The following is a 72089-nucleotide window of genomic DNA, read 5'->3' as shown; positions in this document are numbered from 1 at the left end:
AGAGGGCAGAGTGAGGAGCCGGGGCCTAGGGGAGCGACGCCCGGAAGTCACGGTCCGACGGAGTCAGCATCCTAGGAGCCTGGGAGGCGACGCCTGCTATGTTGGGTCAGGCAGAGTGAGGAGCAGTGATTTGGAATCAAGGGAAATAACAAGCACGAGACCTCGCACGGGAGAAGAAAGAGTGAGCGCGGAGGTGGCGGGAGAGAAAAAGATGGTGGTAGGTGAAAATTTTGGGGATAGTTTTCATCCGGAGAAAGAGGGAGCGCGTGGCGTCGATGGGAGAAGAAGCAAGCATGGTGGCTTTCATCGGAGAGAGAGGGAGCACACGGCGTCGGCGGGACCGTGGGAGAAGAAGCGAGCATGGTGGTGGCGGATGAAATTTTGGGGATTCAGCAAGCTAGGGTTCGGTGAGACTGTCGTTGGGCCTAATGGGCTAGTTTTTTAGAATAGAAAAAATTAAGGATGGAAAAGAAAAAATGTTTTTGAAATTAGAAAAAATTGAGAATAATAAAAAAATATTGAAATGGAACCTCTAATTTGTGGCCTCGAATGTAGTTCTCCCAACCACACCATGCCATAGTCATTTAAGATTGAGTAAATGATACTTTCCTTTAGTATTGATTTTTCTAGACATTGTTGATCTCATCGAGATATAGAACATTTGGTTTTGGTCATCTATCCATCTAAGGTAGTTTGGACAATTAAAAAAAATTGTAATTCAAAATATTATACATGGAGTTGAGCTTATCATGTTAAAATTCAAATCATAAATTGTAATTCAATATATTATATGTGGAGTTGAGATTATCATGTTAAAACTCAAATCATAAATTGTGACGATTCTCCGGTAGCATGCCATGACAAATTGCAACTCGTCGTAATATGAAAATTCTTCTGTTTACGATGACTTCTTCTATATCTTAGTGACAGACGTAGAATTTTTGTCGCAAAGTCATACACCCACCAAATAACATCGTAAAATACAATGACTTAGCGACAAATTTGGTCGTCGTCATGAGGAAATCGTCGTAGAATGTCACATCTCTTGTAGTGAACTAACCAGGAAGAAATGCCACAAAACCCCTTTATTTTAATCCAAGCAACTAGATGGGTAGTCGTACTCTCTTAGAGATGAAACCTAGTAATAAGATATGAAGTTCCCGTGCTAACTGCCACTGCGCATGTCGACGGAGGGAATTGCCGCCGACGTAGGAGACGGAGGGGACGACACATCTGAAAGATCCTTGATTGGTTTTGGTAATTGAGTGACAACCTAGGTGGACTAATATATATATATATATATATGTTTATATTGAGATACACATGTAATTAGTCCACAAGTACACTAGTGTGAGCAACTTGAGCCATGGAGGTGGAGATGGCTTGGATGTGTTGTAATGCTCACCTATGTGTCAATGAAGGAGCTCATTGCATATGAGACATGACAAAGAGTCATGTGGCTAGGTGAAGAAGATAAAGAGACAAGGCTTGGTCATGATGGACCGATTGCAAGTGTGAAGGACAAGTCGGAGGCTTTGAAGCGACAAACCACACGTGGCGGGGAAGTTTGAGCAAAAGACTTGGCCCCAATGGACCAAGGCAACGGTAAAGAGCAAGCGAAGTTATGATCGATGAACCAATAAGGTCACATGATGACATAAAGTGGATCATATCATTCAAGGAAGATCAAGCCAAGTGTTGATTCATGATGATGATCAAGAGGCTTGTGGAGGTTGGTGCTTGTGTGGCATCAACATTGGAGGAGATGGAGAATGGAATGCACAAGGCAAAGGTATTACTTGTAGGGTATTTTATTTTACTGGTCAAAGGTGTGTAGAGAAGTACATGACCGGGTTTAGGATGGATGGTCATACTATCAACAGGGGCAAACTTGTTTGCATATCGGTCATCTAATGCTACCACTTATATGCTATAAGAAATGTGTTGATCCATGACCGTTTTTTGTGACTATATTGGATTTTGTCATAGAATAGCAGAATGAGACATGGGTTCCCTTGAAGTGGTACAATTTACTTTCTTGGGGTTTCTTGTGTGATTTTTTTAGAAAACAGGAGGGCCTTAGCCCCTACTAAGATTTACTAAGAAGGTAAAAAATATCAGTACAACAAATGGGAGGGGTATAAGGAAAATGGACCCTCGGCCCATTTAAATTGGATTTTGGTGTTTGATGAACAACAAGACCAAATTGGACTAATGTATTTGCGAGTGATTGTTTTGTAGTCCAATACGTGCAAATGTGACTTGAACAAAGGTGATGAGATGATTCGATGATCAACATCTCAAGCAAGTCATTAGAAGCACAATGGAAGGCCCAAAAGATCAAGCAAAGTCCAAGCACGAAGGATGGAACCAAGCCAGACGCAAAGCTCATGAAGAAATGAAGCGAAGGGAGACAATTTAGGAGCTCTGGACCCTATGAATAGTGCCAGTCCAAACCCTAGGGTATGCTCTAGAGAGCTCTGGATCCTATGAATAGTGCTAGTCTAGACCCTGTGAATAGTACCAGTCCGGTTGCTAGGGTATATGCTCCAGAGAGCTCTAGACCCTATGAATAGTGATAGTCTAGACCATCAGTCAGCTCTGTCTAGAAGTGTCTAGAGAGGTTTTAGATAGCACCAAAGGCTCCAGACTCAGTCCGGTTGGGAGCTCAGGACCTTTGACAGTCTGATCCGGAGTTGGCTAGTTCAAACGGTCGTGTGTCAGTGACCATTGGAGGGAACCGGACCGAGGAAGAATGGTATGAACCCCCTAGAGTGTAATCCGGAGGTGCACAAAAAAGCCCTCCAAGGGGACCAATGGCTCTATTTGGTTGGGGGCTTATAATTACCCCCATGACCGGCCAAATTGAAGGTGTGAGAGCCCAAGGAATTGCTATATGAGTTGAGATCAAGCCAAGTGTTGATTCATGATGATGATCAAGAGGCTTGATGGAGGTTGGTGCTTGCGTGGCATCAAGTTGGTGGAGATGGAATGGAATACCCAAGATAAAGGTATAACTTGTAAGTCAATTCATTTCATTTCACCAGTCAAAGGTGTGTAGAGAAGTACATGACTGGGTTTAGGATAGATGGCCGTACTATCAAGAGGGGTAAACTTATTTGCATATCGGTCATCTAGTGCCACCACTTATACGCTACAAGAAATGTGTTGATCCATGACATTTTTTTGTGACAGTATTGGATTTCATCACAAAATAGCAGAATGAGACATGGGTTCTCTTGAAGTTGTACAATTTACTTTCTTGAGGTTTGTTGTGTGATTGTTTTAGAAAACAAGAGGGCCTTCGCCCCTACTAAGATTTACTAAGAAGGTAAAAAATAGTACAACAAAAAGAAGGGGAGGGATTCAAGAAACAATAAAAGAAACAAAAAAGATTATTTGTTTGGCTGGTTGGTACCATGTTGTTGTTGTTGTAATTTTTTTGTCATATACTACTATATGCATGCATATGATTTGCCCAACCAAAGCAAAGAAATTAGTACTAGTTGTAAAGTTACTCCTTGTTGACGTCGGAGAGTGTCCGAATCACACACTAGTAAGGGCTAGCATGCCCGGTGGGTTGCAATCAACCCTCATCGCACCAAGAACAAAGCGGGATCGACTAAACTGATCTAGAGACCAGTTAGGCCGATGTTGAACCCGTTCTTCGCTTGATAGACTCCTAAACTTATCCTGAGAAGACCTATCAGGGAGGAACATGTGGAGGGTGTCCTAGGACCTGCAAGGCCACCTAGAATACCGCCAAATCTCGTCTGGAGATGCGACAAACAGCAATAGGGGTTGGAAAAAGGGTAGGTAAAGGGTGTAGTAGATTGATTTTTTACTCCAATAGTTAGGGACTCGATTGGCGGTGATCCTCTTATATTGTTGACACAAAAATATGGCGATGTGATCAACACATAGCATGTCGGAGTATCTGAGTGGAACAAGACTAGAGATCTGCTTGGCTTCAACACAGAACCAGCCGATTCTATAAACACAACGGCGTGCCAGTCAAATTGACCTGCAATTGACAAGGAGAGAAAATCTTATCAGTAATTTAAGGTGGAACATGTCGATGTTGCACCAGACAGTTCCAAATGTATGGCTAGATAGCCGATTCAATAAGGCTATCGACTAAATAGTCGTTATCCAGAGTATCCATGAAATGAAGATATTTAAATCAAGGATTGTCGGCTAATATTAAATGATAATGATATGAATCAAAATAACTGATGCTCATGGATCATAGTAGATTTATGATGACTGATTAATCTGGACAAAAACAAGTACAATACACCCAAATACAAAATCAAAAGATCTTTCCTTAAAATTCCAACATATATGACCAAATGGTCAATTGATATCATCGATCGATTAGAGAATTCATAATCAGCAAAGAAGCGATATAAGAAAGCATCATCGGCTAAATAGAACATGATTGATATAAAGCGTCAAGCCGATAAGTTTGATGAAAAGAGTACAACATGCGAATAAATCGACTATCTAATATAAATAAATCTACAAACAGTTTGAATCTAATCTATTATCATCAACAGTAATGTTCGATCGGATCGATGCAGCTATGATAATGATAACAAAATAAAGCCAAAGAATCTATAAAACCATCTATATTTTGATAGATTCATGAAAACATGCTATATGTGTGAGAGTATGGGCAAATCGGCTAAAATAGCCGATGTAGTCATAGCAAACAAACAGAGTACATATCTTGATCATGAACAAGACCACTAGTCGATAATTTCTAATCTAAAGTCTTATCAGTGAGGTTCGACTGGATCAATGCAGCTATGGTAGTGTCATTAGATTAGATCTCATTAACTAGTGAGTTTATTCAAGATTGAAATATGTCTTTGGATTCATACTATGTTTGATTGAAATAGAGATAAAACAGCCGGTCTAGCTAAATTAAGCCATTAATTATAAGATTTAAAGCGTGACCAGATCAAAGAACGACCAATTAAGATGATATGATGCCGATCTATCTCTATCTCAATCAGGTGATTTGTTATAATTAATAAAATATTAATTATAACAAGATCGATAACTGGTGAATCAACCAAAAATAATAAGGAAAATCTTACTAATCTTAGCAAATTCGATAACTGGTGATAGTATATTAAACAACAAGTTATTTAATACAAGATCGATAACTTTGATCTATATTATGATTCGTAAGAGATCAATCAGCTGATGCAGCCTTACAAACTATGATACAGATCGGTAACTAACTTATATTATGGCTCATAAAAGATCAATCAGCTGATGCAGCTTGACAAGCATAATACAAGTCGTGATGGTACTCACAAGCAAGCTGCAGGTCGATTAGTCGATGCAGCCCTGTTTGCTGAAGAACTCGCCGAGATCTATAGTACTCCTACTCCTAATGTGATGGCGAAAGCCGAAAAGATTATATTGATTGAGTGTTCATCTTTTTATACAATAACTAGGGTCTAATATTTATACCCGGAACCTAAATATGAATTCTACTCAAATATGACTCATTACAATTCTTGGAATAAAATAAAACTTCCTAACTTAATAATAACTTGGACCCTAATTTTCCTTATTTATAAAGTCCGACACATCTTCCTGGCGCCATTCAAGCATAGCCCATTGACACCGTCTGCTGACGTCATCTATAAAATAGTCGATTTTGACATCGCATCTAAATCTGCTGAATTCACATTTAATCGATGTCCCATCAATACAATGAACCTATAGTTTGCAGCAGCAGCAGCATAGTTTGTGCAAAGTTTGCTGCAATTTTGTAGCAGCAACCTGCAGCAGCAGCAGCATATATTACAGTTTGGCTTTCTAGATGATGTCCAACAAAGATGCTAGAGAGCCTGTCCAGCAGCAGCAGCATACAGTTAGCTTATCTCTGTAATCCAGCAGCAGCAACAAAGATTCTAGGGCCTGTCCAGCAGCAACATATATTACAGTTGGCAATTTTGTAGCAGCAGCAACAAAGATTCTAGGGCCTGTCCAGCAGCAACATTAAGAGCCTGTCCAGTAGAGTAAATAAAATATAAAATTAAGAAAATACAGTTAGCTTATCTCTGCAATCTAATCTGAGTTCCACGCTGGTTAGCAGACTCAGCTCAATCTTTATCTATCTTTTAAGTTCCAGTCTAATAACTTACGGTGCTTGCTACAGGTTCTTTATCAAAAGTTTAATTATGCATACAGAACAGTAGTTTCTTGCTACAGTTGCAGCAGCAGCATATATTAAAGTACCTTTTAGTACCTACATTTTTATACTAATGCAAACTATTTTTCTTATCATGTTAGGACCAAATGGATACCATGATGGCTCAGCCTACACCAGAAGGGGAACAACCAAAGACTTCTGCTGAAGTTGTTGCTCATGTTTTGCCATCAAGTAAATTTCTTCGAAATGTTGGCCTTGAGACAACAGTCCCCAAGAGAAGCGCTACCGTTGTTGCACGTGTACAAGAGTTGGAGCTTGAAGTTGCGGTAGAGAAGCAAGGTGCTGCAGCACTTAGAGATCACAGCGGGATGAGTTGGAAGTGTTGAAGAAGAAGGTTGAGGAATCAGAGGAAGCAAGGGAGAAGCAGGCAGGAGAAATTGAAAATTTGAAAAAAATAAGGAGAGGAAACCAATGCTCTTCTTCGTCGGTTGTTCACCTTGAACAAGGACTAGGTCACTACGTATCCTTTTCCTTTTATCCTACTGATCATGATGCATGACCACAACATGGCTTGGATATGTGGCTGTTTATTTATTTTGCTACATGTCTTGGACCTGGTAATTGTTTGTATCTGGATGTCTATTTAGTAATGCCTTGGATATGTGGCTACTGATTTTGCCACTTGGTTGGATCTGGTAGTGACTTAGACTGAGTTTAATTTAATGTATTTTGGGTTGAGTTTGACATGTGAAATTATTTGAACATGTAACTCTGAATGGATCTATGATGTAATGAATGTGAGCACTTGCTTGATGGTTGTCAATTGATTTCTATCTGCAATGCTGTGATGGGTTGTATATTGTTCAATGGACTTCAATGTTTATTGTGAGCTGCAATGTGCCATGTCAGATCCTACCGCATCATATGACAACAATATTTTACGACGATTTCTTTGTCCTACGTGGCACATCTCTAGTCATCTATGGTCAATTTTTTTGCGATGTTTTCTCTACTCGATAACGAGGAAAATCGAACGTCGTAAATCAACGACGCAAGTATGAACGTCGCAAAATTACGACGATACTATTAGTTTTCTTGCAGAACACCTTTAGCTACGGGGAATAGGCGACGAATGCATTTTCGTCGTGCATTCGTCGCAAATTGTGAAATACTCCCTCCATCCATTGGTCTCCATTGTATTAGCCTTCGGCGCAATGACCAAAGAGCAGTAAACAACGCCGATTTGCACTTAAGGCAAGGAGCAGCCAAGGAGTCGCAACCAATGAACAGCCAAGGAGCAATAAATGCAGACAAGGAGCAACCAATGTGTATCAAATGCGTAGCACGTACGAGAAGTCAAACCCGTGGCCCCAGACTAATACGAAGGAGACTTTTGGATTTTTTTTTTGCTTAGACGAAGGAGATAAATGGACGGAGGGAGTACGACATAATTTTCGCTTTCTGCGGCATAAATGGAACGAAGGCAAAATTCTAAGATTCGCTATTAGTTAGCAGGTCTACCAAGAATAATGTAAATGGCTAGGGGCTTATTGTATACAGTACTACTAATTGCATGCATGCATATGATTGATTCGACAAGAGTGGATAGGCTTTTTGACTTTGCTAACTTGCTTTGTCGGACGACAAGCAAACTAACTAATGCGTCCATCCGATCCCATGCATCGTCGGTAGCCAGTAGTTCACATGAATGAATATAATCGGAATATGGGAATATGCATGGGTGCATGCTGCGATGCATGGCGGATGCGAGAGAGAGAGAGAGAGAGAGAGAGAGAGAGAGAGAGAGAGAGAGAGAGAGAGAGAGAGAGAGAGAGAGAGAGCTTATGAATTAGAGAGAGAGAGAGAGAGAGAGCTTATGAATTAGCTCATCCATCTAGCTAGCTAGCTACTCCGTAGCAGTCATGCATGCATACTTACGGTACATATTCTCTATCTACATAAACTTGAGGCATGCATGTCGCCATCTCGCGGCTGTTGCGGGCATTCAGAAGCAATAATATACTAAGTGGCGGATGCACCATGCGGGATAAGGGGGCTAAAACAATGGAGATGTTGATTTGCATAAAGATTTAATGGTGAAATCAAGCTTTTGCTATAGTAATTAGGCTTGAAATCAAGGCGTAAGAGGCCTGCTAACTGAGACGTCGACCCATTATTGGGTTACTTGTCTTTTTTTGGCCTGCTAGCTGGATGAGTCTGGCTGGCTGGACTCTCTCTAGTACATCTAGTACATCGACGGACTAGAGGCAAGACGACGACCCTCCTATATAAGTATCATCATGCAGTCGTCTCCTCCAGCACAGCAGAGATCAGGTGATGGCGTCCTCCGCCGCCGCCACCACCACCACCCTCCTCCTCCGGCTGCTCTGCCTCTGCACCGTCTTGCCAGTCGCCCTGCAGGCGGCGCGCCCGACCAACATCACCATCGGCGCCCTCTTCACCTTCGACACCGTCATCGGGAGGTCCGCCAGGACCGCCATCCAGCTCGTCGTCGACGACGTCAACCGCGACCCCGACGTGCTCAGCGGTACCAACCTCACCATTGTCTTCCAAGACACCAACTGCAGTGGATTCGCAGGCACAATCCAAGGTAGACAACTCTCTCTCTCTCTCTCTCTCTCTCTCTCTCTCTCTCTCTCTCTGCTGCACTGCACATTCCATTCGACCATTCCTTGCCTGCATTGTCTATTTGTCTCAACTTTGGTTTCTGCACAAGAACATGAACATTGAATGCATCAAGATGTGAACCTCCCCCTACCTCACTCCTTTATTTCTTTTGTAATAAGTACCCCTCTTTCCAAACAAGGTATACTATATTATAATATAAACGAACAAGAAATTACCAAAATAGGGTTAAAACTTAACTTTTCAAAATATGGCCAAAACATTTCAAGACATTTTTTTTCTTCCAAACAACAGACATTTGTAGGTTTTCTAAAAGATTGGCTTCATGTTCCTTCTGTGTAGACCAAACCAACTTGGCTCAAAATAGTTTTAGGTTAATATTAGTTCAAAATAGGCATTTGTTTCCAAACAAGTATTGGTCCAAACTCCAAAACCCCAAAAGCATGTCAATGGTTTTGGATTTTGTCAAACACACTTTTGAATATATTTTTAGAATCAAAAGTTTGGTGGTAGCAGTGTGGTATATGGTAACGAGAGATGCTTGACTTAAGTTTGACTAAATCTACATGCAAGGACACTTCGTATTTTCTGTATTACACAAAAACTTGGATTGTTATAATATGTATAAGTAGGTCCAGAATCAAATATTTTAAGTTTGATCAAATTTATAGTAAAGAACGTCAAGATTTATGACACCAAATTAATATCATTTGGATATACCAAAATATATTTTCATAATATGTTCATTTGATGTGATAAATATTTGTACTCTTTTCTATAAATCTAAACAGATATAAAAATATTTGACTTAAAAGACAGCTCTAGAAATAGATTTATTGGACGGAGAGAGTACGTAACAGGGGCAATCTTCTAGTCCAGTCTGGTTTGACAACAAATTAAAAGCTAGGAGTAGACTCCATTATTATTCTTCAAACAAACCATGCTAGTACGACTGCACTAGCTGAATCAGTGCGTGTGTCCTCAGTCAAACTAGCCCAAAATAGTTTTAAAAATGTAATATTAGTTTCAAAACCAGATGAGACGAGTCAGGCAGGCAGGCAGCCTATCCAAATCCAATCCATTAGTCAACGACCGCTTCATAGACTGTTACTGCTCTGCTGCACACGCACGCCAAAGTCAACTGCAGCCATGAATGGGATGCCACTGTCCACTGTCCACGGATGATTGACCTGAATGAACCTTAACCTGGCAGCCCTGGAGCAGATAGATGGAGAAGGAGGTGATGGCCGTGGTGGGCCCCCAGTCGTCGGTCGTCGCACACGTCGTCTCCTACGTCGCCAACGAGCTGCGCGTGCCGCTGGTGTCCTTCGCCGCCACCGACCCGGCGCTCGCCTCCACGCAGTACCCCTACTTTGTTCGCGCCGTGCACGACGACCGCTTCCAGATGGCCGCCATCGCCGACGTCGTGTCACACTACGGATGGAGGGAGGTCACCGCCGTCTACGTTGACGACGACTATGGCCGCGGCGGCATCGTCGCGCTCGCCGACGCGCTGTAGGCCACGCGCGCCAGGGTGTCGTACAAGGCCGCGTTCCCGCCGGGCGCCGACCACGCCACGCTCGCCGACCTCCTGGAGCTCGCCAACTCCATGGAATCGCACGTCTTCGTCGTCCACGCCAGCCCGGACTCAGGCCTCGACGTCTTCGCCGCCGCGTGGGATCTCGGCATGATGGTCGCAGGGTACGCCTGGATCGCGACCGACTGGCTCGCTGCAGCAGCCATCGATGGTGCTGGTGCCGCCGCCTCCGGCTCCGAGTCCAACAATATACAGGGGCAGTTCGGCTGGTCAGTTTTTCACTCGGAATGCACTGTTCCCGGCTGAAAAACACTGTTCACTCTCTCACAAATTCTTCCAGATTCCTCCCAACGAGCAGGGCCACAGGGCGTTCTCACGCTGCGCCAGTACACGCCGGACTCGGACGCCAAGGCGTCGCTCGTCTCTAGGCTCGCCGGCACCGAACCACCTAGTGATAATAATGCCACCGCTGCCGTCAACGCGTACAGCCTCTTCGCCTACGACTCCGTCTGGATCGCAGCACACGCCATCGACCAGTTCCTCGACGAAGCCAGTGGCAACGTCACCTTCTCCGCCAACCCCAACGTCTGCGACGCCAACGGTAGCGCGCTGGGACTCAGCGTGCTCAGGGTGTTCGACCAGGGCGAGCAGCTGCTCCGGAAGGTCATGCTCGCCAACTTCACCGGTGTCACGGGCCGCGTGGGGTTCCAGTTCGACACCGATGGGAATGTGACTGGGAATGGGACCCTCACCCAAGGTTTTCATTTTCGGAAATTAAAATTTATCGGGGGTTACAGATAAAGAGGATAAATAGGATATATCGGAAATATCGGACCAAATTCAAATAAAATGTCATTTGAATTTAAATAAATTTAAACAAAATTTGTACGAAAAAGATAGATATTTTCTTATCGGCACCTACGAATAAAGAGGATATATCGAAAATATCAGGAGATTTCGGCCGACATTGGAATCACCAACCCGGCCTACGCGATCCTCAACGTCGGCGGTAATACGGGTGTCCGCCGGGTCGCCTACTGGTCCAACTACACGCGCCTGTCGGTGGACGCGCCCACGCTGCTCGACGACGGCGGGCCGCCGCCCAACAGCACCAGCACGACACCCCAGCAGCAACAGAAGGATCAGCAGCAGCAGATGTCCAACGTCACCTGGCCCGGTGGCACGGCGACCACGCCGCGCGGGTGGGTGTTCGCCGCCAACAGCAATCCGCTGAGGATCGGCGTGCCGTACCGGACGTCGTACAAGGAGTTCGTGTCCAAGGACGACACGAGCAAAGACGGCGTGAGCGGCTACTGCATCGACGTGTTCAAGGCGGCGTTGCAGCAGCTCCCGTACCCGGTGTCGGTGTCGTTCGTCCTGTTCGACGACGGCGTGACGAGCCCCAGCTACGACGAGCTGGTGCAGAATGTGGCGGACGGCTTCTTCGACGCGGCGGTGGGCGACCTCTCGATCGTGACGAACCGCACGCGGGTGGTGGACTTCACGCTGCCGTACATCGACTCCGGCCAGGTGATCGTGTCCACGGTGAAGGCCAGGAGCTCCGACGAGTGGGCCTTCCTCAAGCCCTTCACGCCGGAGTTGTGGAGCACCTTTGTCGGTTTCTGCGTCTTCATCGGCGCCGTGGTGTGGATCCTGGAGCACCGGCACAACGAGGAGTTCCGGGGGTCGCCGTGGAACCAGATGCGCACCATGTTCTGGTTCAGCTTCGCCGCAGTGTTCTTCTCGCAAAGTGAGTCGTGAGTAGAGCCGGCCGGTGAATCAATCCAATGTGTCGATCGATTCAGCAATCAGCAGCTTAATTTCAGCTGAATCTGAAATCCTAATGAAAAGTGAAACGCATGCAGGAGAGGACACTGTTAGCAGTCTTGGTCGCTTCGTCGTCATCATGTGGCTCTTGGTGGTGCTCATCAACACCCAGAGCTACACAGCCAGCCTGACGTCCATCCTGACGGTGCAGCAGCTGTCGACGGACATCCAGGGCGTCAACTACCTCCTCGCCAGCAAGGCAGCAACGACCCCATCGGCTACCAGCAAGGCTCCTTCGCCGGGAGCTACATGATCAAGGACCTAGGCGTCGCGGCGTCGCGCCTCCGGGAGCTGGACATCGACGAGTACGCCGACAGCCTGCAGCGCGGGCCCAGGGGCGGCGGCGTGGTGGCCATAGTCGACGAGCTGCCCTACGTGGAGCTCTTCCTCTCCAGCAACTGCCAGTTCAGGACGGTGGGGCAGGAGTTCACCAAGAGCGGATGGGGATTCGTAAGTCCAAACATGTTCGTTCTTTCTTTCTTTGTTTGTTTGTTTCTTTCACCACATTAACCAACGACGACGATCTGTGGAAACACAACAGGCGTTCCCGCACGACGCCACCCTTGCGGTGGGCCTGTCGACGGCCATCCTGAGCTGTCGGAGAGCGGTGACCTGCAGCGGATCCACGATAATTGGCTCAACACGGGGACGTGCGACTCGCAGGGCACCGACGGCGTGGGCGGCGCCGTAAGGCTCAGCGTGGCCAACTTCGGGGGCGTCTTCCTTATCTGCGGCGTCGCCTTGCTCATCTACTTCGCCAGGATACTTTTCCAGTTCTGACAGTACCACCGCCACGGGACCACCGACGGCGCCAAAGAGGAGGAGGAGGACGGCGGCGGCGGCGGCCCGTTCCCTGACAAGGAGAAGAGCCTGCGCTGGCCCGCCAGGCAGACCAGCATCCGGGAACTCATGTCCTTCGTGGACATGAAGGAGTCCGTTGTCAAGAGGGCCATCCGGAGCAGCTCCAACAAGTCCATGGGCCGGTCCCGCAGCGACACATCTGATGGGTCGTCCTCCCCGTAGCCGGTGTAACGTACATACAAGAGCTTATATACGGATTATATACGGTTTTCTAACACCTGTCGAAGATGTTGTCAAACAGTGAAATATCTTTTATAGAAAGGACGGTAAGAGCTACGCCCGCCATCGGAAGGGTTTCACCTGCAACATCAAGTATGGTAGAAAGTGAGGTAGGAAATGATGCCTCCAAGAAGGGATCGATGTCCGCAGACGTCGCCGTCCAAGCTTTCGCTCCGACCTCAAACAACCTCCATCACCGTCGTCGCCGAAGACCAAACTCTCCCAGAGAGGTAGGGTGCGGTGATGGATCAGCAGCAACCCCGCCCGGCCACCTCCCTAGAGATTTCGGCCATGAGAAGCGCCCGGAGAAGCCTGCCGAAGAGTCCATTCCCCGCCGAAACCGGCAAAGCCGGCCCGCGGCAACAAGCAAATCCGGCCAGCTCCACCGCGAAAGCCATAACCCGAGGAAGGGGGAAGGCAAAATGGCGGGGAGAAGAGGGCCGGGATCCAGTCGCCCAGCCTACCAACATCCCAACCCTTGCTAAGCCAGCCCCAAGCCGCCCACTCTGCCATGCCGCACAGCCGCTGTCGTTGTCGTCGGACTGGAGAGCCTGGTGTGGCCCGCTCGACCGACGCCCGTCTCGCCGCTATGGCATGGCATGGCAGACTCGAAAACGAGCAGGTCGCCGCCGTCCACGCCACCACGGTGCCGACGCCGCACAGCCAGCACAGCCGCCTACATCGCCACAACGTCTGATGGCGCCTGGCCGCACCACCACGCCACCAATCCGCACCGATGCAGACAAGCCAACTGCCTGCCATCACCGATGCTGATGCTAGCTGATCGCCGGCGTCGCAGACCGATGCCACCGCAGTAGTGCTAAGGCCGGATCCGGCCGTCGGGACGCTGGATCTGCTGCTCGAAGACGCCGTCGCTGTCACCGCGCCCGCTGTAGTCACCGGCAAGGACCACGACGGCGAGCACCCCGCGTAGGTACCCGCCAAGCCGCCATGGCCGCCGAGGGCCGCCCCGCACAGAGGAACTCGCACGCCTGGGCGAAAGGCCTCGCCGCCACCATCCTAGCTGGCCGCGCGGGCCTCCCAGCAGCCCCCTCCGGTAGCGGCGAGGAGGGATGGGAGGAGAAAGAGGGCTAGCGGCGGGGCTAGGGTGGTCGCCGCGCGAGTCGCTTGTGCGGGGGCGACGCGTGGGAGAGAGCGAATGTGTCTTGTGCCAACGTAAAACAGTGAAATGTCGATGCAGGTGAATCTCGGTATGCGTAAAACTGTTGCAATGCGTGGTCACTAATAATTAAAAGACAAAACGTATGGAGATGTGTAATGACCATGTGGGGGTGATTAACGGGAGAATACGATGGGCAGTGTTGCCTACCCACCGGCTCGGCTCTATAAATAGGAGGCAACTGTGTCCTTTGTAACATACGAATATCTGTGTGTTCTATATTGTGCTTCTATGTGAGCATTACAAGAACCGATTTCTCTACAGAAGATAGTATTTGTTGGTGCTGCAGTAGTATGCAATGTAGTTGTGGGATTACATTTGGTGGGCCGTGGGTCACTCAAACATGAGGAATTTTAGTTTGGCCTGGTTCAACATTTGGGCGTCCACACAACAATTTCTACAACACAATATACATTTATTTATGTATGTTTTTTAAGTAGTTCTCATACAAATCGAAAAACTTGTGTTCTAGCATTGTAGAGAATATATGATTTAACTTGTTGTATTTGATAGTCGGTTTTATTTTTCAAAATTGCACGATTGCCATTAGAATAAATTAAGTATCTACTGCAACGTTATATGAGATATTAGAACCAATGTTAGCATAGGATTAACATTGTTAAAACTGTCCCCAGTTGCAATTGCATACCCATCAATATAGATGCCCATTCGGGCTGCCCGGTTCGGCCCAGCCTGAGCCCATGCCAGGCACGACCCTCTCGCACCAGACCAGGACGCCGTGCCGCCGGGCAGTGCCAAACTGTGCTTCATGCCTGGCCAATGGGCCAGGCCCACCCGACGCCCAGAGAGAGAGGGAAATGGAGAGCAGGAGGCAAGCAGCCACGGGAGCGGGAGGTGGCAGCGGCCACCGGTGTCCTCGCCCCCGAGGCGGATCTAGCCACAGGTGGCGGTCGTGCACCCGCGTGCAGCAGGAGGAGGCAGGGGCAGCCGTGGAAGGTGGCGTCGTCCGCTTACGCGTGTGCTCACCCTCGAGGCGGATCTGGCCGCAATCGGCGGCCACGCACCCGCAGGCGGCAGGAGGAGGCAGGGGCAGCCGTGGGAAGTGGCGGCGGCGCCTGGTGCGCTCACCCCCGAGGCAGGTTCTCGGCAGCACACCCGGTGAGGGAATGAGGGCGGCACAGGCATCTTCATCATGGGAACCAGAGTGAGCGCGGGGATGAGCGCGGGCATCTAATATATGCGAGCAAAATGGAGATGTATATACAGGGACTGTTTGATTGCTTGCCCAGTGGCCAGGATCTATTGCCTAGCCGGCATTTGCGTCGTACATATATGTGGTCGATTCTCGTGTAATATTATACCAGTATGTTGGGCAAAGAATCAAACAAAAAGATACGAGTATATAACCAAACCAATCAATCAGTGAATGCATTAATGGCTACTCATCATTATCCAAAAAAAAAGTATCAGCGAATGGCTAGCTAGCCAGTTTAGCGCCGCACGAATGCATGTACTCTTGTCTCGATATATGTACTATAATATACCACTAGACTAGACTAGGCAGGCGCCGCACTTACGCGTACTTGCAACTGTTTACACCAAAATTTAGAAAAAGAGTCGTAGGGACTCGAAAGCTTCCAAGATCATGTCATCAATGAATCAATTGCGTGCGGATCGGAATCAGCTGATTCGAATATAACACTGGAATCGGCTTTCTTCAAGTAGTGCCGACGGATAACGACAAAGGCTACGATCGACGCCGGGACAAAGCATGTTGTACTCTATAAAAAGAAAAAGGTTATAGTCCAAGTTATCTTAAATTAGGAATATTTTCTCTAAGGCCCAAGATTACGATGAGTCGTGCTTAGATAGGGGTCATGCGTAGATCCCGGATATAAATATTAAACCCCGGCTATTGTAAGACACATAATCAATCAAATACAAGTTACTTACTTTTTGGCTCCGACCACCCCTTAGGAGTAGGAGTAGAGTAGATCTCGGCGAGTTCTTCAGCAAGTACAGCTGCATCGATTCGGTTGGCCTCCACTGCTTGTCTGTAAGTACCGTCATGGCTTATATCTCTATTCGTATGACTGCATCGATCCGGTCGACCTCCACTGCGAATCTGGTATAAGTTAGTTATCGACTCTTGTCTAGTTCAAGTAAGGCTGCATCGATCCGGTCGACCTTTATTGCTCGAACTAGATTAAGGTCAAGTTATCGGTTCTATCTAAAGGTGACGTTCCTTACGATAGATTCATTAAGTTACCGATATTGCTTATTGCTTTTATTATTTATTTAATTACAACAATATCACTTCGCCCGATTGTGATTGATCTAGATCGACCTTATATCTTTTTTAACCCATCGTTTGTTAATCTAAATTTGATCTAATCTGCACTTTAAACGATGAGTTATGTTTTATCGGCTGTTTTATATCAATCTTAATCGTGCATAGTATGCGGTTAAGACGTGTCTGATCTTGAGTAGATCTATTGGTTAGCGAACACCGTTCCATGGCTCGTTATCACGGTCTGTGTGATTCTGCCTCACACCCCACTGTTAGCACCGTGGAGTGGGGATCGTTATTTGGTAGATCTGTTTTTGAGAGGACATGATCTTAACTGTGCGCTATGCCTGAATCGACTGTTTTAGCCGATATCGAGTGCTTTCACGAACAGCTCATGTCACGAGACCGTTGAAGTAGCGGTAGGTTGAAAGATGTGTTAGCCCCATGATCTTATTATTGTATTACGGCCTGCATGATTCTGCCTCATGCCCCACTGATATTAGTAATAAGTTAGGGTCATCGAGTCTATTGTTGTTTCTACGGCCTGCATGATTCTGCCTCATGCCCCACTAGTCATAGCGATAGATGAGATCTAACATGTTCATTAGATTTATCGCTATTAAATGGTTGAATGATGATGAACTGTTTCTTTTATAAAGGGGTTCAGTTACTTGCAGTCATTGGCTCAGTATACACTAATTATTGTTAATATCTTATTGCCATTGATCAATATTTGTCTAAAGAATGATATTCATCCTGAATGATAACCCATTCTTCTTATACAACCCCATGAGCTTTAACCGATATATTCTTATGAATATGCTGGAATCGACTATTTAGTCGATCTCCTTTCATATCAGCTCTCAGAGCCACACATTCAGGATTGTCTGGCAACACCGGCATGTTCCACCCTAAATTACTGATAAACTTTCTCTCCTTATCAATTACAGGGTCAAATTGACTGACACGTCTTGGGAGGAGTGTGCAGGATCGACCACCCCTACGTTGAAGCTAGGCGGATCTACAGCTCCATCGAGCGGATCCTTCCGGCTTGCTTGTGTGCCCTCGGCATGGGACAAAAATTCCATGTCGACACATATTTTTGGCACGCCCGGTGGGACACCACAATCGTCATGGTGGTTCACGACAACAACGACATCCTTATGATACATTATGAAGATCTATCTGATGGAGATAAAGGTCATCGGCAAAGCTACAGAAGAATTTTAGAGCAAATGTTTGTTGTCCTACATCAAAACACGTGAGAACACAATTGTTTAGAAATTTCAACTACTAAGAGTTCTATTATACGGGCAGACAGCTACAACCAAAGCTGAAGACAGGTGTTTCTTTATGGAAGTTGTAGACAAATCTGTTCGTGATGCCATATCAAGTCATAATGAAGCTTTCTTAGACACATTCCACAACGCCATGAAAGAAGTGATTCATGGTTTTCCAGTTGGTCAAGTTGGGTCGGCTTATTACAACATTCCAGTTTCGTCGACCCAAGGGACTAATCAAGTCGATACCAGCCATCAAGAAGCAGCACCAGCGGGTAATGGTGATGTCCAGGCAGTTCAGGGTTCATCTGAACAAGCTCAAGGTACTACTACGAATCAAATACAGTATAATCCTGGACCGTCAGTACAACATGTGCAACAACCGGCGGGGCAAGGTTAGAACCAAGTGATCAATTTTGGCACATCAGGCCACATACCATTGTTGGCTCAAAAAATAGCACCCTCAATTCAAAAGATCCATAGAGATATAGATTCTTATGTCTATAATCAGAGACTTTAAGCAGCAAGCCAGCAAATAACCCAATAGATAGAGATTCCACAAGGGTATCACTATGGCACAGATTATAACACCCTTCATATGATTCCGAATCCAGGGTATCAAGACACACGGGATTTCAATCCATAGATGGGTCAGCAGGTGTAGAGAAATCCAAATCTGTAAGTTGATGAGTTGTTGCTGAAGGTGACCGAGATGATGAAGAATCGGCTCGGTCTAAAGCCAAAAGGGCTGACCTTCTCATACAAAAGCCCATATCTAGAATGGTATGATTTTATCGTGCTTCCCACAAATTACAGGCTCTCAGAGTTCGCTAAGTTCACTGGCCAAGACAGTACAAGCACGATAGAACATGTCAGTCGGTATCTTACGCAATTAGGCGAGGCGTTAGTTGAGGATGCCCATCGAGTCGTTTCTTCTCCTTGTCCCTATCAGGGCCAGCCTTCACTTAGTTTTCATCATTACCGGTTAACTCCATTACCAACTGGGCTGACCTCGAGAAGAAATTTTATACATATTTTTATACTAGAACTGGAGAAAAGAAGATTACCGATCTGACAACTATAAGGCAGAAGACTAATGAATCGGGGACTAAGTTTCTTCAGAGGTTCTGAGAAACTAGGAACTTGTGCTTCTCCTTAAATTTGGCTGATGATCAACTAGTTGCTTTAGCCGTTCAAGGAATGCTTTCAATGTGGAAAGAAAAGCTGCTAGGACAAGAATTTGACAACTTGGGTCAATTGGCTCAACGAGTGACAACGCTCAATAGCCAATTCTAGAGTATGTGTAGAGATACCCGATTTCAGAAGAGTACCACAGTAGCCAAAGCTTATGATCCATACTCAGTCAATGACGACTATGAAGATGAAGAAGAAGGGGTTGCTACGGCTGAATGGAACTGGGACAAGAAAACAGTAATGGTGCCAAATCCTTGGGAAAGAGGAGTAGAGGAGAGCTATGACTTTGATGTCACCAAACCAGACAAGCTCTTCAATTTCTTGCTTGAGAAGGGACAGATCAAGTTGCTCGATGATCATTTTATGTTGCCCCCTGATCAGTTAAAGAATAAGAAGTTCTGCAAGTTTCATAATACTACTTCTTATTCCACTAATGAATGCAGAATTTTCTAGCAGCATATACAGAGGGCTATTCAACAAGAAAGGCTCAAATTTGACACGCCTTGGAAAATAAAAGTTGATGATAATCCTTTCCCAAGAGATCAAAACATGGTTGATGCTAGGCTGATCAAAGGAAAAACTAAGGTTCTAACATCTACCAAATCAAGAGAAGCTGGAACAGTCGATCCCAAGATGCAAATATCGGCCGACGAATACAGGAAAATTAAGAGACGTCGTGATAAGCAAAAGAACCAATATGAACAGGGAGAAACGTCAAAAGATGGGGTGACAAAGCTGCGAGTTACATTTTGAATTCTATTGAATAAGTGACAACAGCAGAAGAAAAATGATTATCAGCGTTGGTTAAAGGATCAAGAATGCCAGCGTCAACTCGAAAAAGAGAGGTATGAAAGGAAACAAGCCGAATCACATTGAAATTGTCCTTTCTTCAGACATTGCTGGAATGAAGGTTTGAAGTTGCCTACCAGACATGACTGTTCAGAATGCAGCAATCAATATTGGGAGTTTAGGCAATCTCAAACCAACCGCCGGTCTATCCATGCTCAAGATGCATATCATCATAATAACATGGATTGGCGCTTAAAAAATGGAAGTGTTCATGATCGGCTTAGAAAATGAGTTGTTGACCAAAACTGGGCTGATTATGAAGAAGAAGGTAATGAGAGAAAATAAATTTGGCAGGAAGGCCAATGGTGTCTAGGAGGTTTAACAAGAAGCCAGAAGAGAAGGGTGAAACACTTAAGGAATAAAGAGTTAGAACAAGCTCAGGCATCCGGTAAAACCTCAAGTATGGCGTACTAAGCAAACAGCCGATAGAAAGCTACCATCGACTAATATCCAAATAACTTTTCTATTGCCATCAGAATTCAGAGCTCTGGTAGATCAAGAAGTGTATTCGGATTTTGATGAATCGGAGTATGAAGAAATAGTTGTCAAGTTGACGGTTGTACAACAAGCAATATTTGATAAACCAGTCAAGCATCGGCACTTAAAGGCTTTATATATGAAAGGTTTTATTGATGGAAAGCCGATGAACAAGATGTTGGTGGACGAAGGTGCTTCTATTAATCTCTTGCCTTACACCACTTTTTGTAAACTTGGCAAGGGACCATGAGATTTGATGGAGACTGACATGATGCTTAAGGATTTTGGAGGTAATACGTCTAAGACTCGGGGGCAATAAACGTCAGGCTAACAATCAGAAGTAAGACCCTGCTCACCACATTCTTCGTCATCGATGGAAAAAAGTCATATAGTCTGCTCTTTGGTCGTGATTGGATACATGCGAACTATTGCATATCATTGACCATGCATCAGTGTTTGATTCAATGGCATGTAGATGATGTCGAGCTAGTTCGTGCTGATGAGTCTGTGAGCATCACAATAGCCAATCCAGCCTTCTAGGAATTAGGAGACTTCGAGTGCTTTTCTGGCAAGTTATGGGAAGGAGGCTTCATTAGAGTCAATGGTGAAAGCCAACAGCCGATCCAAGCAGTTGGCTTTAAAACTTTATCTTAATGGATAATCCAATAGATGGTACAGATGGCAAACTGGGACATGGTTTCACATCGGCCGATGAATCAGAAGAAGTAGATATTGGTTCTGGAGATAGACCTAGGTCAACGTATGTAAGTGCCAAATTGGACCCTGAGTATAAACGGGAATAAGTTGATTTGTTAAGGGAATTTAAAGACTGTTTTGCTTAGGAGTACTATAAGATGCCTGGTCTAGACCGGTCGATTGTCGAAATCGGTTGCCAATCAAACCTAGATATCGGCCATTTAAACAGGCTCCAAGGAGGTTCAACCCAAACGTGCTTGATGATATAAAAAAGGAGACTGAAAGGTTACTAGAGGCGAAGTTTATCCGACTATGCCGATATGCAGAGTGGATATCGAATGTTATCCCTGTATATAAGAAGAATGGAAAATTAAGAGTTTGCATCGATTTTAGGGATCTGAACAAAGCCACACTCATGGATGGTTATCTGATGCCGATAGCTGATATGTTAGTAGATGCAGCAGCCGGGCATAAGGTTATTAGCTTCATGGACGATAATGCAGGGTATAACCAAGTTTTCATGGCTGAGGAAGACATAGCAAAGACCACTTTCAGGTGCCCCGATGCAATCGGTTTATTCGAGTGGGTTATGATGACCTTTGGTCTAAAGAATGTTGGTGCAACTTATCAAAGGGTGATGAATTACATTTTTCATAAGTTGATCAGCAGGATTGTTGAAATCTACATCGATGATGTGATGATAAAATTCAAAGGGTACAAAGAGCACCTAGCTAATTTGCGAGAGACTCTAGAATGCACAAGAAAACATGGTCTAAAGATAAATCCTAATAAGTGTGCTTTCAGAGTGTCAGCTGGACAATTCTTGGGGTTTATGGTCCACGAGAGAGGAATCAAACTTGGTCAAAAAAGCGTAAAAGAAATTGATGAAGCAGTTCCCCCGACTACTAAGACAGAGTTGCAATCTCTGCTTGGTAAGATTAATTTCATCAGAAGATTCATTTCCAATATGTCAGAAAGGATCCTGTCGTTTTCTCCTTTGTTGAAGTTGAAAAGTGATCAAGAATTCAAGTGGGGTGACATACAACAAAGGGCGTTCGAAGAGATAAAAGAATACATGAAGTGTCCACCTGTGCTGGTCCCTCCTCAGCAAGGTAAGCCTTTTAAGTTGTACATATCGGCTGATGATAAGACAATTGGATTGGCCTTGATGCAAGAATTTGAAGGAAAAGAGAGAGTTATTTTCTATCTGAGTAGAAGACTACTAGATCTAGAGACAAGATATTCTCGCACCAAAAAGTTATGCTTGTGCTTATATTTCTCTTGCACTAAGTTGCGACACTACTTATTATCGGTCGAGTGTACAGTTGTTTCCAAGGCTTATGTGATTAAGCACATGTTATCAATGCCAATACTGAATGAAAGAGTAGAAAAGTGGATTCTTGCGTTATCGGAATTTGACTTGAAGTACGAATCGGCTAAAGCAGTCAAAGGACAAGTAATGGCCAATTTTGTCACCTAGCATCATAAGCCAAGCATTGGTTATGTAGAGTCGATGCCTTGGACGTTATTCTTTGATGGATCATCATGCAAGCAAGGTGGTGGCATTGGTATTGTTATTATTTCACCTCAAGGAGCAAGTTTTGAGTTTGCTTTTCCAACTGAACCAGTGATTACTAACAATCAAGCGGAGTATGAAGCTATTCTTAAGGGACTTCAACTTCTTTGCGAAGTAAAGGCCGAAGCAATTGAAGTATTTGGAGATTCACAGTTAATTATTAATCAGTGGATCGGCCTATATGAGTGTAAAGAAGAGACTTTGAAAGGATACTATGATGAGTGCCAAAAGTTGCTTAAGGAGTTTCTTCATATCTCTTTCCAACATATTCCGAGAGCACAAAACCAAGAGGCTAATCGTCTAGCTCAAAGTGCATCAGGATATCGAGTGTTTCAAGAAGTCTTGAGTAGTGAAACCTCAGGTGATGATTGGGGAGTCAAAATAGCCGATTACCTTAGAGATCCATCTCAGAAAGTTACCAGAAAGCTAAGGTATAAATCGGCTAAATATGTTTTGTTAGATGATCAGTTATATTATAAAATAGTCGATGGGGTGTTGCTCAAATTCTTAAACCAAGAAGCTAAGATGTTGATGGGTGAGGTGCATGAAGGGATATGTGGAGCTCATCAATCGGCTTATAAGATGAAATGGATTATTCATAGAACTGGATATTTCTGGACAACGATATTGGAAGATTGTTTTGAATATTACATGGGGTGCCAGAACTATCAACGTTTGGGTAATGTCCAGAGATCGCCTGTGTTGGCCATGAATCCAATAATCAAGCCATGGCCGTTTTGAGGTTGGGGAATTGATTTAATTGGCCAGATTTTTCTGCCTTCAAGCAAAGGACATAAGTTCATATTGGTAGCAACATATTACTTCACTAAATGGGTTGAGACAATTCCTTTGAAGACAGTAACCTCAAAGAACATGATTGATTTTGTCAGGGAACACATTATGCATAATTTTGGGATTCCTCAAACTATAACTACCGATCAAGGGACAATGTTCACATCAGAAGAGTTTGGGGATTTTGCTACTAGTATGGGAATCAAGCTACTAAATTCCTCTCCTTACTATGCTCAGGCTAATGGCTAGGCAGAGGCATCCAACCAGATTATGATTAAGCCGATCAAGAAAAGATCAAGGAATAGCCAAGGAAGTGGCATTCGACGCTAAATGAGGCACTGTGGGCATATAGGATGGCCTGTCATGGATCAATTAAAACATCACCTTACAAACTTGTGTATGGTCATAATTCGGACTGGATCGAGGCGTGTTACACTGTAGAATGCTTTGTTAGCCAAAGTCTACAAGAATCTTATGATAGACAATTTTGAGGACTTGAGTTGCCTTCAGCTGTGTGCTCTTGAAAATATCAAAGCCAATAAACTGAGGGTTGCAAAATATTACAATAAAAAGGTCAAGATTAAGCAATTCTTTGAAGGTGACTTGGTCTAAAAAGTGAAATTGCCGATCGGGTCAAAGGACAGTAAATTTGGCAAATGGTCACCTAACTGGGAAGGACCTTATCGGATCAAACGTTGTGCGCCTGGTAATGCTTATATTTTGGAAACACTAAGAGGAGAGGAAGAATTTGGCCGAGCAATCAATGGGAAATATCTAAAGAAATATTACCCTAGCATTTGGATTAATACTTAATAACCAATTTGTTCGGTCATCAACTCTAATAGCCGATATCAGAAAGGTATCGCGTCTAGTGCAAAAATAAGCCCAAAGGGGTAAAAGCTGGTACCATGTGTATTGCCTATAGAAGGAAAGCAAACACGGACGAAGTGATGTGTATGAAGTACGAAACAAAGGAAAACCACTCAAGACGAAGAAGTTGTTTGTTAAATATCATATATTACAAGCTACGGGCCGGAAAACACTTTGCTTACTATATCATCGGCCAGGGTGTTGAAGTCTACAGAGTTGGTGGCACTAGAAAAATCCTCAACCAAATGCTCATGCTCCCCAAGGTGCGCCACGTTTGGAAACCCATGGGGAAGAAGACGAAGATTGTGGCCAGAACGGGCTTGTGCAGTAGCCAATGCCATGGCAGCACCATGACGAACGCCATGAAGAGCGACCTCCCTAACACGGTTTAGGATGTCATGCAAGTGAACCACCAGAGCATCGCCCCTAGAATTGACAAATCCCCACCGCGTGATCCATAGCTGATCAAAGGCTTTCCAACTGAGCAGTTAGATCTAAAAAGATTTAAGAAAAGAATGATTAGAAATATTGAAGGCAAAATTAAGAAGAAGACAAAAAGATTGTGGTAGATGTCTCACCCATGATTCTGGCTTTAGCTCTGGCCAACCTTTCCCCCACCGGGCTGGCCTCAGGGGATGATCGGCCTTGAATCATGGCCAAAGCTAATTCTACAAGGGAGAGGCAGCTAGCCAGATTCTGGTCAGTCCGATCGATGGAGGCCAACAGATCGTCATTGCTGATCTGCCTCCTCGGGTAGCTAGGGAGCTGGTGGTGAATTGGTGCTGAAGGTGACCCCAAAGGCTGAACAGAGTTAGCCCTCTACTCCGGAATGATGGGAGCAGCCCAAGTTGCACCTTCTTGGCGATGAAGGCGCTGGCACGATGATGCAGATCCATTGAGGGCCTCCTTAGTAGACCTCTTGCTATTCTCTATAATCTCAAACCTATAGAAAAAGCAAGAAATATACTAAGGATGCAGAAGGTTTGAGACAAAGCGGGTTGTTGTTCGATCCACAGCCGTGACCCGTATATATAGCCTGGGAAGGCGAGAAGATAGATTTTGCCGGGGGTGTGAAAATGAAATCAGAAATGGAAGCGGATCGACACTCTGGAAATTCAGGGGATGGATAACGAAGAGATAACAGATTCAAACTTATTGCTTCCCCAAATTACAAAATATCATGGGACAGATACGAAGAATTTACATTGACCAGAGATCAACCCACCGAGGCTTCTTTGGATTGAAGGGAGTCTGGGTCACCACAAGGCCAAAGGTTATCGTGAACCAAATCACATCGACCCATTGATAAAATTGTGCTAGAGAAGAGGAAAGGTCGCCCGCCTAACAGATGCCCAACTGATTTCTCGGTAAATTGAGAAATTATGGGAAAGAAGCATGTGGCTTTCCTGGTGGGCGTTTGGAGGAACAAACAAGGGGAAGGTGTCCACACATTTTAGTCCTTGCAAACACTAGAATAGCTTTGCGAGCATGGAGAGAAGACTCAGGTGATATCACAAGAATTCTTCTAACTGCAATAGTTGTTCCTCTTGCTCAATAAGGTGCTAGAATGAGCGACACAATCACCCTATGCACAAGAATTCTTCTAACTGTTCAAGATCTTCATAACAAAAGGATAAACCGTGGAGGGTCCGATGGAGTCGGAAGCACTCGAGGGGGTAGATAGAAGAGAAACATGGCTGAATTGTTTAGTTGCTCTCGCCAGGGTTGGATAGACATTTTATAGCCGGCCTGGAAAGATGAATCCAAGTGCCCGTGAAGCAATAATGCTCTCGTAAAAAAATTTGAAGCATGGGCTCATGAGCTGACATAGGCGACGACAAATAGTAGACCCCAGATCAAGATTCTCTACCCATGACTGCGGACCTATCGGGGATACAAACATGATAATTTTGGAATAAAATTACTTTTATCCCAAAATTGGGGGTATGTGTTTACACCAAAATTTGGAAGAAGAGTCACAGGGACTCAAAATCTCCCAAGATCATATCATCAAGGAATCAATTGCGTGCGGATCGGAACCAGCTAATTCGAATGCAACACTGGAATCGGCTTTCTTCAAGTAGCGCCGACAGATAACGACAAATGCTATGATCGACGCCGGGACAAAGCATGTGGGACTCTACAAAAAGAGAAAGATTAGAGTCCAAGTTATCTTAAATTAGAAATATTTTCTCTAGGGCCCAAGATTATGATGAGTCGTTCTTAGATAGGGGTCATGCGTAGGTCCTGGGTATAAATATCAAACCCCGGCTATTGTAAGACACACAATCAATCAAATACAAGTTACTTACTTTTTTGGCTCTGGCCACCCCTTAGGAGTAGGAATAGAGTAGATCTCGGCAAGTTCTTCAGCAAGTATGGCTGCATCGATCCGGTCGACCTCCACTGCTTGTCTGTAAGTACCATCATGACTGATACCCCTGTTCGTATGGCTGCATCAATCCGGTCGACCTCCACTACGACTCTGGTATAAGTTAGTTATCAACTCTTGTCTAGTTCAAATAAGGCTGCATCGATCTGGTCGACCTCCACTGCTCGAATTAGATTAAGGTCAATTTATCGGCTCTATCTAAGGGTGACGTTCCTTCGGATAGATTCATTAAGTTACCGATATTGCTTATTGCTTTCATTATTTATTTAATTACAATAATATCACTTCGTTCGATTAGGATTGATCTAGATCAACCTTATATCTTTTTAACCCATCATTTGTTAATCTAAATTTGATCTAATCTACACTTTAAACGATGAGTTATGTTTTATCGACTATTTTATATCAATCTTAATCGCGCATAGCATGCGGTTAAGACGTGTCTGATCTTGAGTAGATCTATTGGCTAGTGAAAACCATTCCATGGCCCATTATCATGGCTTGTGTGATTCTGCCTCACACCCCACTATTAGCACCATGGAGTGGGGATCGTTATTTGGTAGATCTATTTATGAGATGACATGATCTTAACTGTGCGCTATGCCTGAATCGGCTGTTTTAGCCGATATCGAGTGCTTTCACAAAGAGCTCACGTCACGTCTATTGTTGTAGCCCCATGATCTTATTATTGTATTACTGCCTGCATGATTTTGCCTCATGCTCCACTGATATTAGTAATAAGTTAGGGTCGTCGAGTCTATTGTTGTTTCTATGACCGACATGATTCTGCCTCATGCCCCACTGGTCATAGCGATAGATGAGATCTAACATGTTCATTAGATTTATCTCTATTAAATGGTTGAATAATGTTGAACTATTTATTTTATAAAGGGGTTTGGTTACTTGCAGTCATTGGCTCAGTATAAACTAATTATTGTTAATATCTTATTGCCATTGAAAATATTTGTCTAAAGAATGATATTCATCCTGAATGATAACCGATTCTTCTTACACAACCCCATGAGCTTTAACCGATTTATTCTTATGAATATGGTGGAATCAACTATTTAGTCAATCTCCTTTCATATCGGCTCTCAGAGCCGCACATTCAGGACTGTCTGGCAACACCGGCATGTTCCGCCCTAAATTACTGATAAACTTTCTCTCCTTATCAATTGTAGGGCCAAATTGATTGTCACGTCTCGGGAGGAGTGCGCAGGATCGACCACCCCTACGCTGAAGCTAGGTGGATCTCCAGCTCCATCGCGCGGACCCTTCCGGCTTGCTCGTGTGCCCTCGGCATGGGACAAAAATTCCGTGTTGACAACAACTTAATTAACAATTTTTTGTGAGTAATGATGAACTCATTGTTAGGAGTAAATTTTACAACTAGAAGTAGTAGGTACTAATTGCTTTGTGTCGGTGTTTCGAGTAACCACAAACGAGGAAATTTCTAATATTGCGCATCTGTCTCGGATGGTGTGCTAAGATGACACAAGGTTTATACTGATTCGGACAGAATGTCCCTACATCTAGTTTATCGCTACTGCTCGTGTTACTAGCACCAAAAGTTTATAGTAGGGGTTACAAATGGGCGAGAGAGGGACATGTCCCAAGTCTCTGATGGAAGGAATGAACGGGTACCGAGAGCTCGGTCGCTGCTCAGCCGTGTGCTTGTGTCGTATTCTGATCGGTTCGGGGTGATTCAATCAAATTTGTTTGTGGTCCCATCCCCCTCATAGGACGCCCTACTTTTCCTTTCATAGGCCAAGAGAAAGCACGGGTTACAGCAGAGGAAGAGAGGAGAACAAGATAGAAGAAGTCCTTTAGGATCGCTGGGTCCTTCTTCTCCTTCATGCGAGTCCCGTTGACCCTATAGATGTCAATAGGGATAGCTCCACATCATGGCCCTGTCCATCACTAGCGCCATGCGCAGACATCGTCTGCCGATCATGGTGTTCCATTTCGTCGCAGCAGGCATCGTGGTGAGCTGACGCGCCTGTCAACATTCGTACGGGGGTTAGGTGGGATAGCACCAGTACGCCCGATGCTATTCATGATGTGAATCTCTAGGTATGGCTCATCATGGCCACAGGTTATATCGGGGTGTGCCGATCTCTTCTCTGGTGTCCGAGCTTTGACCTAGACCCATACGGTTGGACCTGAAGTGGTTGGCGGTGGTATGGGTCTCCATTGAGCGAGACGGAACCCACAACCTTGGGGTTGGGCGAGGTAGAGCACGAACCCAAGGGCTGGGCGAGACTGGGCCTATGGCCTTGGGGTCGGGCGAGGCAGAGCCTACCACCTTGGGGTTGGGCGAGGTGAAGCATGAACCTAAGGGTCGGGTGAAGCGGAGCCCATGGCCTTGGGGTCGGGCGAGGCGGAGCTCATGGCCTTAGGGTCAGGTGAGGCGAAGCCCGTGGCCTCGGGGTCAGGCGATGCGGAGCCCCGTGGCCTTGGGGTCGGCGAGGCAGAACACAAACCAAAGGGTCGGGCGAAGCAGAGCCCGTGGCCTTAGGGTTGACTAAGGCGGAGCGTGAACCCAATGGTCGGGTGAGGCAAAGCGCAAACCCAAGTGTCGGGCAAGGCAGAGTTTGAACCTAAGGGTCGAGCAAGGCAGAGCACAAACCCAAGGGTCAGGTGAGGCAGAGGTCGCGGCCTCGGTGTTGGGCGAGGCAGAGCGTGAATCCAAGGGTCGAGCGAGGCATAGCCCGCGGCCTTGGGGTTAGGCGAGGCAAAACGTGAACCCAAGGGTTGGGCAAGGCGAAGCCCGTGGCCTTAGGGTCGGGCAAGGCGGAGCCCGTGGCCTCAGTGTTGAGTGAGGTGGAGCCATATCCTAGAGGTCGGGTGAGGCGGAGCCTATGACCTTGGGATTGGGCAAGGCGGAGCGCAAACCCAATGGTCGGGCGAGGCAGAGCGCATGACCTTGGGGTCGGGCGAGGCAAAGCCCATGCACCTGGGGGTTGGTAGGAGCTGTAGTCATGCTCTTGACTACTAGGATGAATCAATGTTGATGCCATTAGCCCATCCTCTTCGGATACCTTAGTATTGGTCCCCGACAGTAGCCCCCGAGCCTACAGAGGAGTAGAATACTCCTTCAGAGCCTTTTTTGAACGAGAGGACTCTGATGGCCTTAGCCTTATTTTGTTGCCCACGGCGTGACCTGGGACGGTGATTCCCTTTCGTCGGGATCGGACCCCTCGGGGGTATAGCTATGAGACTTGATGGGTCGAAAAAGGTATTTCCTGATTTTGACCCCTACTGGGGTCTATTGTTCTGTGGCCATGCGTTCGGCCTCCGTGTGAGTCCAACTTTCCTTGAGCCCCTGCTTGCAGCAGGGGTCCGGTCGAGGATCGGCTTGTCTTCGCCATTGTCTTCCCTCAAGCGTTTTTCCGATAAAAATGGAGGGGCTGAGCCATGCCATGATTTTCCTCTATGGACGAATCATGGTGCTTGGTGAGCTATTAATGGGCTAGTCCAAGTGGGGCCTTGACATCCCATTTGTGGGGATCTGGCTTAGGTCAGCTTGGTGACTGACTCCAGATTCTCAGCAGTCAATCTATATAGTTCTCGGGTCCGTTTGACTGGTCCCGAGGGCTCTGTGCCTTTCTTTGAGGAAAACCCATGGATCGTATCCGGTCGAGACTCGAACATGGGCCGAGATGCTCGAGGCACTCGCACGCCTAGGTTCTGGTCGCTGGCGGGCCCATCCCTTTCCACCCCTCATTTTAAAAAGCACCTAGAGCGGTTGTCGAACCCATCGGTGGGCCAACCTTTGAACTCCTAGGCCTAGATGGGCCATAGTTGTGTTTTTAGCTTTGTATTCATCTTACCTGTGATGGGTCGTGGCCCATCCAGAGAAGCAAAATGTCCAACGAGTTTTTTGAGGGAACGGACAAAGGTTGCGTGCGCGCGCCCCGCGGCAAGACGTGGTGGCAGATCGTGGTAGGCGTGGAGATCTAGGTAGGCGGTTGGTTTCCTCACACCCGTCGCCCCTATAAAACCAAAGGGTTAGCCCCCCGGGTTTCATACCTTGCATCCTTGCCTCTACAACCATGACCACTGCCGCAAATCACTTAGGTTTCCTGCCTCCACATCTCCACCACCGTTGAGCCCGCATCCATCCGCCCCCACCTCCAATGGATCCGTGGTGCTGTTCCGACATCACCTTCCAGCACATGGAGGGCCTCGTCTGTCACGGTCTTCTCCGCGCACGGACCTCAGCCGAGGAGTGGCTACTGCCCGGTGAGGACTTGTCATCGTCGCCCGATGGCTATGTGGTGTCATTCGCCCACTTCCACGAGCGTGGGTTCGCGACCCCCACCCACAGATTTCTTTGGGGGCTACTGCACTACTACAAGATCGAGCTACAACATCTCAATCCCAATAACTGATCGAAGCCTTTATCGCTCAATCCGTTTATCGATTTAAACTCTAACAGCATGATGTTGGCTTCCAATTTGCTCATTGGACAATTCTTATATAATAGTGTTTTGCCATCTTGTCTTATTTTCTCTAGCTTTCTCAGCCATCTTTCATTAAGACATCTGGTCTCTACATTACCTAGCAGCTGAGAAATGCCATCGTTATCCTCGGTGTCATCAGCTAGCGTGTTCCTAAACATATCATTAACTGTGGCCATAGGTTCCGTGTTGACACCGGGTTCCTCGTCAGCATCGTGGTTGGCTACGTCAGGCATGGCCACATCATCATCGTTTTCCTATGGAACATTCACACCAACCTCGTTATACATAGTCCATATCGTATAGTTTGGCATGAACCCCCTGGTAATCAAGTACATTCGTACAAACTCAATTTGAGTCTATTTCCTTTGATTCATACAATCTTTGCATGGACAGAAGACAGAGTTCCCATTCCTAGCTTGGGCTTTGGCATTGGTGATAAACTAGCTGACGCCTTGCATGTACCGCTTGTCCGTTTAGGACAGATACATCCACTCTCGATCCATCTCTGCACAAAAAATATTGAGATAGTAATTATAGAGAAATTAATAAGAAGTCGAGCTTCATGAACAACAACTGTAGCTTGAAAGTACCATTTATTCTACACTTATTTAATTTAGCACCCCATTTTTGGAAAACATTATTGTACACTAATTATTGGAAAATTAAAATTGGTAGCCCTGGCCATATAAATTGAAAATCATAGCCCCATAAAAAATAATTATTGCACAATAATAAAGAACAATTATTCTACTCGATGCCACATAAAAATAGAGACACTAATTTTTTTAAAAAGACTAAAATTGGAGACATGACCATGAACAACAATGTAGCTCCAAACAATGTGTTGGTAGGTGACACATGGATTAATTTGCTCACTAAAATTATAAAAGAATCTACTCTACTCTTATAAAAAACTAATTATAGCATCACATACTAACAATGATCTTGACCACCATGTAATTAGCTAGGATTTTAAATGTGTTCAAAGGCACCAACTTTTTGGATGATGGATTCACCACAATTTACTTGGAAGCCTTGCACAAAGTCCAATTGCAAAAGTGTTCTCTAGAATGGAGAAAGAATTAGAATGAGAATCAAGCAATGTAGCCATCAAAACAACGCTAATTAAGCTATAAAATTAAAGGAGTGGATGCTTGTTACTAACCTTAAAGCAAAAAGATCAAGCCATTCTTCCAAATCCAAGAGCTAGCTTCACGGTGAAAAGTAACCGCAACAATGGAGGGAGCAGCCCAAATGCGCGCCTCTGTGCTCGGGATGAAAGAGAGGAGGAAGGAGAGGACGGCACCAGCTTTTTGTACTGCTATTTTATCACCGTCTGTTCTTGGCTCGAATCGACGGTGATAGCACCAAATCACTGTCGGCTCTTGGTTAGAACCGGCAGTGATAAGTGGCCGCCAACTCACTGCCGGTGTTAAGCCACAAACCAGCAGTGATGTGGTCCTTCACTGCCGGTTTTAGTCCAGCCCCAATCTTTTCTCATTTTCAAGCTCACAACCAGCGGTAAAAGTACATCACTGCCGGTTCTCATAAATCCGACAGCGATGAGGCCGACAGTGATGTTCAAATCTGTAGTAGTACGCTCATCATATTTCTTTCCTTCCAAACTTCCTAGCAAATAAACATGATTAGTGAGTGTAAATCTCTCTTGGCCACACTGGGTGTCTGATCCAAACATGTCCACCATTGGTGGACAAAGTCACTTTGCCCCAGTAATCTGGATGCATATCCTCGTTTTCGATCCAAGTCGCAAGCTCCCCCTATAATCTCGCCTGGTGAATCTGCACTCTTTGAAAAGATGTATGATGCTCGTCTCATGTGCCTAACGACAAAGTGTATACAGTTGCATACATTTGCCCATTCTCGACTTTGTAGCATGTCTGAAGTCCAAATTACATTTTATATTGCAAACCAGCTAAAAACTTGCATTTAGATGGCGCCAGACTTTCCAAATCAGCGTCTCGAAATTGGTTTCCATCGCCCCTAAAAATCGTGCTCTATTTACTGAGCCTGTGGTGTACTACCCGTTTTTTTGTTAGTTTCGAAGCTATGGAATCCGGTGTGTTTTGTTATAATTCCACGCGGTTGACCTCACGCCAAATATCCCAATGAATTTTACTAAGGCCTTATTTGAATGCGTATATATTCATCTTAATCCATATGCATTGAAGTGTAATTAAACTAAGTTCCATTCTAATTTACTTCAACACATGTGGATTGAAGTGGATACACATGCATCCAAACAAAGCCTAAGTATTGGATTGTGAAGTCTCTATTCTGAAGATTGGCGTCACACATCCCATTATTGTTGTGGAGAGCCGATTGTAATGTCCCGTTCTTTTTTTTTTGAGATCTTGAAAAGATTGGATGAGAAGTCGCAACTCGCAAGGTCGATGTTGTCACACCCCAAAATTTATATTTTAGGTTGCAAATAGAGAATACTAAACTAAATTAAAATAAATGGTTTAATATTTGTATAAATTTTTTGTGAGATCAATTAATGCTCTCACGAATTTAGTCACATAAAAATGTGAATTTTCAAACTTTTCTAAATTAATTTAGTGGGCTTTTAATTGCAGTGGTGTTTCCCTGTTGCTTGATTTGGTGCTGTGTGTGTGCAAAGTTTTCAAATTGCTATAGGGTGTGAACGGCGCTAGCTGCAAGCTACAGTCGTCAGTACTCAGCACATGCATGCATAGTGCGGTTAGAGCATCTCCAACGGATTAGCCAAAAGGAATATCTAAATTTAGTGATTTTGGTCACTAGTAGAGAAACAATCTTTGATCCAGCTTGAAATTTGGCTTTAGTCCCGGTATATTTCGCGTCCGGGACTAGAGAGACCTTTAATCCCGGTTTGTAGGTCCAACCGGGACTAAAGGTCATGCCCAACGGTTATTGCGGCAGACTTTTGCTGCAGGTGACCTTTAGTCCCGGTTAGAGCTACCAATCGAGACTAAATGTTAACTTTTACTACCGTTTGGTCCCTCCAACCGAGAGTAAAAGTCTACTCCCGGCTGGAGGCTACGCTCGAGATTAGAAAGGAATCTTTAGTCCCGGTTGCTGTCTTCAACCGGGACTAAAGCTTGTGTGCTTGGTCGAAGAGTGACGTACTTGTGTGCTTGGCCAGGACTAAAGCTTGTGTGCTTGGCCGGGAGTGACGTACAAGTAGCAATAAGAAATGAAGAGTGACGTACTTGTGTGCTTGGCCGGGAGTACTTGTGTGCTTGGCCGGGAGTAAAGCTTCAGAGTCTTTTGAGCTTCAGAGAAACTTCAGAGACCTACATACAAATATAAATTATCTGTGGATTTGAATGATTAGAAAGGCACCTTTAGTCCCCAACCGGGACTAAAGCTTGTGTAACAGACAGTCTTTTGAGCTGACACTGATGCAACTGAACACGACCAAATCAATTAGTCCCGGCTGGTATTACGAGCCGGGACTAAAGGTATACCTTTAGTCTCGGCTGGTATTACCAGCCGGGACTAAAGGTCTTTTAGTCCCGGGCGTTTACAGGAGCCTCGATGGGCCGGCCCAGTACGCAATATGCTAGAATTGCTGGCCAGTCCCACCTATTAGCACCACCTCGCTTGCTCAGAAGAGTGAAAGCTAACTTAAAAGCTCAGCTCTCGAACCATGCAGCACGAACTTGAACAGGATTGTACCGCTGATCCTTGACTAAAGGTCCTTCGTACTATAGTTTATACAAAATGTTGAACATTATAAACGTACGTATATTCTAGCAGCGTAGAATGCGTATTCAAAAACCAAAACGAAAAAAGGAAAATAGAAATAGAAACAAAAAAAACCTGGTAGCAGCGTGAAAATAGAAAAAAAAAAAGGAAAATAGAAATAGAAAAAAAAGGAAAAAAAACCTTTAGTCCCGGTTGGTATTATCAACCGGGACTAAAGGGTCGGTCTACGTGGTTAGGCCGGGAGGCCTCTTTAGCCCCGGTTGGTATTATCAACCGGGACTAAATGTGGACTTTAGTCCCGGGCGCGAAACCGGGACTAAAGGAGAGGCCCTTTAGTCCCGGATTCGTGCTCCCGGTTCCAAAACCGGGACTGAAGGGGGTTGCGAACCCGGAGTACAGCTAGGTTCTGCAGTGGTGGGTATTTTGTAAAATGAATCCCTCATTCAAAAATAGACTACTCCAACAGACCATCTAAATAGACCATCTAAATTGAGACTCTCTATATTTAAACTTGCCACATCACCGGATTTTTTTCTCTTCCTATCCATCCCGATCCTATCCGCTCTCTTTTCGGATCATCGCAGGCGCCGCCTCGAACTAAGTTCCGCAGCAGGCGCCGGCCGCCTGGAACTCCATCCCGATCCCGTCCGTTGGTTGCCGGCTGCCCAGGCATCATCAACGCTCACGTCCACCAGGCCAGAAGGGGCGGAGTCGCCCAACCATCAGGGCACGCAGGGGCCGGCCATTGCCGGCCGCACGTCTTGAAGGGCATCACGGCAGCCTGCTGGTGGCTGCCCTAGCCGTGTAGGAGGTTTGCTTAATTTGGCCATAATTTTGTAAATTGACACAGATAATTATCTCGGTTGATTAGAGAATTTGTCCTTCTACCCTACAGCTCAAGGTGTGTCAACGATGGATTCTGAAGATGAATTCTATGATACATTGTTCAATGAAGTGCTTGAGTCATCATTTTCAGACGATGATGATGATTTATATGTTGCTGCTGCACACATGGTAGCAGAGGCCAATGACAAGCAACCATATCGCCGAGGTTCTATTGACGGACATCGCGTATTGAATCGTGATAGGCAGTTCGGGCACTCTAGACTTTTTTAAGACTATTTCTCAAATGATCCTATGTATGGGGTGAACTATTTTAGGTGGAGGTTTGTACTTTCCCCTCGTAGTATGAAATTTCTTTTGTACATACGTGCAGGTGTGGCTAATTAATTAGTCTTGTGCCATAGATTTCGAATGAGGTGTCATGTGTTTGTTCGTATAATGAATGCTGTTGAGGAGCATGATGACTACTTTATGCAAAACAGGAATGCAGCCGGTATCCTAGGGCTATCTTGTTTGCAAAAGGTGGTGGCAGCATTTCGGATGACAACTTATGGTGTAGCGGCTGATGCTACGGATGACTATGTTCGTATTGGCGAGAGTACCGCTCTAGAAAGTTTGAGAAGGTTCGTCATAGTTGTTGTTCAAGTATTTGGACCTGAGTACATGAGATTGCCTAATGAACAGGATACGGCTAGATTACTCGCAATTGGTGAGAGCAGAGGTTTCTCGAAATGCTTGGTTCCATAGATTGCATGCATTGGACTTGGAAAAATTGTCCTGTTTCATGGCATGGTATGTACCGAGGGCACAAAAAGGAGCCTACAATTATACTAGAAGCAGTTGCCTCTAAATATCTTTTGATTTGGCATGCATTCTTTGGGATGCCAGGCTCGCACAATGATATCAATGTTCTTCAAGGATCTCCTATATTTGCAAGGCTTGCTGAAGGTGACGGTCCACAGGTTAATTACAGCATCAATGGGAATGATTATACAATGGGTTATTACCTCGCAGATGGCACATATCCATCTTGGGCCACGTTCGTGAAGACCATACCAGAGCCACAAGCGAACAAGAAGAAATATTTTGCCGGGGCACAATGAATCAGATAACACAAATGTCAGATATAGACTCGCACTGCTCCTCAGTAAGTTACTGAACTGACTTGAACTTTCCATGCTATAGGTCAATACATAGAACCATCGAAGATTTATGTCCAAAGATTAATCAGGAGGATGGAATAGTTGCAAAGCAACAGGAATATTTATTTTTTTTAAAAATCTGCCATTGCCATTGCTATCAGGAGGATGGATCGACTAGCCGCAAAGCAGGAAGAATCTTACTTTAAAAAATCAGTCATTGCCCATTGCTATAAGGAGGATGGAATAGCTGCAAAGCAGCAAGAATTTTATTTAAAAAATCTCTCAGTTTGCTTCATATAAGCACACTGCAGTTTGCACGATCAATAATCTCAGTTTGCTACAATAATCACAGTTTGCACAAACAATAGATGAGCAAAATATAGAAACCAATCATGACATTCCATTCAACATAGGAGCAAAATTCATCCACTGCTAGGAACATTACTGACAAATGAAAAGAAATGACCAAGGCCTCACCAGATAATTCCTCGACGACGCCCTGTGCTGCATCTTGGAAGGAGAACTGTGGCTGCTGGCTTACGCTTGGGGAGGGGGCCTGCGATGGCTGGCCATTGAAGTCAGTGGGAGGAATCACTCGACGCCGCATCAATCCAACCTCTCTGTTCTCCAACACCATCCTAGATCCACATGGCCCTCGCAACCAACAGAGTCCTAGCTTCCTTGAGCCATGGAACCGCCGGCGAAGTGGGCCACCGGAGAAGATGCCCGGGCGGCCAGGTTGCCGTACCCGCGCACAGGTGCCGGACCACGTGGTCGCGGCAGCAGGGACATGGCGGAGGAAGCTCAAGGTGCATGCTTGGTTGGGGAACGGGCGCAAGGGCCGTGGCAGAGGAAACTGAAGACGAGTGCGGCGTGGTCGAGTTCGCGCGGGAAGAAGTGGTAGCACGTGGGAAGGAGGCGCCTCGCGCGCGGGAATGCTTTGCTGGCCCGCGCGGATGCCGAATGGCGAGCGGTGCAGCCTATCCATGTTTGGATAGCGGAAGTTCAGGGATAGCCAGCTATCCAATTTGGAGAGCCAGGTAGAGAGTCTGTTGGAGAATATATTTTTTCTGATAATAGCTATATTTACATTTACAAAACGATTTATTACCTAGCCCGTTGGAGATGCTCTTACATTTTACAGGTTTCGCGGCCGAAATGCAAGTATCGGAGGCTAGCTATTACTACTACTTTACCTGCTGGACCGGCACACGTGTGCATGCGTGCGTGTGTCTGTACGGCCAGCGTGCGTGCGCATGTGCAATTAATCTATACTCCTGCTCGGCTGCAATGCAATGCAGCAAAACATCATCATCATCATCCTCCATCCGTGATTCTTCACACTCCAGTGGAGGATGCATATGCAGCTAAGCTAGCTAGCTGCCTCCACCATTTCTCTCTCTGTCTCCGCAGTCACACACTCACACGTGAGGTCATCACCAACAACAGCCATCTCCGTCCAATGATTGATAGATATGCACAGATAGATCACACCCAAACTACGTAGTATAAGGGAACTGTTGCCAACCTCCTCTTTGTTACAAGAAGAACCTATATGCTATTAGCTCTCACCATGCTGATATATCATCGATCTATATAGCTAAACACAAGCCAAGGCAAAACCACAAAACGATGCATATCCACGCATGCCGCATGTATACTAGATAGATAGATGGATAAAATTGCAATGGAGGAATCTATCAGCTCATCTCGAACTACTGCGTTCTACGGCACCAGCTACTACAGCCACCACCACCAAGAACAACAACAATCTCCTGCTCTTGCTCCTGCATCTGTTGCGGCGGCGGCGACGTCTGATTTCGAGGACGCCGACAGCGGCTGGACGGCCTACTTCCTGCAGCTAGCCTCTGACGAGGAGGAGGACGCGTCGGCGTCCAACAGAGAGAAGCAGCAGCTGCGGGATGTTGGCGGCGTCCTCTGTGGAAGAGGAAGTGCCTCCACCTCCACGGTCTCCAAGCCCAACAAAGCCAAGGATAATAAGGAGGCGGTGAAGAAAGGGGTGAAGAAGACCAAGGACGAGGTACTTCATCTTGTCGGAACCACCGGAATTCTAGAGGAGGAAGATCCACTGCAGGACACCGCTTCCTCTCCACTTGTGCAGCTAAATATAAACGGAGACCTGCAGGTACGTAAAACCTAACCTACCAATATATATACGTACACGTACGTAGTATGTTAGAGCTCGAAATATTTGTTGGTTCTAGCTGCTGCAATATATAGCTAGATACGACACAACTAACCGTGGCAAAATGAAGAAGACGAAGGAGGATGTCAGTTACTAATTAAGCATTTCAGATTTCATCATACTATATACATAACTCGACTTGAAGAAAATATATAGTACATACAGTATGTGCGTGTGCACCTCAATAATATCTTGCTCTGCCTCTCGCCACCCTCAATTAATTCAAGGTCGTTCTTGCATGTTGTATCTGTTTAGCATTTCTTGTAACTTGGTGCTTGATTTCATGCATGTGTAAAAACACAGACTCATCTTATAGACCTACTAGTTTCAATAACAATAAATTGAACACATGCCCGGCCGGCCTCACACTACCAAAATGGTGGAATTCTCCTAATGTTTTTAAGTAGTAATAAAACACTACCACTAGTCATGCACATGGGAATTCTCAGGAAATATTTAGTAGGGAAAGTTTATACTAAAAATTGAATGGTAAAACATCAGGAGAAACCCACCACACTAGGAGAAGTTCAAAATTCTGGTTGTGTCATGTGGGCTGGAGTGGATTGGGAGGAAATAATAGAGGGGGAAATTAGTTCTCATCTCATTCCCTTCTAATGAGCCACATGCATGAACCGGAAGGCAAGAATGAGTTTATTAGCTTGCAGTACATTAGGGAGAGTCCGAGCATCCATGTACAATTTATTGACCCCTAGTGCGCCGCTAATACGCGTTGTATTGAATATTTTCTCTATCTTAATACAAAGACGTGCAAACCTTTTCGTGTTCGAGAAAAAAAATGAGTTTATCCAAACAAACAACGCACGGTATTATAATACTGCAAATCATTCACTAGTAGGAGTAGCATGTTACAAATTAATTGTATCTACTAGTAGTAACGCAAGGCACACAACAAAGAATATATGGCGCTTTAATTTGGCTAGTGTTGTGGGTCCTTTATTTCATGGAAATTAAACTGCACATATATGCGTGCATTGTTTGTTTTTTTAGCAAATAGGAGGGTTTCCACCTACTGGACTTTTATTAATAACAATTTTAAATAAAAGGGGTTCTGGGTACAACAGATCAAGATAATATGCGTGCATTGTAGCTACTCATGATTGGTCTGAACATGATGATGGGAGAGCATGCATGCATACAGGAAGTTTGGAGCACCTCCTGCAGCTGCAGGGGGCAGAGACCGGCCACCAGCGCAACGTAGAAGAAGTGGTGGAGACATCAATGGCAGGAAGGATTGAGACATACGTTGGGCCATCTCTATCTGACCGATAGACAGTGTAGCAGCATATGCGGCAACTGCAGAAGAGATGCATGCTTATTTGTTTCCTCTTAAACTGTAAGTTTGTGGACTCAACATATATTGCTAGCGGCCGTCTACTGTATGCTAGCTACTCCCTGGGTTCTAAGTCGTTTCATTTGACATTTCTAAGTACATAGTTCTTGGTTATTTATCTAGATTTACGCTATATCTAGATACATAGTAAAGTTGTCTATGCATCTAGGAAAGCCATACGGGCTTTTCAGAGTTGTACTAAGTTGTGTTTTTAAGGTCTATTATAGGGACTTGGCAAACCCTCTTATTCTTCGTTCTTGTTTTCTAAACTCGCGGCAAATCTCTTGCCATTCCTTTTTTTTAAATCTAAGAAAACCAAAATGACTTATATAATCTAAAGCGGTGGAAATAGTACCTTTTTTTTTTGCATTTTGCACGCCATTCCTTGTTGTTGGCTTATCTGATTTGTTTGGTGTCGTGCTTGGATTGCCAGTATCGATATCAAGATCTATGTCTGTCATTATTGTCGCTGTCCACAAGTAGAGCTTCTTAAAACATGCACTCACAGAATCTCATGCAGGGCCTACGCCAGGATGAGGTGAAGCCGGGTGAAAACACTATTTTTTGCTCCATCCCACCTTAAACCTTTGTGTGAGCACGATTTAAAAGGCTTCCTGAATGAAGCCATTTTATTTTACCAAACCATTTTATTTTACCCCGTTTGACATAAAACAGCTCTCGAAGCAGTTGGAGAAGCCGTGACAAACAAGGGCATAATTGCTTGTGAATATATAAATTTTTGGTGGAAATTAACCATGCATGCATATGATTGATTCGACAAGAGTGGAATGGCTTTTTGACTTTGCTAACTCGCTTTGTCGGACGACAAGCAAACTAATGCGTCCGTCGCATCGTCGGTCGCCGGTTCACATGAATCGGAATGGGAAATATGGATGCATGCAATGCATGGCGGATGCGATCTCTTGAAGCAGTTGGAGAAGCCGTGACAAACAAGGGCATAATTGCTTGTGAATATATAAATTTTTGGTGGAAATTAACCATGCATGCATATGATTGATTCGACAAGGGTGGATAGGCTTTTTGACTTTGCTAACTCGCTTTGTCGGACGACAAGCAAACTAATGCGTCCGTCGCATCGTCGGTCGCCAGTTCACATGAATCGGAATGGGAAATATGGATGCATGCAATGCATGGCGGATGCGATGAGACAGAGATCATCCATGTATCTATAGCTAGTAGTCATGCTTCACCTACGTTACCCACACGTATACTCCACACATGCATCTCGGCTGTTTCATTCAGAAGCAATAGTAATGCAAGCTAATAATGGTTCTTGCAAATAATTAAACCCAAAGACTATTAATTATTAGATTAGATGATGACGGTCTCACTCATAATAAACACGTACCGAATGAAAGCGCGCATGGATCGATCAGCTGTTCGTTTCACTGAAATTTAGCTTGCGCTGAACTGAACTGACGACCGATGGACGCTGGCGAGCAGGAAAGATATATATAGATGCACGTGAACACTGCGGCGCTGCTCGATCGATCTGCGTCGTCGTCGTCGTCCTAGTGCCGGCCTGCGCTGCCCATACAGAGAGAATTGAATCAAGGACCACAAACACATATACGTACTCGGTCTCTGGGACTGGATGTCAGCTTTGGATTAATTGTATTGCAGCTCGCTCTTGCATTGCATGCATGCCGGCCGGCCTATATACACCCATCAAATACTGGGGATACGAGAGAATAAATGAATTACTTGCTCCGAAAAAAATACAATTCTTGTTTGTTTTTTTCAAAAAGCCAAACAATTTATGATGTATAATAAGTACTTACAGGAACAACACTGCCGGACTGTGATGAATCGATAGTGTTTTTTTTCCATCATCAGTGTCGATTGATCACACGAAACCGACATTGTTGGCTACACAAAACACCGCCGGCTCATGCAACAAACCAGCGGTGAAGATTTATTTTTGGTGTAAAACCGACGGTGAAGATTGTGATCACTGTGAGTTTATAAGAACCGGCATTAATGTGTACCCCTATCACTGTATATTTGGTTGTGCCGGTTCAAAATCCGGCAGTGAAGGGAGCGGCCCTGATTTGAGGATCTGAGGTCGTGTACAACAACTGTGTGGGTACCCAGCCAGAGCCTATCGCGTTGCTTCTTCCAAGATCAGTTAAAACAAAGAGCATGACTAACGATTCTCCTACAACTAAAAAGAACAAAGCGTGGACACTTTTTAGTGCGACCTTCTAACATGGGTCCATCGTCCTGCCTGCTGCCTTCCCGCATCCTCGCTCCGATGCATGGCCATGCGAAAAAAATCCGCATCCCCCTCACCCCCGATGCCTCCCACCCCGCGCTCGACTCTCGCACTCCCCCGATGCCTCCCCTCCCACGCGTGCGACTCCTCCTCCTCCATCTCTCCCCCACGGACGAGGCACCAGCCCACCAGGCGAGAGCGCCGGCCAAGGACGCGAGGCCGCCCGCCGCCGGCCACCAGGGCGCAGGGCCCGCGCGCACTCTCTCTCGGGGCGACCGCAGACCATCGCGGCAGCCCTACACCAGGTGCCCAGGCTTTTGTCGGGCCCTTCGCCATGTCTTCGCCGAACCCTTCGCCGACGACGAGCACCAACAGGTACGCCCACCCCTTCCCTGCTCTCCCTTCTGTGCGAAGCCGAGGACCCCAACCCTAACTTAAGCTATTTGGTGTACTCAGATCTGATCTAATATCAAGCCTACCAAATTCGATTTTGTTACAAAAGTTATCAAGTGTGCATATGTCCACCGTGTCCTTTTACTAGATCCGCCCCTACTGTTGGTCTTGGTTTTGTTGATTTGCTCTGTAGTGATGGAGGGTTTAGGGAGGAACTAACTTGCTAATCCAGCATAAGCAATTAGATAGTTTGGTAAATCTACTGGCAGAGGCAAGCAGGTAATGTTGTTATGAACCTTTTGCTCGGTTTAATAATAGCAAAATTGCTGGTAGTTTTGTCTCGTCGATACGTGATGCTCATAATTTCTATCAGTGTATTACTAATTACAGCTATAGTGATATATTATCCATAACAGTTAGGTTTGTCTATTGGTTCATAATTTCATATGGTATGATAACTCTTCTTAGGTTCTACCGCAAATCATATAATGAACAGTTCTCAGGTGTAACTACTGAGCAGGAGCCTGAATCATCGACTAATACTCCTGAGTGGGTGGCATTTGTTCTTAATGCTTCGTTCGAGATTGCTAGAATTGTTCAAGGACCTAGTGTCCTGCATCCATGGATTAGTTGTTGTATTGGTCAGTTTGCTTATTTCCCCTTTCTTTTGTTTCATTATGGATTTTTGAACTATGACTCCTTTAGTGCTGTGAGCTGCTACTTGTATTTTTAATTGATCACAAAATTACTTACTGCAATGCAGGCCATACTTTTGATTCACGATTGAAGGCTCTTCTCACTTAAGCACCTCACCGTGCCCTGCTGGATATCCTCCTAGTATTGATTTTTTTCTTCCATCTCCTTCTTAGAGTTATGTCAATACTAACTGCAAACGAGTATAATATTTGCAGCTTTGTTTTCAACTTAATTTGAGCTTAGGAAAAAAAATAGAGCACTGGAAGTTTGATAAATTGCATATAAAATATGTCATAATTGTTTGTGTGGTTTTCGTTAAGCACATTCCCTGTTGTTATGTTATTAAATAAATTATATTGAGCTTGAACTATCCTATTTCAACAAAAATTACATGGATCATGCTTCTTACTGTTACTGTGTCGGCTGTGTGATATGACATTATAAGCAAGGCATTTCAGTTCTAACCGATACTCTATGTTTGTTCTTTGAATAATATTTGGAGTGTAGGTGGTGCCATTGGCAGCATATTCACTAAATGATGATCTAAAGGGATAGTAAATTTGTTCAATATAAGACAATGCGCCATACTACCATGACACATCCTGGACTCATCCTTTCCATTCAGCTCTCATCCGCGACAATTATAAGGTAAAATGCATAGTTGCTAATTGCTATCTATTTCAAGGAGAAAACTCAAAGTTGCATAGTGCAAAATTACTTCAGTTAAAATATTAAGTGTTCATGCATGAGAATGACTTGTTCTGTATTTTTTCCTGGATGGTAGAACCCTCCAGCCTATTCAAGAATATATTGTGAAATTCAAAGAGCTCTCCTTCCATTGTTTCAATCTAACACGGGTTTTGGTCCGTCTGTGTGTCGGTGGGGTTGCAAAGTTGGTGAAGGTGCTGAGCATGGCGTGCAACGGCCACAACCATTGGCGTGACGGGAACCAAGCGCCACGGGCCTCTCTAGCTAGCCTCCATGAACGGGAACGCGGAGTTGTGCCGGTTCCTGATCAAGACTTGTGACGTCGATGCAACCGATTCTGATGGTAGTACGGTGCAGTAGAGGGTGTGTTTTTCTTTCTATGACATTAGTAAGGCGTGAATGCTCCTCCAGTGCATCATGCAGAGATTTTATTTGCCTGTGAAATATCGACTGAAGCTAGCTGGCTGTGGTCATGTACTGACGCAAAATTGTGTAATATTTCTATATACTTGTATGATTTTGCAAATTGTGATGAAGCAGATGCTGGTGAACTTTTAGTCGCATTGTTTTTATGTTGCCCTTAAGCACTAGGCACTAGGTTGTTACGATCATTTTACCATTATTCTTGATTCATGAAAGATGTGGTTTTGCTTGATGGTAGATAATGGTAACATTGTTATTAGTTGTAGAAACACATTTAGAATTTTTGTGTCCAGCAAGCTTCTTTTCTGCCAAATGTACATTGAAACTGGAGATGAATGCAATCCAATAGCTATATTTTATTGCCTCTTGTGAGTTTGAATAGTGCCTGCTCCAAAAATTTTGAAAGGGTATGCATTGATTTATCAAATGAGAATAGGCTGTAGTTTTCTGTTGTTACATTTTGAAAGGATATGCATTGATTTTTCTGTAGTTACATTTTGAAAGGATAAGCATTGCTTTTGTCTTGCTCATCTTCTTTATGTACCCTGCAAGCACACAAAGGAGACAAAATTAAGAATCATTATCGTGTAAGTATATGATCTGTATACCTTTTTAGCCTTGTTGTATTTTCCACAATGATTTTTCTAATTACCTTTTTAGCCCGAGTCATGTACCCTGCAAGCACACAAAGGAGGGGAGGCATCGAGGGAGTGGGAGAGTCGAACACGGGGTGGGAGGCATCGGGGGTGAGGGGGATGTTGAAATTTTTTTTCGCACAGACGGCAGACGGACGATCCGAAGGTAATTGTCGCACCAAAAAATTATCCACTCTTTAGTTTTTTTAGTTGTGAGAGATTGCCTTTATCAGAAAGAATGCATCATAAGCTGCAGTTTTGACAGATGTGTATGCTGCTGTGCTTTGGAGTTATATAATATGACATATTTTGCTAATTACTGATCTGGTATATTTTGTACTTGAGTCTACCCATGTTAATAAGCTGCAGCATGATTCCATTTTGAGGATGTCTAGGTTTGAGGATATTAATCGTTTCAAAAAATTGTTGAACTAACTTTGTGGTGTTGTTACCTTCCATTGTGGTGGCTTCACTGTTGGGAGTAGTGTCGTTCCCTCGTGCCTTTTCCTCCATTGACAGGAAGCACGACTTCACTGGCATCAACCTCCATTGGTGGCTTTGCACTGACTGCACCGTTTTCTCCTCTTCCATAGATGCGCCCTCAAGGTGTGTTCAATTTCTTTCATGTGTTTGTATGAATTATCATGGATTAGCCTCTTGAATGTTTCTTTTCTGCAAATATTCTAAAAATCATATATACCTACCTATTTGTTCTGTCATTGTTTGGTTCTGAATGGGCTAAAAATTCAAGTAGCGCCAGATTGCCTGACTACTTATTCACAAATTCATAGAGCACAAAAACTTGATCTACACAGAGAAAAAATGACTATAGGGAATTTAGTTCATAGTTGAATAAAAAAATGATCACCGACACACAGTGCAAGCTGATATAATCAGGCTACCTGCCATTCGTACATATAATGAATTGGGTTGCCATTTTTGGAGTAGGAGCATTCTGAACTAGCTTGCCATGCAACATTGCTATGGCTTTCACTAGCCATTGGTTACACCTTGCTGGTAGAGAGGCCAAAAGCGAAAGAAAGGTCCATCCAACTTCTGAATGTTAATTTTATTTATGTTTGATCTCATCTATACCAAAGAAATAACAAAATGACATATTGAGATCTCAACATCATTATTAAGCTATGTTATTTCTACCTATGAGCATACTGCTGTTGTGATCATATCTGAGTATGCTACTGATGTCAGCATGCTGTTTTTTTGTTCATCTCTGAGATCATGTCATGTTCAATTTTTGTCATCCTCCATAGGATGTTGCTTCTGTGATCATATTTTAGATAACAATATATTTTTGTTATCTACTAGGATACTTGTGAATTTATACCTATTATGGAGTAATTAATCCGGTCCATGCTTTCAAGCCAAACCCAAAGACCAATTTGCAGGAGAACTGGAGAATAGAAGAATAGTAGATTTCTTCTCTCACCACCCAAAGAGCCTACACATGTTTTCCTAGCCTTGTAGAACTGGTAATTTGTCATATGCAACTCTCTAGAATGTATGAGCTATGAAGGTTGGATTTTTTTTATCAGAGGTGAGACCTTCCTTCTCATAGGTACATTTACTCTCTGAATGCCATTTTTTGCTGTGAAGATAGCAACACGTTTGGGGCTAATGCCAAAAAAGTTTCATGCAATATCTTGTCGTATTAGTAAAACAATAAACTTTCGGTGCTCAGTTCAGTGAAAATAGCTTTGACAAAACACAATTAGCTAAGTACTTCAAATTTGATAGAATTAACTTTGGACATAATGTGGCCCATAGCGTTAGCACTGGCAACATACTAAAGAGCTAAAACAAAACTGCTGCTGTGATTCAGCCTCAAACCTCGCTCCCGTGATTTGAAAAGGAAGGATCGCTCCCGTGATTCATCTGCGTGGCTACGCATCCACCGTGCCGCACACGCCCGCCCGGCTCCCACGCCCGCTCGCAACTGGCCGCGCCGCCGCTGCTTGCGCTCGCCCGTGCAATCTCCTCCCCGCTCTCCTCCAATCCTCTTCGTAGCACCCCTTCGCCGACCGCCCTCACCAACACCTGTGACCCCATGTGACCAGGGAGCTGGACCATCGTCACCGAGGACCGCCACCACGCCGTCGCTCCTGGCTCCTGGTTCTCGCCGACCACCAGCATCCACGTCGGTGTCCGTATCTGCGTCCCTGATCCGGCTCGCCCGCATCTGCGTCGCCAGATCTTCATCGGGCCCTTCACCGGCGACGAAGACCCACGGCAGCAGAAGCCGAGAGGGCGCCCACGCATCCCTCCCCCTGATCTGGCTCGTGTCTTCGTCGGTCCTGCTGTGCCGCCAAATCCTCCGCTCCTGTCGCACTTCCAACTCCCTCCCGTCCTGCAAGGAGCACCACCAGGTGTGCCATTCCCTTATCTTCCCTTCCTGCTGTGCCAAACCGAGCACCCAAACCCTACCTAACTTTGATCTAATTACATGTGTGTACATGTATTATGCCTGCTAACTTCGATCCTTTTCAAAGGTTATCATGAGGATTCAAGTATTGTGTACATTTCTTTGCACTGCTTCTCAAGAGGATTGTTTCTGTTTATCACTTGACACAGGGTTCCTGGTTGACCTTTCCAGATGTGTGATTCCTTTTAACTGCTAATTTTTGCTGTGTTTTTGAGGGATTAACCCGTAGCAAGTTGTGTCCTTCTGATAAGGTACTTTCTCAGCTTCAATTACTGCATGCTTAGTTGCTATATGAAACTATACTGCCATGAAAATAATTGTATAACTATCATCATTCACTTCATCACTTGATCAGAGTTGTAGGGCATAACATCTAAGCACTTGGGTTTACTGTATGAGATCAATGTTGTTGTTCAAGGCATCACAAACGTTTTAGTTTACCATTTTTGTTGTCTAAAATGGTTTTACTAGCAGACTTGTAGTGCATTAGCAGCTTGGTCTATATTATTCTGTAGATTACCATACCCAGTCAGCCTAACTTAGAAACTGATCAGTAGCTAATGCACTGAATGCAAAATAAGATTGACCTATATGATTTTTTAACAATTCAATATATTTGTCTAGAACAAACCTACCTATGTAACAGTTGCTGCCGCTAAGTAACAGTTCCAAATTCAGTATACTGGTGCATTAGCTGAAAACATTTTTCTCGTGCAGTTACTAAATCCATTTAGCCCTGCGACTAAGTAACAGTTCTATGACCTGTCTATGGTTGATTGTCGCAACCGGAGGTAGGTTGCAAGGGCAGCGACTGTGGCGTGGCGGAAGGATGGACCGGTGGTTGCGTTGTCTTTTGTAGCGACGGCTGCAGGATTAGGCACGAGTACTCCGAGTTCTATATATCGCTGATCGTGAATGTTGCCACAGACACTTAAGTGGATATCTTATTCTACAGTATATGTCTACGTAGAATAGACCAAAAGCCACACATATTTATACGGTGAGTATAACACTTTGTTTTAAGTTTTTGTGGAAGTTTTTTCAAGAGACGTAGTGTTACCCATGCGACAGGCACTAATATAGTCATATATACTCGAGCATGTGTATAAGATGGTATGGAGATACGGCGGAACTTATTCGTGGATTTATTGGCACACGAAAGAAATGGGTATCGGAGATTTCTTCCTGTCGATATAAAACATTATCTTAGGCGCATCACGGAAATGTCTATAAAGTAGAGTTTGTAAGCATGTGACGCCGCGCTCTCCGTGACTGTTAATTTCACAAACTTTGCTTTTTAGATTAACCGTAACTTTAACGCTGATATTTAATTTTTATAGTATTATTATCTTATCGTACGATCCGTGTGTTTTTAGTATAAATTATTAGTTATTCCGTAGCAATGTACGAGTACGCTACCTAGTAGAAGAGACAAGCCTAAGAAACCGATCTAGCTCATTGCGTAGCTCACCAGCACGCAATAGCAAATAGAAGGGCCGCTGCAAACATCTCCACAACCATGGCGGTTCATGACCATATATACAACGGACATTTGACCCAGTTTTGATATGATGTTTCAATTCTTCATTTATAGCAGGACACTCATGAGGTGGTGCTGGTCACGGTGAAGGAGGCCGTATAGTACAACAGCTCCACCATCTGGTCAGGCGATCTAATAATCTCTACTCTGAATCTATACGTGCATGATGCATGTATATATGGCCATGCAGCCTGACACGAGGCCCCTTTTTTTGGCCCAGCCCGATGGCGAGCGGGCCCGGGCTGGCACGGCCCGGAGGAGCAGGCCGTGCCTGGACCTTACCCTAGGCACGTGGGCCGGCACGGCACGGCCTGGTCCACAGCGCATGACCTAGTGGCGGTCCGGCCAACCGGCCTGCTAAGAGATCTAGCCGGCCCGGCCCGCCCCTACCCCAGCCCCCCACCCCCGAACTGCCGAACCCTATCCCTTCCCCTCCCCCGCGTAGCCCCCTCCCCATGCCACAGTGCCGCTGCCGCACTCGCTCCTCCTCCTCACCTCTGTGCCGGCGCTGCGGACGCCCCCTCCCTTCCCTCACGTCGGGCGAGGCGAGCACGGACGCGGGACGCCTCCTCCCTCTCCTCAGCGTCATCGGCTCCTCGCGCAACCTCTCCTCTCCTCTGGCCGCCTCCTCCATGCCCCTGCACCACTGGCCGGCGGCCTCCTCCTCTACGCCCCCCGCACCACTGGCCGGCGGGCGCCTCCTCCACGCCCCCCGCACCATCGGCTGGCGCCTAGCGACTTCGAGCACGGCGGTGTCAAGCGCACCAGCGTCGAGCGTGGTGGCCGGCCTCGAGCGGCTCCTCCGGATCCAACTTCGAGGGCGTCAACCTCCTCCACCGCTCCACACCTCCTGCTCCTGTGGATCTGCGTCGAGCTCCTCGGTAGCGAGCGCGCCGGCCTCCTCCGGATCCGGCGTCGACCCCCTACACCTCTCGGGCTCCCTTTCGCCCTTCCCCTCTCTCTTTGTCGGTAGCCAGTGGGCTTCGGGCTGACACGGCCTGTGAAATTGGTCGTGCTTCTCGGGCCGGCCCGGCACGAAAATCGGCCCATAGTGCCGTGCCTGGGCCGGAGGCCAGGCCCGTGGCCTTGTGAGGCACGGCCCGGGAGGCACGGCGTGCCGTGCCAGTCCGACCCCTATTGGGTCATGCCTGCCACGGGCCCGTGCCGTGTCGGGCCGGACCGGCCCGTTGGCCATCTATAGCTGCATGGGCCAGCTGCATGTGCAGATGGAGCTGATGATACCATGACGGACAGGGACAGATCCGTATCTATAGATACATGTATCATGTATGAAGTATATGCATGAGGGAATTGTTGCTTTCCGGCTCACACGTGCATACATCAAGTCGTGGACCAGATATCATCCCAAACTACCGGACCACCAGATCAATCATCATATCAATGATACCGCGGTAATAAAGCATGGGTAGACGACTGCAAAACTCAGGTAATATATGTAAATAATGTCCAAATTCAAATGAAATTATGACTAACGATCATGTAACTAAGTGACGTAACGTACGTACAAAAAAGGTTTCATAGAGAATAGTAACGTGTGCCATATATAATGTACTATATACCTACTTCTCACAATTTTAATTTTTTCTAAGCCAAACCATATCTAAAGTTTAACTAAATTTATACAAAATTATAGCAATATTTTATATACCAATAGATTCCTCATTAAATATGTTTTTATAGTAATTCTGTTTTGATGTCATAACAACAAGTGGCGGCGCCAGGGGTATGCCCCAGGCATACCCAAGATTTGAGAGAATAAATTAATAAGTATATACATCTTTATACATATCTTCATACATTCATGTTTCTGGCTCATAGGCCCAATAGAACATCTGTTTCTAGCAATCTGGCAGCCCACGAAAGCAACAAAGCCTAGAATACACACTGTCACTTGTGTTGCCCCTGCCCAGCGCCCCTTTTCCTGCTCGCGCTCGCTGCTCCACGCCGCAGCACGCAGCCACGCATAGCAGCACGATGCCCACCACGCGCCACCTCCGGACCTCCCCCACTCCGGTCTCCAGCGACTGGCGCCGACGGGCGGCACCTCGCGTCCTTCCGTCCTCGCCATCTCCCCCACTCCGACCGACTCACCCCTTTCCCCTTCCCCTCCCCCTAGCCGCTCGCCCCAGAGTCCCAGCACGAAGGAGCTGGCCACCGGCGGCGGCTGGGCGGCACCTCCCCATCTGCAGCACCGAGCACCCTTTGGACTCCGGCGACCGGCCCTCCTCCTCTGCTCGGCAGCTTCAAGCAAGGTGAGCATAGCAAATGCAGAGCACCCCAGATTCACTCCTCAGTGAACTATTGAATATTTGTTTTTCTAATTCTTTTGATTGTATTCTTCATTCTTATAATGTAGACGAAGAAGAAGGGTGTTAGCATATTTGCACCGTGGGAGAAAGCTGCAAAGGCAAAAAAAAAAAAAAAAAACCCTCCACATCTGCATCAAATGCTCGTTCTGTTGAGATTGAGAGTATATTTCTTAATTATTTATGTTTTGAACTTGTACTTTGGTTATTACTGTGGATTTGTTTAAATGTTATGACTATTATAACTTATCGTCAATCATATTGCATATTTGCTTCAAAATTTTGTACATTTGGCATACCAAGCCGTAAATTCCTGGCTCCACCACCGTAACAAATGAACCTGCATGCAAGGAACCTGGCTCGTGGGCGCCTGGCTCCCAGATGCAGGCCTGGCTGCCGAGCGATGGCAGCCAATCACGCCCCATGTGAACAACATTGGCCAGGGCCGGCTTCCTACAACTGCAGTACTGGCACTGATGCTGTCCTCCCTGTGTACGTTTCAAATTCCATGGATGGATCCGTGCGCCATCATCTTCTTATCTGCCCACTTCCATGTGTACAGCACCATCTTCAGTTTCGGTGCATGGTCATGGAAATGTTAAAAGACATGATTACCTAATGAAATGAATTGTTTGTCTCTTGTCTCAAAACACATGAATGCAAGCAGCAGAGCATCAAAGTTCGATTTTTTTTCTTCATACTAGCGCTTGAAAACATCAGATCCAGATGGATTGCAATAAATCTCTCTTCAGTAGTCCCCTCTCAAATTCAAACCCTCAAGTTCTCTGTTCTACATGGTATGATGGTATTTAGCATGCCAGCACAAGTATATTATACCACTACATATATGGCCAGTGTATAACTTGAACCATGTTAGCGCAACTTAAGAAGTCACTACAGAAACACAAGAGTATGCTACATGCTGCCAGGCCAAGGAATTCTCATGGTTCTGTGCCTGCTGCTGCACTGTCATCTTGCTGGCTCTCCTCCTCGTACTGGGCCTTCGGCTCCAAATCGATAAACTGGTTTGAGTTGTTGGCCAGATGTGATATGCTCACTCTCCCTTGTTTCCTGATGTACTCTGCAACTGCCTTCATCTCTTCAGTGGAGATGTAGATGAACTTCCCACGATCATCCATCACACCAGATAACCTATCTGTTACATGTAAAACAAAAATGCCTATCAGAACTAAAAACTGTTGAGGGCTTCAGCAGCCGACAAATTTCTCACAGGTACCAGGATATGTTGCTAGAATCATCTGGTTAGGATTAGCTATTGAGGCTGATTCAAGGTTACCAATTGAAGGACGGCCAAATTTACAAAAGAATACAAAAGTCACATACCCATGCTTTCCAGAGTAACAATTCGGTTGATGCAGTCCTGCAAAATAGTGAGGTAATGAGAGGGGGAAAAAAGAAAGGATAATTCGGTGCATAATAAATCAATCAAATATAGCATCCCAAAACAGAGAGAAATAGGTCCCAAAGATTAATATGGATCAAACAATCCCCAGTTCCCCACAATGACAACGTTCTTGATAGTCATTCAAGTTTGCATCCATAGAATATTTGTGTGATTACTGATTATTTCTAACAGTATGATTCTCAAAACTCTGGGCAACAGTAGAATAGAGACCCCAACCCTGCTCAGAAAGCATGTCACACCCAAACCAGGGATATACAAAATTGAGGATAGGATATGTTCAGGAAATCATCATTTCACAGTTCCAAACTCTGCTAACTAGCTCAGAAGTGTTTTTCAAATTAGCCAAAAATTCTGCTTGGAGGCCCTAACCCTGTTGAATGCCTCTGTGTGGTTTAAACCCAGCTAGTGATGGTTTTATGCAGTTGTTTTTTTAATCTAAAAAAAACAATGCTTCGTCACAGAGTCAGCCTTCGGGAAAATCTCACTGGCCTTGTTTGTGTGCCATCCTAAAATGCTATCCTTGTACTTGCTTCATAGCTTGTCCCAAAATGAGCCTCATGTGGGTCTCCAATTTCTATGAATGGCATGAGGCATACATGTTGAGATTTGTCCCAAGTAATTTACTTTCCATACAAGTTTAGTGAACTTGAAAAGGCGGGAGAAGATTTCTTTATTTTAAAAAAGCAATAATTATCAGATCAAGGCAAAGTGGAGGCAGCTTGCCAGTTCAAAACACCACGCAGCAACAGAACAGCAGACCATCCTTTAATTGCCAAACTAATAGTGCAATAGCAATGTAGAAAACAGGGTATCAGCTGTAAGCTATCAACACTAATATAATGGATATTACCACTATTTCTGTTTAAACATAATAGGGCTTCAGAAATTACCACTTCAACAGTGCAATAGCAATGGTAAACAGGGTATCAGTTGTAAGCTATCAACACCTATCTAATGGGCATTACCATTATTTCTATTTAAAAATAATAGGGCTTGGGAAGTTAATTCTGTTATTCATAACAACATTTTAACCTCTTATGCATAGTCTTTAAGTACCTGGGTTCGCATCCTGAACTCTGCAGCCAGGTCCTCTAGGGGAACACACTTCTGCTTCTGAGGTTTACAGAAGGAAAAGGTAACAGTGAAGTTTGTCAGTTACTCAGTGGTATCAAAGCATATCATACCACATAGATATTGGCAAAATGTATACTCAAGAACATGACAGAACCATACTGCATCCTTCAAAATACTTGAGAAAAAGATGCATTGTGACAACTTCTCATAAGATATTTGACAGACTTCAATGTATGTAGAGGAGATGAAATGGTATCTGTGTGTAGACTAGAGGCTAAACAGAGCACCAACTATTTGTGTGGACATCATGGTTCATCATGGTGAGATTTAATTTTTCTGGTTGCCAAATTTAAGAATAAGCATAGTCATGAGGGCACAAGTAAAGACGCTTGCTTCACAACCTTGATGTATTCCACAAAGTTGTGGAGCAAACCCTGACCATCGTCTTGTGTCTCACTCTCTGTTGTACCTTCAGCATCAACAGAAAAGGCCCCTTTCCATTTCTCAAACTCTAAAGCAGCAGCCTCAACTTCCTTTGCTTTCCGTGCCCTAGCTTCTTCTTCCTAGATAAATTAATTAGCTAGTTAGAATTATAACTGAAAACATGACGACATCAAAGAACAGAACTATCAGCAAATAGAATCCCTAACCAATTGCCTCTCTTGTGCCTCACGCTCCTCATCCTTCTTCCTCCTCATCTCGTCGTATCGGTCTTGTTTACTCCTCCTTGAATCCCGTGCAGCTTCTTCAGCCTTGCAAGAAAAGAGTGTCTTTCATGTCACTTTCTGTTTCTTTTTTCCTTCAGAAGAGAAATCAGAACCACCAAGGAATTATATGAAAGGCATAACTATAACTGGTTTCCAAGTACCGTTGTGACATCAGCACCAATCACAGTAAGTTGGCATTTCTGCCAGGTACTGAATGTGTAAAACATGAGAAAACTGAATGTGTAAAACACGAGAAAACTGAATGTGCAAACCACAAATAAACAAACTGAATGTGTATTGCAACACACTGAAATACATAAAGTAGACGAACTAAATCTGCTCGTGCAGCTGAAATTGCAGCAGAGAATGGCAGCAATCATCGGAACACAATTTACCAGCAAGCTTGCAAGTGTAAGCACTGGCTGAAACATACGGCAGGACTTGGCGTTGCAGTGAGTAACCAACCTGACGCTGTGCCTCTCGCTCTTGCCTTTTCTTCTCCTTTTTGGAGGATCTGGGGACGTTGCGACCTTCGGGGACCTCCTCCTCATCACTCTCCGCGTCGTCCTCTACAACTGCACAGCCGAGGACCGTGGCTAGGGTTAGGGCGAACAGAAAAAAGGGGAAGGGGAAAAAACAGAGCCTTTGAGCTTTGGCTGTTGTGGTACCACTGCGGCTGGTTGACGCGGCAGACGAGCCTGCTCCGGCAGCCCCAGGCCTCCGACGCATCCGTCGCGCCGCCGCGCGACCGTGCAGCACCTGATCCTCCTGGAGGGGCTGGGGCGGGAGGCGGTGGTTATTGGCGGCGGCATCAGAGCGACGGCGCCAGAGGAGGAGGGGGAAGATGGCGAAGACTAGCAGCGTGCAGAGCACGGCGGCCAAGACGCCGCCCCCGCCGGCGTCCATCTCGTCCCTGTCACCGGCGGCGATCTCGCTTGCCAAACCCTCGATTTGGGTTCCGACCAAATCGATGCCGCACGCAAAGCGAAGGATTTTGATTTTTTTTAACAAAAGAAATAATCTGCAACTGATGCGATTTGCCATGGACCGAGCTGGGCTCTCAAAAAAAAATATGAATGGAATGTGGTTCAGCCCAGTTGCGTGTTTACTAGGCTCAGGCCTTTTGCCGTGGTATGGCCCACTACGAATCAGCAAGGCCCAGGAATGTCCACATTGGAATGTTTCTTTTCATTTTTTTCTCTTTGTTTGGTTTCCCATTATTTTCGGTTTTTATTATATTATAAAAATTCTTAGCAATGACTAGCCGAAACACGATTATGTTGACAATCACACATAATCACGGTGCCTGAGCTCAATGCTGTCCAGAAGTGTCAGGAGGTCATGTGCTGCTCGTCAGACAATGGAGTAGACTAGAAAATGGAGGCAACAAACAAAGCTTGCGTACAAGCATGAGTATTCGGGCAAGTGTGGCTGCAGGATAGGGTATCAAAACAGCCCTACAAAACCATATAGGACCATTTGAATATTATTAGATGCTTTAATAGTGTTAGCATATTATATATCAATATCTAAAATTAAATATTTTTAGCTTGAGATGCCTCTTTATTGCACTCCATGAATCGAAAATTCGAAATGAATTTGACTTTTCATCATCTCACTTTAAATCAGTTCTGCTCAAGGCTTAGCAAATTCTATTTCGGTCTTTAAACGTCCATGTCACCAAAATCCATAAGGGCGTAGATTGTCAGAGTGTTCGACTACACTAAAGCTGCAGCCAGTTGCCGCCGTTGCTACAGTGATGCACAGAGTGAGGAAAAGCCTGCAGCCGAACACTGTGATTTCAGTTCAACAAATTTATAATATTTTATTTTCAAAAATTAGTACGATTTGTAGAACTAGAGAGAGAGGGACAACCAAAAGATTGGGGCATGGAACCGAGACCCAAGGCTCGAAGTGGTAGTAGTGATATAATATTGTTGGTGTGTGTTTGATCCGGCACCTCTCAACGTAGCAAAAACTATGTATCTAGAAAAACTAAAATAATTTATAATTTAAAATAAAGAGTAGCTTTTGTTGATCTAGATAAGATACAAAATCACAGCGCTACCTAGCTAACTAGAGACTCTGGACAAGGGAGCTCCGGATCATAATGCTTGCATTGTTATTAGCTAGCACTCACTTCGTCCCTTTTTATCTATTGTTCTCAAGAAATTAAATATACTTAGCTTTGATCAAATATATATATATATATATATATATATAATTAATATTTATAATATATAATTAGTATTATTAGATAGATTGTTAAATTTATTTTTATAATAAATTTATGTAAATATATAATATTATTAATATTTTTTACATACCTAGTTAAAGTCGACGGATTTTCCGTAACAACAGCTAAAAAGGGACCGATGGAATACTAGCTTGTAGCACTAGTAGATAAATCCTATGGATTTCAATTTCAATTCCCTTTTTGATTTGATGTGCGATTGATCGAGCTGACGATGAATCGATCGGCGACGTTGAATTCGATCGTCCTGCCGGCCGGATCGGAGAGCTAAGCAAAGCCATCGATGGAGATGGAGACAATAATATCTCCTACAACTAAAAAGAATAAAGTGTAGATATTTTTTTATGCGATATTTGTTTTGGTTCGTCCGTTTTTCCACGCCTACGATCCTACGACATCTTAATTACTGATTGATCGTATCATTCTCCTTAATTAAATATTGCATGTCATGTGATAGAGGAATCACGGCAAAATAGGAAGTAGAAAATTATTGTGCTATCCATATACACATTACATGTTTGCATGCACCAGCATACATGGCAGTGAGCAAAAGGAAAGAGAATTAACACAGAAGGAAAGAGAATTAAGACAAAAGGAACATATTTGTATTTCTGAGAACCTTACCAAACCTGCCTACATTTATTTACTTTCCCTCTTTACATTTGCAAAAGGGATAGCGTTTTCCTCCTTTCATTTGGTTTCACGCTCACGTGTTCCATCGTCCTCGCTTGTTGTTTCTTACGTGAACCATAGTTGATGTTATCTGTCTTCCATGGCTCAGCCTCCCAATCCCAAGAGAAGGTCCCTACCTCTCCCTGACTAGAGATCCGACCTGCCAGAGGATCTCCTCGAGTCCATCGGGTAGCGTCTCGTGTCAGGCCACGACACGGTGTCCTTCCGATCTGCTTGCTCCCTATGGCGCGCCGCCATCTCGTTCGCGACCTTCGGGGCGCTCCTGCTGCTCCCGTTCGACCCTGACTCGGACCATGTCGGCTTCTACTGCGTCCCAGAGAAGAAGGTCTTGTCCAAGACGCTGTCCGACGTGCGCGGCAAGGTGGCGTGAGTCTCCTTGTGTGGGTGGCTGGCACTCATGGACGAGGTGGCGTCCATGACACAGTTGAATCCATTCATCGATGCTCGTGCCCCCCGCGTTGAGCTCCTACCAGCAGGCAAACATGTCGCGGCGGCGTCCTCATCAAAACACGTGTCTACGGTCCACGGCTGGTGGGTCCTCCATCCCACCAACGGCTACGGGGATGTGGATGCCGCATGCAGAGCCATCAAGCTAGAAGACATGAGGGACGTGTTCTTTCGTGAGATCGTGCTCTCGGCACCACCTAACGCCGCCGGTCGCGAGTGCATGGCCATGGCCATGCTTGGGTGCTCCACGGAGGTCACGTTCTGCCGGGTTGAAGTCGACAGCGCATGGACGCTGCTCGACACCAAACTGGAGTTCTGCGTGGGGTCTATCATCCACTGCCAAGATAAGTTCTTAGCGATCGACTGCACTAGAGAAATCTTTGTCTGCAGCAGCAACTCCGCCGGCGCTACTCCAACCGCGACGCTGCTGCCATCGCTGTCGCCACCTGCGGGGATCTGCTACCTCAGCTACCTGGAATCAAACGGTGAGCTACACATTGTGGGTGCCATGGTGAGCACGTTCCACGAGACACAGAGCTTCACCTACAACAGCACGATCTATAAGTGCAACCTCCACGACCGTACACCGGAGTGGTCCAAGGTGAGGGACATCGGTGATCAGACATTGTTTGTGTCTAAACATTTCAATAAAAGCTTCAGTGGAACAAGTGTATCCAAGTACAAGGAGAACAAAATCGACATGTCTGAGCCATTGTATGGGGATCCATACGACATGGTCCATCGACTGGAGATCGTTGATATTGCTACCGGTGCATCCGAAGTGAAACCCGTCCAGGAAAAGATGTAGGGTTCCCAGGCTCTAGGTTGGATTCGACCCAATCTCTGGAAGCTCTAGAGTCTGTGAGTCTACAACGCTGCGCACTCCGTGACTATGTTAAATTCATAAACTTTACTTTTTGGATTAAATGTCACTTTAACGTTGGTATTTAATTTAACAGTATTGTTATCTTATCGTGCAATCCGTGTGTTTTTAGTATAAACTGTTAGTTATCCCGTAGTAATGTACGGGCAAGCTACCTAGGAAATTGCTAAAGGCAAAAGGTGGATAGATTTGCACGTCAATCATGTACGGTGTGGTGATACGCTACAACAGTGTCGTGTGATTGATTCTTCTTCTTACTCGCCTTCCTTAAGAAGTAGCAGTATATAGCGACCCTGCTGATGCATTTCAATACATCCTCTATCATGAAATAGATAGACCATATATTATTCAAATTTTATCCTAAATATTTAATCTTATAGCATTCTAATATATTTTCATTTTTTTAGTAAATCTTTCTTTTTTTCCTAATACATCTTTATCTTCATCTTTTTCTATCTCTCCTTATTTTTTTTGTGCACCATATATTTTTTGGTTTCCTCAAAAATTTCCTTCACCAGACCTATAAAGTCATCTATTTTAAGACGGATGGAGCATTACATAGAGAGAGAGCGAGATATACAAAATATTATATCTTAGTTTCTTTATGAAATACAGTATGGATTTCAATATATATACACGCAGGTACTGAATCTTGATATTGAATAATTAAGCTATGCCCAACTAACCGTTCATGCATGCCATTGGTCCTTGCATCTTTTCTTCCTTCGGTCAGGATGGCCGGGATGCCTAAATTAAGGCCAGCCAGCCAGCATTTTGCGTCACTATAACTACGAATACCAGTGCAAAAATTCAGTCAGGACCTAGCTTTCAGTTCCCTGTACCTGCATCGACAGCGTCATAATCCATCGGATATCCACCACATCAATCAATCAATATCGATCAATCATAGGTATTCATGGTCAGGTGTGTGTGCATCTAGTAGATTCCAAAATTGTGGAACTCATTAAACGATTTCAAGGTGCGCCACATGATGCGTTCGATATTACACCTGTCCACATGTATCTCTTGTCGGCATGTTAATTTGGAGAAGCGACCCAGATTGCTGTGCATGTACTATCATCAATGTATGAAATGTGAGGATTGTGCTATATATACTCATTATCGAGTATCTTTATACTCATTTTAAGATATACTCAAAATCTTACTACACGAATTGGAAAAAAAATCGAAGGAGCCCATATTTTTTTAGTATATTGTTATAATAGAATCAGACTATTATATAAAGTAAGTATAACCACATATACTTGCATAGTTGCCAATCATTCTACCACATATGGTCTAGTATGATCACAAACTTTGTATATATATGTTGGGCCATATATGCCCTAAAGGACAAGATACAAATATGAAAATAGCTACACCCTACGAGTAGAAAATGTATGTCATTGCCTGGTTATTTCAGCCCGTGAGCATCGTGGCTTGTGTGCGAGCATATTGTTCATCTTCCACCTTCCTTAAACTCACAATGGTGCAGAAAATAGTGGCCACTCATTTAAATTGAGTCATCTCCAATTAATTTTCCATATTAGATCAATCTTTTCGTGATAGGTGTAGATTGGTTTGGGGTGTTGGGACGGTGAAGAGGATGAGGGAGAAGGAGGGGGCGATGGTCTAGGGCAACAGGGAGAAAAGGAGAATAGATCCTCTATTTTCTTCTTGATTATAATGAGTGTATGACCCCTATATTTAGAGTTCTCAAGGGACTTGACCTCGAAGCAATATACAAGTGGAGTCCTTATAGATTTGGACTCTCCTTTCTTAAACAATCTCTATTTCCTTTTACTCTTATCCTTATGTATTTTTATCCCTAATTCTTCTCTATTCCAGACTCCTCCAAAGAGGAGGCAGACGACTCTAGGGGGGCGTCGCTCCTCTCCTATGTGCGCGACAAGGGCGCCCTGGGCTAGACTTCGACCGACAGGGCCCTCCTTTGAACCTCACTTGGCCCAACACTTAGGGTCGGGAACTGATCATAGATCAATTGGTTGGGCCCCTTGTGGTGAAGACTACCCACCCGGGTTCAAATCCTCGACTTGGCACGGGTGCTCACATTTTCCTGGATTTATTCCAGGGTATAACGGCGTTATGCTTTTAGTGGTATGCGAAGTTCCCGTCGACTGCGGGGCACCTGTGGTGACTTCGTCAATCTCAAGATCTGTCGGCTCAGTCCTTTGAAGGTGCTTATAGAGGTAGGGTTTGCGTACGTGTGTTCATAGGAGTAAGTGCAGAGGCGGACCGACCTATAGGGTGAGCTTGGGCGGCCGCCCTAGGTCCTCTCCAGCGAGCACCACTAGTACCCCCTATTCTCCGATCGACAACGGCGTCCATCGAAGTGTGAGCGTAAGCGCAGCTGCGCAGGTTCGATGTGGGATGACGGAAGGTCGAAGAAAGGTGTCGCCCTGCTGTACTGGGCCTTCTGGCTATTTGAGGAATGGCCCATTTTCTGGCCCATTTAGCCTTTAGGTGCTGTGCTCGGCGGCGGCACTCCAAGCCTCAACGGGCGACGCAGCTCCCTGTCCCTATCCTCTACACCGTCTGCCAGCGAGGAGCGAGCGGCGGCGAGCGGCCCTGTGTTGCTCCCAGGCGGCCGAGGCGCCGAGCCCCGAAGAGGCAAAGATGCCAGCAGGAGACGGCGATGCGTCTAACACGGGGACGGCGAGGCGAGGAGGCTGACCGCTCCAACTCCATTGAGGCAGAAGTGGTATAAGAAACTAGGTACTTTTTTACATATTCCCTCACTTGTCACTTGCTCATTACTAAATTTATTTTAATTGCAGATTGTTTATGCTTTTTTTCTTTTGATCATTTGTTGTATGGTAAATTATCTTTTTTCTGTACCTTTTGTTTGATGAATTTATATTAGAACATAATTGTTATGTGACATTACAATATAGACATGATATACATACATAGTTAGACCGGTATATCGGTCAAGTTTTGTATCTGTACATAGCGATCCACCCTAGCCCATATTTTTGGCTGGGTCCACCACTGGGTGAGTGTGCGTGCGTGTTGTGGGCATCTGCGTTGTCATGTGTAATTCTCAAAAAAACCATGACACGTTTATTAAACTACATTTATTATACCGTCCTTAGAATTTATTTTATTTAAAGTTGGGGTCAAGTCTAATAAAATCCAATAAAAATAGCTTTTTATATAATGGATTTATTAATCCGGTCTCTATATCCACGACGTTAAGGATATATACAGCCAAAATGGTACCAGAGCACTTTTTTTTTTATAAGTCAAGGGAAGGGGAGAGGATCCCGCACCTAATTTCATTCATTCAGAGTGGCCTCCGTAAGCCTGATAGTCAATGTACATTTTGGTTTTGCGCAAAGCGCTAACTACAAGAGCACTTTTTTTTTACGAAATACTACAAGAGCATTTAGACTCACACCTCAATAAAGAGGAAAACACACAACCAAAATAAAAAAAAATAGCTAACTCATTATTGTTGGCACAAGCATTGCTCAGTAAATTGTTTGTCCTGTTGCAACCCCACGGACATGTTCACTGGTCTATCTAGCTAGTAGTTTACAGAAAAAACTTCAAGTACATGTGCAACACTGCTGCTTGATCTATCCTCTTATTTTTGTGTGTGTGCTATATAGCCAACCAGTTAGCCGGGATATATGTCGTTGGCCTACAGATATAGATGCCGGCAAGTGGATATCGTTCGCTTGATATAGTAGATGAAAGCAATGTGGTGTGATATATATATAGCCACTACCGGAAACCTCAAATTTGCCGAGTGTTTTTATGTTTGCCGAGTGCATTCTCTCGGGCACTCGGCAAATAAATTCTTTGCCGAGTGCTATCCTAAAAACACTCGGCAAAAAAAACACTCGGTAAAGAGGGGAGTTTGCCGAGTGTCAAACAAAAAACACTCGGCAAATAAAGGTTTACCGAGTGTCACGAAAAAACACTCGGCAAAGGGAGGTTCGCCGAGTGTCTTAAAATCAACACTCGGCAAAGTAAAAAAAATATAGAAAAACAAACCCACCCGCAATAAAATCCCGCCCCTCCCCTCCCAGGCCCCCTCGTCCCGCCCGCCCCTCCCATCCCCAGTCCCCCGCACCTGCCCCAGCCCCGGTGAGATCCCCTCCGCCGCCGCCGCCCCATCCCTCCCTCCCCTTCTTCTTCCCTGCCGACGGCCGGCCCCTCCCTCCCTCCCTCCCCTCCTACCGCCGCGCCGGATCCGGCCCCTCCCCTCCCTCCCCTTCTTCTTCCCTGCCGGCGGCCGCTGGACCCGGCCCCTCCCCTCCCTCCCCTTCTTCTTCCTCGTCGGCGGCCGCCGGATCCGGCCCCTCCCCTTCCTCCCCTTCTTCTTCCCGGCGATGGCGCAGGGCGGCTCGACCCCTCCCGGCGATGCGAAGCAGCAGCAGCGGGTGGCGGTGTAGATCCGCCCTCTTTTCCTCCCTCCATGGTTCCACCGGTGGGTGGCATCGCGGATCCGGTGGGATGGAGCCACCACGGTGCAGATCCGGCGGAGAGGTGTCCTCCGGTGGCGGATCCGGTGGGTTGGATCTCGGTGGCAGTGGATCTGTGGATCTGACAGCAGCCCCTCCCCTCCCCTTCTTCTTCTCCCGGTCGGCCGGTGGCTGTGGTGGTGGTGGCCGGCGCACCCCAGGCGTGGATGGCGGCGGCAGTGCTGGTGGTGCGAGCGTGGATGGCGGCGTGCCTTTTTTTAAAAAAAAGTTTGCCGAGTGTTTTTTTTGCACTCGGCAACGTCTTTGCCGAGTGTCCGACAAAAAACACTCGGCAAACTAGCGTTTGCCGTTAAAGGGTTTGCCGAGTGTTTTTTGGTCTTCGTCGAGTGTCCCCGGCACTCGACAAAGCTCCTGGATCCGGTAGTGAGCCATCTTTGAGAAACGTAACTTTACGTCGACCATGAATGATGTTGTTCGTCCGACTGACCGACCTCACCGCCGGCGCACCTTTCCCATGACACTTACAGTTTCAGTTTCATTACCGAGCGATCGATCTTAAATATTACATTATGACATCTGTAAAACGATTCTTCTATGATTCATCGTATTGATGATGGATGAGTATCGATCTATCATCACATATTTTGATGTTTATATATATACAACTGCAATTTAAAGGTTGTTTACATGTTCCTTCGTAGACGGCTGGCCTTTTCACAAAAGGGTCGTCCGTTGTACGATTATTACCAATAATGTGATTGTCATAAACTGATCACTAACTAATTATTTCTAACACTCCTCCACGATTAGTTTGCTCATTGTAATCTTCATTCGACCATTTTTGGACTAAGTTAATATATACTGTAACTCCACCAAATATCCTCTGAAAAAAATCTGAGAAGAAACTAAATATTAATATGTCGCTAAAACTCTTTTAAAAACCAATGAGGAAATAAAGAGAAAAATATCCTTATTGTGTAAACTCTATACGAGAAAACCTCGAGAGGAAAAACCATAAGCAAAACTAGAGAAAAATAGTATGACCTATAGATCCTAAATTATCTCAAATAAAAAACTTATCAACAACAAGTTGTAGATCATGTCAAGAACTTGCAGTATAGACCATGTCAACATCCAAGGTTGTGTTTAAATATTCTAAATTTTGAATTTCAAATATATAAGAACTTTAAATGAATATTTAGGACTCTAAATAATCTTAGATTAAAAAATTCTCAACTACAAAGTTGTAGAATGCATCAAAAGCTACAACTTTTGTATAGATCATATCAACATCTATGGCCAAATAAACAATTCAAAATTTTGAAATAGGAGAACTTGAAACAAATATTTGGGCCTCTAAATGATCTCAACTGCAACATTGTATATCGTGTCCAACTCTACAACTTTGATTTGAAGTTCTTCATCTAACTTTGAATAAAAAATCATGATTTTTTTTGTGTGTAATTAAGACCCAACTCTGGAAACAACCCCGTTTTTAGAGGTGGTTTCTTAGACCAGTCTTCAACAAATCCATATCTTAGAAACATTGTAGAAGAGTTTTATCCCCATAAAACTCTCTCTATAGCTATGAAACTTTTATCATCTCTCTCTTCATCAATAAAGTGTCATGTCAACATATCTAATGCCCATAAACTCTCATGAAACCCTCATTGAGATTGGAACTATGCACGGTTTTCATTCTAACCACATTAGCAAAAAATCATCTATAGACACTACCTTTTACAATGGCAGGTTTCTTTAAGAAATAAATGTTAGTCTTTCAAAAAAAAAACAACAGATCTTGAAGTTGACAATCTCATCACAGAGTTTTGGAATATGTAGAAAAATATAAGCACACGAGTCAAGTCATAGACTTAAACCTGTTTGGACAGATTCCTATAAAAACCAGCCAATTAAACTTCGCTCACCGGTAACTCCTGGATAGAAAGCTGAAATGTCAATTCTGATGCTTTTTAGGACATCTATATCAATGTAATTAGTATATACTCCCTCCATACTAAAAAAATAAAGTCGTTTTGGACAAGGCTTGGATCAAACATTGGGAATACAAATCATGAATAACTTTTAAGTTGTTGAGTTTGGAAATGTGAAAACCATACGTATAGATTTGTCTTGAAAAATACTTTCACAAAAATTTACATATATCACTTTTTGATAAATATCTTTATAAAAATAAGTAGTCAAAATTATGCTTTGGAGGCCGTGTCACTGTCCAAAACGATTTCATTTTTTAGTACGGAGGGAGTATGCCTTTTTTTCCTCTTTAAGGGCATATTTAGTGGTGACATGATCCCTAGCTATCCAGTTGTTTAGTCGGCCAGCCCTATCTCTCAGCAGTTGCTTTTTGGATGATTCATAAAAGTGGAACCGAGACCAAGATCCTTTTGCACTCTCTAGCTAGCCATCACAATCATCTACATGTGTCGGCAGGAGGCGCATGCATCATGGTCTCGCCATCTTCTACCACTACCGAAAACGTCAAATTTGCCGAGTGTTTTTATATTTGCCGAGTGTATTCTCTCGGGCACTCGGCAAACAAGTTCTTTACCGAGTGCTGCGCTAAAAACACTCAACAAAGAGGAGGTTTGCCGAGTGTCAAAAGAAAACACTCGGCAAAGAGGGGGTTTGCCGAGTGTTTTCTTTTTTGCACTCGGCAAATAAATAAAATCTTTTTTCTTGGAAAGAAGGAGAAGAAAAAAAAACTTTGCCGAGTGCCCAGATCTAGGACACTCGGCAAAGAAATAAAATCTTTTTTCTAGAAAAGAAGAAGAAGAAAAAATGAAAAAAAAAACTTTGCCGAGTGCCCATATCTATGACACTCGGCAAAGGAAAAAACTACTTACTGTGTAAAAAAGAGGCAGGAAAAAAATAAAAAAACAAGCCATGCCGAGTGCCTCCCATCCGACACTCGGCAAAGCAAAACTCCTACTATAACCCGACCGCGCCCACGCCCCCTCCCCTTCTCCCCGCCAGCGGCCCCTCCCCTCCCGGTCGGATCTGGCGGCGGCCCCTCCCCTCCCGGCCAGATCCGGCGGCAGCCCGATCACCCATTCTTCCCCCGGCCGCCGCCCCCTCCCCTTCTCCCCGGTGCCGCCCCCTCCACTCCTTCCCCAGATCCTGCGGCGGCCCCTCCCCTCTCAGCCGGATCCGGCGGCAGCCCGGACACCCCTCCTTCCCCCGGCCGCCGCCCCCTCCCCTTCTCCCCGGCACCGCCCCCTCCACTCCTTCCCCAGATCCGGCTGCGGCCCCTCCCCTCTCCCGGATCTGGCGAGTGGCGTGGCAGCGGGTGGCGGGCGGCGTGGCGGGCGGGTGGCGTGGCGGCGGGTGGCGTGGTGGCGGGAGGCGTCCGGCGTGGGGCGACAGCGGGCGTGGCGGCGTGGTAGCCGTAGTCGGCGGCGGCCGGTGGCAATTTGTTTTTTTTATTTCTTGCGAAAAATGTTTGCCGAGTATTTTTTGAGCACTCGGCATCGTCTTTGCCGAGTGCCCGATGAAAAACACTCGGCAAAGTTTGTTTGGCGATGAATTTTTTGCCGAGTGCCCCAAGTGTTACACTCGGCAAACCCTTTGCCGAGTGTATTCGTGGCTTTGCCATACAGCAAAGCTCCCGTTCCCTGTAGTGTACAGTCATGGCCCACCAGGAGTTGTTTTGTAGTTAGCATTTCAAATAATTATTACAGTCTATCAATACGTGCAATACGTGCTCCTGTATGAGTGAGTACATTTTAAAGACGTTCTCCCTCCATCCTAGAAGAAGTGTCATTCTCATTTTCCGAGATGCTTTAACTTTGACCAACTATATATAAAAAAATTATAGCACATAATTAGTAGTGTTAGATAGATTGTTGAATATATTTTTATAATAAACTAATTTGAAGATACAAATTATTGGGTTCATAAACCCAGGGTCCATCACGGACCGGCTTCCCAACAAAGGCTCGGCCCAAGCATACAACGCGCAACTCATGGGCTGGCCCAAGTATCTAAACGACAGGCCAGAAGGGCGATTCAATCACCGATCGGGAGGTCTGGCCGAGGAGGAACGGCGCCCGTTTTCCGACTCCGGCCCACCTCTCCGACCAGAGCGCTCATTTCGGTCTCCAGCCCGCCTCCGGACGGAGTCTCCGACCGAAAGGCCTGGCCAAAACGCTACTTCCGACTCTGACCCGTGTCTCCAACTGGGGATGCGCCAAACCCCTGCTCATTGCTCTTCTTCGACTGACGCGATCAGGGCCGACTAGGACTAACTGACCGGGGACGCCCGCTCGATAAGGTCCAGGAAACGAACGGAGAAAGTAAGGCAGGGCGCACAAGTCAAACCACAATACCGGGGTCTGTACCCTGCGCACCTACCAGGCAGTACCCTGCGACCCTCCTGGCACGACTGAACCCAAGCAGTATTGTAGCCGCCAACATTTTTCCCTACAGTATTGTGGCGCCATTAACTCTCATACGGTAAGGCTCCCCCCACATGTCTCTGGGCGTCAACAGTGTTGTGGGTGCTGGCATTTACCGTACCAGGCGAACATGGTAAAACCCCTTACATGCCTCCAAGCATCAACATTGTGGCAGGTGCCGACGTCTGCCATACCCGAAGAAGACAACACAACATCTCCACGTGCATCTGACATTCAAACAGTATTGTGGGCGCCTACCATCATTATGTACCCGCCGGCGTGGGCAACAAGGCTTAGAAGCATACGTACTCTCTCCCTCTCACTTGTAAGGCCATCCCCTTCATCTATAAAAGGGGATGCGCTCTCTCCCAACATTCAAGTTGATTCAGATTCATTAGATTGATCAAGTTCAAGAGGACACAACCACAGAACCGCCAGGTTCGAATCACAAACACACGCTTGAACACTTAGCTCATAGCAGAGCTCCCGTCACTGTCGGCCCTTCCGACCGGAGTCCGACCGGACCTCTTGTACCCCCATCTCTCTCCTTCTCGTTTGTAACCCCACTGCAAATTTCGAGCACCTAGGCTCAGGAATAAAGTCACCGACCGACTCAAACTAGACGTAGGGCACGTTGTCTGAACCAGTATAAACCCTGTGTCATTGAGTGTTAAGCCACCTCCGATCATAACGTACGGCAAAACTACAAATATTTACGTGTTGGTCACTTTCTGCACCGACACAAATCTTGCTAATATTTCTTATAAACCTAGTTAAACTTAACAAAGTTTGATTGACACGGATATCATAGCGATACTTATTTTGGGATAGAGGGAGTAAGCATTAAAAGTTCATGGATAAATTTAGGACTCACGGCTATTTCTTAAGGTGTTTATCTTTGCTCTCTTTTGTTCATATTTTAAAACAATACCCATGTACGTATTTGTAGTTAACAATTACCACTGTGTATGTTCTTTTATCTCCATTTATATTTTTTCTATTTGCATCAAATCTCCATTTGACATATGCTTAGTTGAAACCTCAGCTTGAGCGATATGATACAGTTCACATAGAAATTGATATGCTCGTCTCACTTTCTTCATGTTTTGCAGATAAAACAGATCATGTCCATGTTTTTTTTGTAATAGTACCATTGGCATTAGTAGGAAATGTAGAAGTGTATAGAGTAAAAAACACCAATAGTTAGCGCGCCAAGCAGAGGTTTGTCGCACACACATCAACCTTCCTCATATAATATATACACGTCTACATTTCCTACTAATGCCAATGTTACTATTACAAACACTAGTAGAGAACCGAGCTTTACTCCCGGTGGGGAACCCCCTCTAGTCCCGGTTCCCCACCCGGGAGCAAGCATCCGGGACTAAAGGGGGGTCCTTTAGTCCCGGGTCAGGAACCAGGACTAAAGGAGGACCTTTAGTCCCGGTGGGTAACACCAACCGGGACTAAAGGTGCCTCCTGACATGCCACGATGGCCGGCACCTTTAGTCCCGGTTGGTAATACGAACCGGGACTAAAGGTTTTTTTCTTTTTTCTTTTCTTTTCATTTTTTTGTTTTCTTTTCAAAATAGGTTTTCGAAGTCGTATTGTACGCTGCTAATTATACATTTATACGCGCATATAGTATGTTTCGGTTCAAGCACAATGAACGTATTAAATCACACAATTCAAGCATAGAAATATATATATATATAAGTTTTTTCTCATCCTCTAGCTTGGCTTCAATGGCAGTGTTGGGTCGAAGTAGAACTCGCCCTTGGAATCGATGACCTGCTCATTAAAAAATCCGGCTATAGACTCTTGAATTGCTTTGATTTGGTCTTGCCATATGACCTTTTCCTCCAACCATCGAGTCTACAGGTTTGAATTAAAGGAAAATAAATTAATATATGTACATATATATATATATAAAGACATAGTAACACAATCAATAATAATAATTAAATAAATATATAGTGTATTTTTAACGTACTTTGAGTCTCTCTGTAGGAGTTCTTGGGAGAGCACCTTGATAAACTTGCAAACATAGTAACCACAGTAGTTGTTCCCCTGTTCCTGCCTCAGACACCACTTTACGAGAAAAAGATTTGTCATCCAATCTGGTGATCCGGTGAAAGCTATATGTTTAATTAATAAAGATGATGCGATTCAGGGGACTTACTTTCAATGGGATTACATTCAGTGGCGCTTTGCATTTTTCCATGTGTTGCTTCTCAATAAAGGTTTTCCAAACACTGCCCAATAAAAAATTTGCCACGTCATCAGATATAGTTAATCATCATGTTTGTGTGTATATATAGTTGCTAGAGATCCCGAAATTACCTCTGGATAATATCTATCATATCTTGGTAGTCTTGTTGTGGTTTTCTCATCGAGTCATAGATTATCAAGTGACTTTTCACCAGATCGATGTCCATCAATATCCAGTGATTGCTGCATGTGTTTATAGGATATAACGCATAACACTCATTAATTAACTAGAATCAACATATGAGCCATTAAGGCTATGATCGACATGATTAACACTCACTTGAAGTTATAGGGAAAGAGTATATCCTTCTTGTGGCGTTGGTTCACTAAGAAGTTCATGAGGTTACTCTCTGACTCAGACTTCCAATTAGTCATTGGAGTAATTAGGTCTTTGAATACTATATGGGGATCAACAAAACCAATTTCATTGCAGCCTTCCTTTCTGAGCTCTGTCATTGTAAAGCTGCATATATATAGTACTTGTTAGGATAATTTATATGCATATACACACATATGATGAGTTTAATAATAGATCGAAAGAATTATTACTTACAGGCAATAGCAGCTAATGATAACTTTGTCCAGAGAGGTCAGGTGGCATAGTTGATGAAATTCTGCAAAGTCAACATACATAACATCATCGTCACGGAACCAATGTTCGTCTCTAATTCTGACACCAACGCAGAAGTCTCCACTGGTAGACGCCTGCATGTACCACTTGTTTAGCAGGTACATTTGCGTCCCCAGATCAGATAAGGCTTGAGGGTTGTATAGACTCTGGCCTAGTACAAATTTTTTCTTCCAAATATCAACCTCCGCCGCACTCTCAATGTTTCCATCACCAAACATCTGGTAAAGGTCGAGACCAGTCTCATCAAGAAATTCACCAAGGTGATCCAAATCGACATCCGGAGGTATGTTTGCCTGATGCATTAATCCTAAATTCGAACCATATTCATTACCAACAACTAGCGGGGGGATTGATTGGTGCGCTTGTTGTCCGAGTTGGGCAACTCCTTTCCCTGCCCGCTTCTTTTTCTGTGCCGCCTCAATTGACTTGGTGAGAGTGCGGTCATAGTCTGATAACGTTGATTTGGACGGCTTACGAGATTCCCGCTGTTGTTGCTGGTAAGAAGTCACCTTTTTTCTTAAAATATCCGGAGCTACGAAGAAGTACGGTTTCTCTGGGTTTCTCCTTGCTTCTTGATTCATTTTAAGTTTGTCATAGAATCTAGACATGTCTTTTTTATATGCATCAGTTCCTTCTTCCTTCTCTTCAGATATTATTTTGGGAATAGCCCTTGGTTTCACGGTGGCTTTCTTTGCAGGCGGGGACTGGTTCTTCATTTGAGGGGCTGGCCTCTTGCTAGGCTTCTTGGTAGGCGGGGGCGGGGGAGGCGTTGGAGACCTCCTTGGAGGTGTTGGCAGCGGCGTTGGAGACCTCCTTGGAGGTGGCGGCTGCGGCGTTGGAGACCTCCTTGGAGAGGGTGTGGATGCAGCCTCGTCTTCCAACACAATGTCATCGT

At 45.0% G+C, this 72089-nt stretch overlaps 2 protein-coding genes and 2 pseudogenes across 2 annotated transcripts; 3 read left to right on the top strand and 1 right to left on the bottom strand.

The window, feature by feature from the left end:
• Positions 1–8512: 8512 nt before the first annotated feature.
• On the top strand, positions 8513–13208 carry LOC136544945 (glutamate receptor 3.5-like; annotated as a pseudogene).
• Positions 13209–35911: 22703 nt separating this feature from the next.
• On the top strand, positions 35912–36945 carry LOC136543118 (uncharacterized; annotated as a pseudogene).
• A 360-nt stretch (positions 36946–37305) lies between these two features.
• LOC136544944 (uncharacterized) lies at positions 37306–40711 on the top strand. The gene is made up of 3 exons (XM_066537000.1): positions 37306–38024; positions 38129–39130; positions 40350–40711. Exons 2-3 carry the CDS (start codon positions 38657–38659, stop codon positions 40407–40409), a joined length of 534 nt encoding a protein of 177 aa, XP_066393097.1. The 5' UTR covers positions 37306–38024; positions 38129–38656; the 3' UTR covers positions 40410–40711.
• Positions 40712–52640: 11929 nt separating this feature from the next.
• On the bottom strand, positions 52641–56146 carry LOC136544943 (DDRGK domain-containing protein 1-like). The gene is made up of 7 exons (XM_066536998.1): positions 55815–56146; positions 55612–55721; positions 55090–55191; positions 54841–55002; positions 54422–54478; positions 53284–53320; positions 52641–53095 (listed from the first exon to the last, which is right to left on the bottom strand). Exons 1-7 carry the CDS (start codon positions 56050–56052, stop codon positions 52881–52883), a joined length of 921 nt encoding a protein of 306 aa, XP_066393095.1. The 5' UTR covers positions 56053–56146; the 3' UTR covers positions 52641–52880.
• Positions 56147–72089: the final 15943 nt, after the last annotated feature.

This window comes from Miscanthus floridulus, chromosome 3, assembly GCF_019320115.1.
Source record: "Miscanthus floridulus cultivar M001 chromosome 3, ASM1932011v1, whole genome shotgun sequence".
Lineage (NCBI taxonomy): Eukaryota > Viridiplantae > Streptophyta > Magnoliopsida > Poales > Poaceae > Miscanthus > Miscanthus floridulus.
This window is presented reverse-complemented; position numbering and strand designations above follow the sequence as displayed.

Bases quoted from the DNA above. Each gene is read 5' to 3' on its own strand.
- LOC136544944 (XM_066537000.1), top strand. From the start codon at position 38,657: ATGGATAAAATTGCAATGGAGGAATCTATCAGCTCATCTCGAACTACT. The intron at 39,131-40,349 runs GTACGTAAAACC...GCATGCATACAG, and splicing joins ATATAAACGGAGACCTGCAG to GAAGTTTGGAGCACCTCCTG.
- LOC136544943 (XM_066536998.1), bottom strand. From the start codon at position 56,052: ATGGACGCCGGCGGGGGCGGCGTCTTGGCCGCCGTGCTCTGCACGCTG. The intron at 55,003-55,089 runs GTTAGGGATTCT...TAATTTATCTAG, and splicing joins AGGCACAAGAGAGGCAATTG to GAAGAAGAAGCTAGGGCACG. The intron at 53,321-54,421 runs GTACTTAAAGAC...ACTATTTTGCAG, and splicing joins AGTTCAGGATGCGAACCCAG to GACTGCATCAACCGAATTGT.